Raw genomic sequence first — 72,089 nt, forward strand, 5'->3', positions numbered from 1 at the left:
CAAATGGTCTTGAGAAGATTTACTCTTGTTGGCATGTCTTCATTGTGAGATAATTAGAGTCTTTCTATGAATCTTGCAAGATGCTACATAATACATTAGATATGTGATACAATAATGTTAGATTCAAATGAGTCTGCATACAAACGTATCAAATAAAGAAACTAACTAACATGCAAACTTAACACTTATGTCACTTTCCAACATAGTTTCTTCGTAAAATTTATATTCTTTCAACTCTTTTGGTTGTTGCACATTTTTGTCTTCTTCATCAATATGTTCTTATCATCAATTGAAATTGAATATAAACACATACATATCAGTACCACTAGTTCTCTGCACACATGAATCAGGACATTTATTATACCTCAGGCACCACAATTGGGTCCTCACTTGGGGTTCTGAGATCTGACCTAGAAGTCTGAGTTTTGCATTTTGTTGATTGTCTGCCTGTCTTGTGTGTATAATATATTTTGAGTAAATACATATTGATGTACTTAGTGGTTGTCATGCATGATTGGTTGCATGCGATTATGTACTTTAGTAGACTCGTTCTTGTATTGATTAAATTTATTTTTTTGTGTTCTAGATGACATGGTATTCAGGTGACTGGATGAGTTAGAGGGATTTCGCATAGGAGTCCCGTTGACTTGAGCAGATCGGACCTGCTGGATCTAGGTCTTGGCAATTATGATATTGCTTAAAATCCCCCAGACTTCGCTCTATGATCGGAATTTTAGGTATGCAATTTTGATCCTAGGACCTGTGAGTTATGGGCTGCGTCTAGCCTCAGAAGACTCAACAGATTGGATCTTTGTGATCTTAAATCTATACAAACTTGACTCACTTATTTAAAAATAAAGTGAAGTACTAAATCCAAAAACAAAGACCCGCTACAACCGCTCTATTAGAGAAAGAACTAGAAATATCAAATCTAATTAAAATCAAAAGAACACCAAAATAAATTGGGATTGATTTTGAATCATAATAGACCACCATATTTTTGCATCACTTTGCCTTCAAAGTGGAGGAGACTACAACTCAACTAATTTGCCACTCCACAAGGATCAAATATGTAAATTTGATCCTTGCCAAACACCTTGGCCACAAATTTCATTATTACCGTCAAGAAGTCTCACTTGATAGGCTCTAAGCTTTTAAGCTATTGGACTTTGAATACCCCATTGACTTAAAAAATAGAAATATGATATAGATCTATCATAAGACTCGTTCCTTGGAGCTTCACGATCACATCCAAGCAGACCAAAACACCTTTGTGTTTTGTTTTATTCCCAACCCTATGCTCAAACATGGGGTGCTCCTTATAATCACCTCGATGACAAGCACATCTACCTCATGCCTTTGCACTGCACCAAATTTGATGCAGACATGCTCATGAGAGCGAGAGAGGGAAGTCCATGAGACAATTCCACCTCAGCATCCTTATCATTAACTATTTTATCATCTGACAATTTTAACTCCAAACTGACTGCAGTCTATCCATGAGTATCCCACCAGAGCACTTTCTAATAGGCCATGAACTATATTAGAATCATTACCAGATTCTCAAACATGTGAATTAGTGGGTTGATTTGGCCTCCGAGTGGCCAGCACCCTCCGATGCTTTTCATCACACATCTTTGCCACCTTGTAGTTCTCCTTCAGGCTATATACACCTAATGCCAAGACTTTGGCTCAGAGGACCTCCCGTGCCTCTAACATAAGACCGCAATTGGATTTCTCAATCAATGTTGGGTAACAACGTGCACAAGTCCTCAAACTTCACATGGTAATTGTCTAAGCCACCTCTTGCTTGAGACTTTTTAGTTTCACATGGAGATTACATAACATTATGGACCTAAACCTTTCACTAATGGCAATCATAGATTCATCCTAAGATGGTTAACCATTGGTACTACTGTAGAGCGCCCCATCCAAATGGGCGGTCATTTCATCAATGCAATCATTATAGGGCATGGCATAGCAAGTGAAGAAGCATGTGCACTCGCACAATGACTCCTTTTGGATGAGGTGCCATGTGGATCTTGGAGTACTAAATCCACTGCTCCTTTTGGATTTTTTTTTTTGTAACATGTTCTTCGTCTCTTCACATTAGGTCATCTTACTTTACGAACCACTTTTGGTGGATAGACATAAATAAGAGTCGATTGAGCAATGTGTGAGATATTATCTGCCATCGAAAGGAATGGATATACATTATATGCAACTTGATACAATTTAACTATGAATAACTTGTCACAATAATCTTCTAGTAGCTTGTTCTCATATAAAGTGATCACATATTCACATGAAATCCTGCTAACTTGCCACTTTTTACAAGATCATAACTGCTTCTCAAGATCAACATTGTAACCATGAGATTGGTCGTGGGCTTAGTATTAACATCAGTGGCAATGAACTACCTGCATACGTAGTTGTTGTTCCTTTATCTTTAATTCCTCTAACTTTTCTTTTATCTTAAGTTCCAAAACGTCTGTCATTTGCTCCTTGACTTTTTTTCTTTTCTCAAAAAGTTTCATCAGCATGAGACGAAGACTCTCAATAAGAGTAATTAGGTGTTTGTCACATATGATGAGAATCCACAAATTAAAACCCTTTGCTTTATTAGACATCAAACACCTATATCTTCTTGTTAGAAAGTGAGTGTCAGTCTAATGTTTTGGATCCATATCAGTAGCAATATAATGGTATGTGACTTCATCTTGCTCTTGAAATATTTAAAGAAAATAATTACATTGTTGTCTTATAATTGCTTGAGTTGCACTCCACCAAAGTGCATTAAGTGGTGAACCAATTTTTTTAGAAAAGTTTTTCATCAAGTGCATCATGCGATATCCAACATGACATATAGGGCATGTGTGGGGGAAGATCATACTTTAGACCTTCATTCCTATCAGAGATAACAATAAATTGCAATATCTTTTTATATCGAAGATATTGAACTCTTCCTTCACATGCTAAAAAAACTACACTCATGAATCCTTTGACTCCTTATCAACAACTGTTTATGCTACCAAAATTATCTCACCACAAGGATTAATACTATTGGTGTAAGTTTTATGAAATAGATTTTTAAAACAATATTTTCAATAAAAACAATGTGAAAGCCAGACACCAAATACTAAAAACTAGCTTGCACGAGTGGTGGAGTATGGGTCGATCTCAGGGAATAAGAGAAAACTTTGTATTTCACAGAAAACTAATCTAATCTTTATTGCCTTGAAAAATAAAAGAATTAATTAATTAATTAACTAAGAGTGTGTCCCTCTATAGAGGGCTCAAACAAATAATAATTAGTTAAGTAGCCTCATTACAAACCCAGAATAAATGAATGAATAAATCCTAAGCTAAAAATAAAAGAAAAGGGTCTTCAATGCTTGAGCTTCTAGTTCTTTTTGATGCCTCTGCTTCATTTGATATTCCTTTGCTTATTGTTGAGGGCTCCCTGAGGGGCTTGAGGGGCTTTCTGAGGACCTCAAAAGGCTCACTGCACGTGCAACCTTTTTCCTGCAAAACAAAAACAAAATACAAAATAACTAGGTAAAAATTCAATGTTAATTCAAAGAAAATTTATAAAAACAAGAATCTAATTAACCTATAACAAACTAACCACATGTAACAACTATGAACTAATATATAACAAATTAAAGCACTAAATGACAAAATAGCAAAACTAATTAACAATCAAGGAACTAATTTGTAACAACTAACTATAAATTAACTAAGAACACACAAAACTAGACTAACCAAAAATCAAGAATTGACTAAACTGACTATTAATGAATAACTAATTAACAAAAATATTATTTAACAACTAACTGAATCTAACTCAGTTGTACGGTATTGACAAAATGTAAAACATGAAACAATAATAATAGCTAATCTAACTAATTCATTATGAATAAAAAAATAACAAATAGCAAAAATCGGTTATTACTAATCTAACACAACTAAATCTATTGGCCAAATAAAAAAAAATAAAGCTAAATAAAACTAACACACTAACATGAATCAATTTAATTCAAACTACCCAATAAATTCTGGAAATAACTAAACTACCTGACTTATTCTATCTATTCTAATTAAATAGCTATAAATTAAAAGGAACCAAGAAACCGATTAAGATTTTAACAACTATTCTAACCAAAATCTAAACTAATGAATGGCTGTTGGAAGTAATAATTAATTATGACAAAGCTGAAAATATAAAGAAGAAATTACTATGCTATCTAATATAACTAATTGACAATGAATTAAAATAAATAATAATCGATAACTAGGTACTAATTAATGACTCTGCAAAACAAACATCAAAGAAAATTTTTTGAACTAAAACCAAGTGACGTGAATCAAGTTAAAACTAAACTAAACAACTGAATAAAAAACTAATATTAAACTATAAAAACTATGATTAATTTAAAGCAACAAAATAATAAATAATAAAATAACTATTCAAGAAAATGCTAATTACACTAAAGACTAAACTGGCCAATTTATTTTAATCTAATCTAAATTTTAATGAAACTGATTTACATCTAATGAAAGTAACTAATTAATTCTGATAAAAACCAGAATTGACGTGAATTCAAAATTAAGAACTAACTATATAAAAAATACTACTATCTAACTCAGTGCGTAAATCGAGGAAATGGCTAAACTAAACTATTTTATATATATATATATATATATATATATATATATATATATTATTTTTAGATATTAAAAATAAAACTAATCTAATCTATATTAACTAAATATGCAATAATTAAATAAACTATATGCAATGATATGATGTATGTATGTAGGAACTAAAACTACGAAACTGCAGAGAGACGGGGGAGAAGAAACATACCTTCCGATCCGTTTTCGACAGAAGGGTTGAGAAAAAAAAAGTGGTCTTACCTTTGAGCTGCACGTGCCTTCGTCGAGAGGGGGTAAGAAGAACCGGCATCAAAGAAAGGTTAGAAGTGAGATGAAAATGAGGGAGAAAAGAAGAGATCGAGGGAGAACCGATTGGGAACGAGGAGGGGGAAGAAAAGAGAAGAGGGATAAGCGATATGTGTTTTCTCAAGAGGAAAAGATGTGCTCTCCTTAAAAAGTATTTTATACTCTAAAATAACGGTGCCACATGGTTTTTCTAAAAAGCCAATTAATTTTTAGAAATTTCAAATAAGCACTCTTTAAAAAAACGTGTTTTAGAAAAAGACACTTCTAAATAATGTAAAATACCATTTGAAACTCGTAAACTAATTAAACTATGGATAACAAAAATTCTAAACTAATTAAAACTATGAAAAACACAAGGAAGAGGTTGAAATATGTGATTTTTTTCTTTATTTTCAATTTAAAGTAGTTTCTCAAAAATACTGATAAGAATAAGTTTTTAATGCAATTTTTCACTGGATCATATATAGAATAGTATGAATAAAATGCAAAATATATGCATGATCAACTATGAGCTGACAATAATATGCCCATATATATTTCTTTTAAGAATATGTCATCTACCATAAGAACTGGATGACATTCTTTTAAAAACTCATCAATGCATAGATGAAAGAATAAGAACATGTACTTAAATTAATATTTTTGATCGGTCTGAATATACCTTAGTGATCCTTGGTTAGCTTTCATCAAATTATCTAAATAGACAGGAAGCATCTTGAAAGAATCTTCGAATGATCCATATAGCGCCTCCCTCATTCGTTCTTATACACTTCATGCTTGTTTGTAAGTAACCTCCATACTTTCCTTGTGACTGATATTATTCCTGATTTATCTCGGAGTCATGTGTTTGTGAATAACACTTGAAATCAACTTTAAAGGAACTTTTTTATTACAAGATTGTACAATGATCCACCACATGTATACTCGCTTTAATACTTCTTTACTTGAAAGAATGTTGTTTTGCACACCTTTATACAATGGATCTTTCGAGAGAAATCAATCATAGTTTGCAATTTTTTTTCGTATATACAACAATAACTCTGTTATTGTAGCTCTTTAGGAATTTTGCTTTATAGTTATTCCTAGTCACATAATATTTCAAAAACTCACTACAATGATGAAGATCACTAAATCTTTTGTTGAAAGCAATTTTTTGATTGTTTGAGCTTATTGTTAGCCATTAGAAATGTTCACTAAGTTTTTTATTATACAACTGATATATCTTTGCTTTAATGATTTTCAATTGCTCTTCATTGTTGAGAATACACTGAACGAGAACATGTTCAACCATGTCTCATTAATGTACAAACCTAAAATAGTTTTATTGTTCAACAAATGCTCGTATAACTTATATAACATACCAAGGGTTCAAGTACTCTAAAAACTAACTATCCACAATAACCCTTAACCCCTATTTAATGCTTGTGTACAGTAAACCCTAGCCCCATTACACCAACACGAAAATACTAAATATTAATTAAAGGACAAGCAAACAAACATAAATCATCTACAACATAAACAAATATATCTACGAAAAAATCTTAAATGGTAAATTTGTTGTTAAATTTTAAATAAAATAAAGAAAAACATCTGCAACAACAACCAAACATAAATATCCATGGGGCTAATGCCCATATCTACAAACAGAGAAAAAGTTTAGAATGAAATAAAAAATATTCACACACACACACACACACACACACACACACACACACACACACACACACACACACACATATATATATATATATATATATACACACACACACATATATAGTTTGTATGAAACTCACCTTTCGACCTAATTTAGGAAGTCGATGCAAAGGATAATAGAACCTCATTGAAATGTAGTAAAAATGTTTTACGAGAAACACCACAAGAAGAGAGAGAAAATGTTGAGGATTCTAGAGAAAAAAAGGTTAGGGTTCTTTGCAAAAACAAATGAGAAAAAGAAACAAAATGAACACAAATAATTTTATATACAATTTACCAAGCATTCGAATGTAAAAAATTAACACATAAAAAAATTGTGCAGATCACCTCATCTTTATAGATCTCTTTGATGATCAATTACTTAAAATAAATCTACACGGTTTTATGCAAACCACGTACTATATATACGAATTTAGTAGAATATTTACAAAGTTTTAATAGGTTTCAGTAACAAGTTCACATATTTGTTTATGTGAACTTTGTACTATATATGCGAAGTTAGTTTGCAAAATTTCGACAGGTTTTAGTTACAATAAAATTCACATATTTCTATAATTGCAAATTTAATAGAATATTTGTGAAGTTTCGACATATTTTAGTTACAGAAAGCTCACAAGTTTGGTCATGCAAACATCGTGAAGTTCGCAAAAAAAAACATGTGAATTTACCTTTTAGAAAGAGTTTGCGATACCCAAAGAGCATACCGATATATCATGCAAACTTCAGAAGATTTGCTTGTGCGAAGGATAAAATGGTGCTAAAAAACAGGACATTTGCGAATTTGAACATTTGGTGGAATTCAAAAATTGTAGAGCATTTCGAAAAACACATTATTTTTATCGTCCAGTATTGTCATTTTCCAAAAAAAATGTATTTTGGCATGTCACCTGATCCGACCTCATGCTAAAATATTATAAATCAGGCCTGAAAAATATTTCTGAACCTGATGCACTTTGAACTAAACTCATGGTCATTTTCATTTAATTCAGATAGACCGTTGTAGCTGCAATTTGATACCTTCCTACACTTGGACTTGGAGTCACATGTCAAGCAGAAAAAAAGCAAGACGAAATATGCTCTCAATGAACCCACGACACGAGGGCTCTGATCATTTCACAGGGGCAGAAGAAACTTGTTAACATTGCCAAGTTGATGGGATCTCACAAGTTTGAAACCCATCCTTTGCAGCGGGGCCAAAGCTGGATGCACTCCTTTGTGGTAAAGGGGACTTGGGTTACCAACGGTGGCTCCGCTTGCCTGGTAGGAGAAGCTAGTGCACGGTCACCTTGTGTTGGGATGTTGCAGGTTCAAAACCCAATGGTATAGTTGTATAAACTGGTAGGGTGTGCCTAACCCCAGTTTGCCTTTCAAGAAAAAAAAAAGGGGGGGAGGGGGCCTTTATCAGATTATTAAAAATTAAAAAAACAAGTCTTGTTTTGGGAGCCAATGTTAGAGTCGAGCTGAGAGAGGAGTGATGGGAGCGGAGATGAGAGGGGTGATAGAATTGGAATTGTCAAGCTACATCATCGTAAGGATATAGTTGAAATGTTGTGAGGCCACCTCTCAGACTCAGGCTCCCAAACAGCATCTAGGGAAAGGGAATTCAGTGAAATCCTCGTCTCCTCGTCAAATCCAGTTCCCAAGCAGAGCCTAAATGTAAAAACCATACAGGATGTTTCATGCAGAGTGGTGCTTAATTTTAAAGTGCAACCATTGCATCCAAAAACCTTGAGAGTCCACTTTCTATTTAGATACGAGCTGAGCAAATGTCGACCCCTACACCCACATTTTATAACACGGGATATATAATTTCATATAAAATCTAAGATGGATCCAAATGAACCTCAAAGTCGAATCACATTGAATCTTGAATACAAACCCCATGGCTCCTATACCCTAAGTTGTTTTTCAAGCAAAGTCTCATGTTTATGTAAATGCAAACTTCTGCACCTCATTTTTTTATTTGAGACGGGAATCGAAGTAAAGCACCTCTCTACCGCAACTGAGGAGGCAGGGGGACCTCAAGGTTTCTACTAACAAAAGTAATGCCAATGTGCGGTCGGTGATGGGGAGGTTTTCCCTTGACCTAGCCAAAAAACCCTATATTAATAACCATGGTTACATGCAGTTGTATCGAGACTTCTCTTACAAGGAAAATCTCATGACAATTTTTAAGAACAATATCATATGTATGTATGTGTATCTTCCAAACCATTTATCTCTCAGACTGTTTCAGACCTTTTTAGAAAACATACTTGCAGGTGTTATAAGGTTAATGAAAACTCATAGATGTAATCTCTATGTTTCATTTACTAGAAAACATATATTAGTTTAAATATTTTTCATGTTTAAATATGTTTTAACTCAACAAAAAAATCAACGGTTCATATTGCACAAAAAAAAAAAACTAAAAACAAAGAATTCTTGTTAAATTGATTCAATCTAAATCATGATTTTAGTGAATAAACAATGATAAACACTTATACAGGTTTGGACTGAGCAAAACACATATGAAAGTTTATTTTTTAAAGGGGACTAGGATGGCCTGTGAGATAAATGGTTTGGAAGATATATATATGGGTTAATATTTGGTGTCTTGGAAAGCACCAAATTATAAGGAACTATTGAGAGGAAAATCATACATTTTAGTTTTTTTTATAAATTAAATCTTATGGATGTAAACTACATTGTTTGTTTAGTGGGAAATGAGTTTTGAATCATATGATTGTGATACATATGCAGGTTTTTTAAGGGCTTCAAAACTGAATGATCAACAATGCACTAAAATTTCATGACTCAAAAAATCATATTTTTAGATGGAAATAACACTATCCAAGGCTTGATCCTTAGCAAACAAATCTGAACGCATCTATGTAGTCAGATTGAGTTAATAAAGCTTGAACCTATGATTTTTTGCTCAATACTTCCATATAATTGGTGCCTTATATATATACGAGCAATGTGTTCCTTGGGCCCCTTTCAAAAATGTAGTTTTAAGTATTTTATTCTCGTGTAACACCGTAGATGCAATCTATAGGTTTTGTTTAGTGGAAACCGGCTTTTGGATGGACAAAATCTGACCTGTATACAATTTTTTCGGTGATCCAAAATTAATGGCTATGAAGGTATCAGTTTTTTGTCTCATAAAAACATGTTTTTTCATTAAAAAAACATTATCCAAGAGTCGATTCCTACTAAATCGAGCATGCTAAGCACATCTAATGGTTCATATCTATCATAAAATACTTAAAACCTATAGGGTAGAATGGGGCAGAACAAGAAATGGGGTCTAATATGTTCAGTTCTCTCTCTCTTTATATATATATATATATATATTCTCTCTCTCTCTCTCTATATATATATATATATATATATAGAGAGAGAGAGAGAGAGAGAGTAATGCTATGGTGCTCTAAGAGCACCTACTCCCACATATTAGAAATCATAGTTGTAGGTTGCATCACCTCAATCAAACCTTATAGAGGTATTCAACATAGTTTATTTGATAAGAATCATGTTTCGGATCATGTTTTTTGCATATAAAAATAGGATTTTTTAAGTCATGAAATTTTGATACATTGTAAGCCATTGGTTTTTAAAGGTCCTAAAAAAAACCACATGAATGCTATAATCACATGATCTAAAACTTGTTTTCTACTAAATAATGCTTGTACATCATATCTATAGTCTGATCAACAAAAAAAGGCCCGACCAACAAAAACATTCAAGAAATTTGAAAAATCTATTTGAAAAATCTAAAGCTTCTATTAGGTGGGAGTAGGTGCACCCTATCATTACTTATATATATATATATATATATATATATATATATATATATATATATATATATATATATTAGCAAGCTAGGGTTAGGCAGACCCCTTACCAGTTATATCCAAACTAAATAGGCAAAATTACAGATCAATAAGAGAACAGAACCAATCAGGAGGTTTGCCTTCCAAATTCAATCAACCTGAATTTGATTCCAAACAAACAAGGCTCCTCGCAGCGAAATTCTGCTCCTTTGCAAACAACTGGCACCTGAATTGATCAAACTTAAACATCACATCTGCCACATCCTTCTCAGTCAGACTAGCCTTTCCTCGACCTCCAATCAAACAATTTGAAGCAGCAACTATGTCCCTCCTTGATGATTCCAAGATCACTTTATATGTACTAGAAATAAGACTGAGAATATGCTTCCATACATGACGCTCTCTCATCCCTTGTGTCGGATGCACCAGAACACCGATCAGTAAATCGTGACCCTCAAAATTCCTAGTGCCACCATAAGGATCCATGATTCGCATATTTGATCGATACCAACCGAGATCCAAAGATCTTTTGATTCGATGCCACCATCCATGCTAGCATGGCCGATGAACAAAGATTAGAATCCTGGATCTTTCTCAAACCCAACCCACCTGGAAGAGGTTTACACATCCTCCCAAGGTAACAAATGAAGCCTATGAGATGCGTCAGAGCTATGCCATAAGTTCCTCATAATTTGTTGTAATAGTCTAAAATTCATCTTCCAGTAAATGGGACACGATTTTAATACTGATTTAGTGAGCACCAACTGACCAGCCATAGAAAGTAACTTTTCACTCCATGATCCTAAACTTTTCATTCCTTTCTACACCAAAGCACCACAAAGATCCAATGTGAGTCTATCTATAGGAACCCCATAAGATTTAAATGCTAATTGATCAATCTTCCATCAAAAATATCTTTTGACATGAATCACTCTACTTGGAGGCAAGTTGAAAGAAATAAAAGCAGAATAAACATGACACCGCTTAAAAATGGCTGAGAATGTTTTTAAAATTGTATATTGTGTATTTGGTATCCTTCAAGAAGAACAGTGCATGGTCTACACAAAAACTATTGACTCCATCTAAACCTCTTGATAGCAGCCGGGATAAATTATTTATTTCTGCGCAAAAAAAACTCCTGGAAAATGTTCCCATTACGATCAAAAAAAGATATGGGGAAAGGGTGTTCCCTTGGCGAATTCCCCTTGAACAAAATACATCACCGGTGGTTCCCCATTCACAACCACAGCAAAAGTCCTCGTGGAAACACGTCATGATTCCATCAATCCAAGTAGAGCAGAAGCTAAAAAATATCAATGAACTTTTAAAAAATCATAATTTTTTATTTATCATGAATTCATAAAATCCATATCTCACTAAAATTTCTTAAAAAAAGAGAAATCTCACAAGATTGAAGCTCAAAGAATTGAGCACTTACAACCGCTCAATAGGCACTTCACCAAATTGTTTTGGCACAAGATTCTAGTAGACATCTAGATATGTTCATAACAACTATAACAACAAGAAATATCAATTGAATACAACACACCAACTACTATTTATTTTTGTGCCTTTAGTAGGCCTATTCTTTTAGGCAATTGCAATGACTTCTTTATTTCCCCATGTTCAAGAAAGCAAAATGTCTAGGTATGTTGACACCCAATCTCATCAATTTAATTTAGTTAACACCCCCTGACTGGGCAGGTCATATTAATCCACAAAGCAAAGGGGCTGAATTCCATAGATTATGCAAAGGAAATAAAAAAGGAACCTAAACTGACCACCAAGTTCAGTGCGAGCACAAGCAAAAGAAGGAATTCTCAATAACCAGATAAACTTACAAAGGATAAGCAAAGCACACACACAGAGTACCAGCAGATTATGATACAGTCAATGGTACATCAATCATCATATTTTTTGACATTTGATTATTCAGTGTATAACATTTGGAATTGCAATAGTGCTACTTTCCTCTTTTGTACAGAATATTAAGGCATATGGAAACATGACCCATAGCTACATATTTTGAGATCCAGTTGGACTTGGATTACATTACTAAGTTTCCAATTAATGCATATAATACCAATTGAGCATCACAAACGCAATCTGGGAGCAGGTCGTGACAATTCTTTGTTCGCCAAAAAATGGAAAATAGAAAGTAAAGCAGGGACAAGCCGTCGGGATAAACCCAAACATCTACATACAGTTTCCCATCTTCAAAGAGATTCAATCAATTCCCAGGCTGGAAAAGGGTTCAAAGCCACCCTGGCAATCAACGAAATCCAACAAGAAGCTTACTCAGTCCAACTGAATAACAAAATTTTTGATACAATTAATGTATAATTTCCCATACCCAACACCACTATTTCAATGAATTCAAAGGGACAACTCCATGATGCATGAATTTTGTTCTAGGTGACAAAAAACAAGCTGAAGATGTAATTTATGAATGGTAGTTACAAAAAGGCATTATTGAAGCCAGAGCTTTTGACAGAGAGAAGAAACAAGAAAGAAGAGCAGAGATGATGCTGACAAAATTAAAATAGTACCAGGAAAGCTTACACCCCATTGGAGTTATCTAATTGACTGATGATTCAATCCTATCACTGGAAAATGCTACTCACAGAGCAGTCATCATGAACACGCCAAATGGTCTCTCCAAGAAGATTTGCAACTGAAAGAACAGTCAGCTGGGGGAAATAATTTTTCTCCATCACAGGGATAGTGTTTGTAATGATAACTTCTTGAAATAAGCCACTTGATAATCTCTCAATTGCAGGAGGACTGTCATTGACATGTCGAATGCACAAAAGATCATTAGAACCATTTTAAATATAAAATGACATGGAGTAGAAGAAACACAGAATTTTATTCACTAAACCCTATAGATGAAAAGCTAATATCAAACCAATCAAATATAAAATAGAACCCAAGTAGAACTGATACATGGTCACTAGAAAATGATCTACAGAAAGAATCACTAAATTAGTAGATTGACCTCATTTTTAAGTGCCTTCAAATTCATTTGGGTACCTGAAAGAAATAATTTTGGAAACAACAACCCAGAAAGGCAGCAAATGAATCCATATACTGTATTTTGCATTTACAAGTGAAACCGGAACCATAGTCCCATTTTTCCTTGTATGTCTGCCGCCCAGAGAGCTTTATGATAATAAAAATGTTTTCTTAGCATCTAAGAATGGGAATGGGCATGCCAATTTTGAAAAACCTTGAGTAACTTCACAATAAGTAAAATAGCTATATTTTGAGCAAACAATATTTTTAACTGTATAAGGCTAACCAAAAGAAGCAATTTCAGATGAAGAGATAGTTACCTAAAAACAGCATGAGTGCTACATGCATAGACTTCCCTTGCACCCTCTTGATGCAGAAGTGCTGCACCTTTTGCTATAGTCCCTGAACCCAGAACATAATAAGCCAAAAGTAAGTCGAGAAGAATGGAATAGTATACCAAGTCATATTGAAGTAGATCTAGAACATACACATAACATAGCAGACACAAGCAATGCTGCATGTTGGATTTCCATCCATGAAACAAACAGGCCAACAACAAAAGCTAGCTGCCATATAGACCAGTAGCCTAGTGTTTTTTGGAAAGAGTTCCTCTGCTGAAAAATTATAAGCCCAACTCTTACAATCAATGGGCAAGAGTGACGCCAGAGTAAGCAGAAAGACACATAAAGTTGCCCATGTTATTCATCTAAACATGACTACAGACGCTGGAGTGAACAAGTGTTGACCCTTGGCAGCTCTCACCTGCAGTATCAATCATGTCATCCACCATAACAGCTACCTTTCCCCTAACATCTCCTATCAAATTCATGACCTGCAGAGTGTCATCACACAAGCAATTATATCCTTTTTTTCTTGAAAAAGATACCATGAGTAGTTTATGACATCCAAGAAACCCGTTATATAAATGCCATAGGCAGTAAATCAAAGTCAGGCATCTTTGCAGACAATTCATGAAGCACACTTGGAAAAGAATTTCCACAGATCTTGTCAAAAAGTTGGTCAGCAACCCAAAATTTCATGCTATTGAAGAAAATATCTAGCATGTGGACATGAAGATGCACACCAGTATGAATTATGCATGGGAACTTTGTTCAACTAGAGCATGTTGACATAACTGAACATGTAAAAGAGCAGTGTAAATATAATCTTGTATTGCCACCTGAAAAGTATGAACTAGTGATTGACGATCTTGTGACATTAAGATAACAAAAGCAGTTGATTTGCACTTTGCACCCTAAAAGCATGTGTGCACTTTGCACCCTAAAAGCATGTGTGTTTCTTTACATGCACATGTCTCCATTTGATCGCTGTCTTTAAAAAATTCTCCATGGTACCACCCAGATCCTTACCCAGGTCAACATGGGAGGCAATATGGTTCTCTGTGTATCCAGGCACAAAAGCTATGAGAAAATCTATTCAACAAATGCCTACCAGGCCTCGTATTGTGCCCTGCCATTTCTGACACAATAAGTGTCTGGTAAGGAGACAGAAAAGAGAATGGACTGTCCGGTGCCATGTCATAGACTTTGACTAATGGCCAAAGAAAGTAAATAATCCCAGTATTTTCTTTTTTTTTGTGTGTGTGTGCTGCTTCTAAAGGAAGTATCAAAATGAGCCCGCCAATCTGAAGCCTGTCCATTAATGAAGTTGTGCATAGACTGAAGATACTCGTACATTGTTTTTTTCAAGGGTAATTTGTCGTATGCGGTAACAGATCTGCACATGCATCCAGATCCAGATCTGAAGCACATTATATAATCAGGTGAGATCCAGACCTGGGCTCAACTCCTACCCAATTCATCATTAGTTATAGGCTATGTCACATAGGTGCAGGTCCGGGTCCGGGTGTGGATGTGGCACTTTAAAAAAACTTGGGTGCAGGAGAGCGGGGAGGGTATATATAATTTTTAACAGTTTTAAGTTAACACTAAGCGTATGTGTGTGCATTTATGTATTTATATATATAATATAGATAAAAATGGACTTAATTAGGGTTAACTGAATCTACTTTTGGATAAAAATGGACCTCAGTGTTGTTGACTTCACCTAACACAAAGGAAGCTGTGTCCAAGTGTTGCACCAGCCCGGGTGCGGGTGCGACGCGGATAAGGTGCCCTGTTAGAAGAGTTTGTGTTACATGGGTTATAGGATATACATACCATAAAAGCAAACAAACAAGTAAATATGTAGCCTTTTAAAGTGAAAACATTGGATATGGACTGATCTTGGTATAAACTCGATGTAGCCCAAGATATACCTGATCCATAACAATTTTACTGAGATGAAAATCAACCCCCAAATGACTGATACCTGACCTGTTCTCAACCCTGACACTGGTTTATAGATGATGTGCACCAAAAGCCGCAACCTATAGATAGAAATCAAGTTTGACCTAGACCCTCTTCAATATAACCCGAATCTGATATATACTCTTTGAATTTGACTTGAATGTTCTTGTATTCAAACCATCTCTGAACCAGATCCAATGTACCAGGGCCTGTAAACCATATATTCCAAGCCCAAACATACAACTTTATTCATGACCACGCCCACATGGGCCCTATAGACATCGAACCCTCTTGGGTACCTTCATTCCACTAAACCTCATCTGGATCAATTAACTTCCAGGCATCGATCCAATATAGACGGACCAACTCAAATATAATCCATACTCAGGACCAGACCAACTAGGTTTGACCCAGAGTTACCGGAAGTGCCTGTACCATAGGGGAAGTGTGCTTCCCCGATACGCTATTAAATGTCGTCAAATAGGTTGGACCCATTTGGGTCGGCGGGTCAGATCCAGACCCGAACTCCATATTGCGTGTTTGACATCCTTGTGTCATTCTTGTAATATTGTATTTACTTCAAAACTGTTTTGTAACCTGTGCTGTATAAATATTAACTATTAGGTCACGTATCACTAAGTGAAATACGTGAGCCTATAGCAGTTGATAACTCTCTGTTGTTTCTCTCTTCCTCTATCTTCTTTTCTTCTTTATTTCTCCTGTTGCAGATCGGCTCAGGTGGAGACTCAAGATTTAACATGGTATCAGAGCAGCGTCGGATTTAGGGCTTGGTATTGTTTCCAAAAGGTATGAAGATAGAGATCACTGTCTACTTTTAATCAGGAAATACCCCTCCTTCATCGTTCTTGGCTTTTCTTCTCTAGTGAAATATGGGTTACTGTATTGTCTCCTTAACAAAATCTGTTCTCTCTTTAAACCTATTCTAGGCCGGTCGTGTCCTCATCTGAAACATTTGTTCTCTCTTTAAACCTATTCTGGGTTGGTCGTGTCCTCGTCTGAAACATGTCCTCTTCTTTAAAATCTATTCTTCCTTCAAATCGGATGCAGCAGGTAACATCCTTTCTTCCAAATCGTTACCTAAATAAACGTGTTTCCTTGAATCAACAGTTTGCAGACCATTTGCTGTGATTCTTTATCTTAGAATCACTATTTCTTTGATTTCTATTTTTCTTATTCTCTCATCTGAAAACTGATTGGTGATAAATCTGAAAACACGATATCACGTTTTCTTTATTGACAGTTTTCTTATTCTCTCATCTGAAAACTGATTGTTGATAAATCTGAAAACATGATATCACGATAAATCTGAAAACACGATTTTATCGTGATCCATGTATAACAATATTTTCTTAAAGGTCTATTAGTGCTAATCAAACATGGTGTGTTCAAATGATCTAGTTCATGAACATTGAAGTTCATCGCAATATTCACGTGATCTGATCCCGGTTATCAAAAAAAAAAAGGAGAGGGACAAATTCAAATTCAATTGTAACAGGTCCTCTTAGTTCTCTCTTTGAGTACTTTCTCTTCAGATTTACGTACCCCATAATTATGGATTCCTCTTCAACTCAGTCTGGTCTGTCCTCAAACTTTCTTAGCCAGCTTGTCTCTGAGAAATTAAACAATTCAAATTTCCTGACTTGGAAGAGACAAATAGTTCCCTTTATCAGGAGCAAGATCTCTTTGGTCATCTGGATGGATCCATTCCAGCCCCACCAGAGTTCATCGCAAAGGAGGAAACAGACGCACAAGGAGCTGCATCTACTAAACTTGTTCGAAATCTGGATTATGTTGCTTGGATGAAGAAAGATCAGGCATTAATTGCATACATCACATCTACCTTATCTCAGGAAGTGCTAGTTGCTATTCCAGATAACTGCACTGTGATGGAATTGTGGAACAGGTTGACACAGACATATTCTTAGATATCTGAAGCCAGAGTTTTGTTTCTCAAGCGTGAATTCCAGCTTCTCAAAAAGGGCAACCTATCGATCATGGAATATTTGAACAAGATAAATACCATTACAAATCAACTCGCCATCATTGGATGTGAAGTGTCGAACAAGGATAAAGTACAACAGATGCTGAATGGTTTGGGCCCAGATTATCACGTCTTGGTGACATCATTGTTGTGTTTTCCCATTCTTCCCATATTTAAGGACCTCCGGGCAAAACTTTTACAGTACGAAATGTCGTTGAAAGGTATTGCTGAAGATTTTGGTGCTCAATCTGATTCCCAAGATGTTTTGGCTACTGGCTCTCTTTTGGTCGTGGTCGTGGAGGAAATAATTTCAGAGGAGGAAGAGGTCGTGGCAGATTTGCTAGTCCAGGTTTGCTTCCTACACCCAATATGCCGTTCAATTCCAATACGAGAAACCAAAATCAAAGAGTTGTTCCAACATGTCACCTGTGTAATAAAAAGAGACATATTAAAGCAAATTGTTGGTTTAATCCTCAAAATAAAGGAAAGTTGCAAAACACTAAAAGCAAGAAAGAAGATAATGTTACCAAAACCGATGGGGAGGTAAAACAACTTCTACTGGCAGCATTGTCTAGGTTGCACTTGAAGCAGAATGATCAAGGACTGTGGTATGTTGATTCAGGAGCAACGACCCATGTTACGGGGGATGTTGGTAAGCTCTCAAGCTCGATTTCTTATTTTGGTAAAAATAGTATTGTCACTGGAGATGGCTCTCACCATCATATTTCTCACATTGGAGATACAATCATTCCCTTGTCAAAATCATCCCTCAGTTTGTCAAATGTTGTCCATGCTCCTAACATCAAAAAGAATATTATTTCGGTGTCTAAACTTGTTGATGATACACATGTTTATGTTGAATTTACTCCCTCTTCTGTGCGTGTCAAGGATCTTCGAACGAGGGAGACATTCGTTGAAAGGGAGCGACAAGGAAATATGTACATCTTCAAGGAAGATGCATTTGCGCATACCAGTTCTTTCTTAAAGCCATCATTGAAGTCTAAGTCTTTTCAGTCTGAGTTATTTGTGTCAGGTCCTGAGTCTGTTTTTAGTTTTTCCAAATGTAATAAGCCAAGTCTTTGGCATGACCGTCTTGGTCACTGCAGTCATTCATTTCTTGAGAAACTTATTTCAAGAAACTTGATTCCTAAATCGAGTTTAACACTTGATGAAAATAATAAAAAGTGCTTCAGTTGTCAAATGCATAAGAGTCATGTACTTCCTTTTGATTCTATAAATAAAAGAGCTTCAAGGCCTTTTGAAATTGTTTATTCTGATGTTTGGGGCCCTGCACCTGTTTGTTCCCTTTCTGACAACAAATATCATCTCATCTTTATTGACAGTTACTTTCATTATACTTGGATATTCTTTATGAGCATAAGTCTGAAACCTTTCACATATTTCGCAACTTTCATGCCTTCGTTCAAAACCACTTCTATACCAATATTCTGCATCTTCATTGTGACGAAGGTGGTGAGTATACATCGAAGGATTTTATTGATTTTCTTCAAAGTAATGGAATAAAGCGTACAGTGTCTTGTCCACATACACCACAACAAAATGGGATCGATGAGAGAAAGCATAGGCATATTGTTAAAACAGCCATAAGCATGATGCATGACAGTAATCTCCCCATTAGTCTGTGAACAGAAGCATTCCATTCAGCAATCTACATTATAAATCGTTTGCCCATGACAATTTTACAGAATAGTTCACCATATCTTTCTCTTTTCGGAATTCAGCCTGATTATAATGCTCTGTGTGTTTTTGGATGCACTTGCTATGTTCATATTGATGATTCTCTCATAAATAAATTTCAAACAAAGGCTTTCAAGTGTAGGTTCGTGGGATACGCAGATGATTACAAAGGGTATCGGTGATATGACCCTACGACTAGGCGTGTCAAAATTTTCAGGAATGTTGTGTTCGATGAGAATGATTTTGGATTACTTAATACCTACCAAATAATTCCCAGAGAGAAAGTTTATCATCCATGGCTGAATGCAGAATTATTTGCAAGTATTTACGGCGATTGCTCACCTTAGTGTACTCAGGAGACACAGTCGGCTGACCAGAATGACATCGACTCAGGCCAAGAGTACTTACCTCAATTGGGTGATCAGACAAATGGGGCTTCATATGCTGAAGAATGTGTAAACTCACAGACTCACCCCATTGATAAATTTAAAGGTAATGTCTACGTGCGAAGAGAAAAAGGTACTTCTCTCGTTCGTCACATAGAACCAAATACCCATGTGCATGTTGGAAGCATAAGGAGTTCAAATAGAATCAGACATCCTATTGACAGGTGGGTCAGCTACAATAATTTTTCTATGGATTTTCAACTCTTTTTATCTCAAGTTGATAAGCAAGATGAACCCGTAGGGTTTCATCAAGCCGTGAAATCAAATAAATGGATTGAGGCCATGAATGAAGAGGTGGAAGCGCTCTATGAATGTCAGACATGGGAAATTGTTCTCAGATCTCCTAACAAAAATATTGTTGATTCTAAATGGGTTTACAAGATTAAGTACAAACCCGATGGCACCATAGAACGATATAAAGTCAGGCTTGTTGCGAAGGGATTTACACAAGAATATGGGCAAGACTATGATGAAACTTTTAGTCCCGTAGTTAAAATGGGAACAATAAGAATTATATTGTCTTTAGCGGTCCAGCATAAATGGACATTGAGTCAGTTGGATATCAAAAATGCATTTCTTCATGGAGACTTGAAGGAAGAAGTTTACATGGAACAACCTCCTGGATATGCTGAGGGAGACCCAAGCACACATGTATGCAGGTTAAACAGAGCTATCTATGGCTTGAAGCAAGCCTCACGCTCGTGGTTTGAAAGCTTCTCTCTGAAAATACAGAAACATGGGTTCTCTCGGTCCTTCTTGGACCACTCACTGTTCGTCTTCAAGGACAAAGGCATCACCACCCTGTTGTTGATATATGTTGATGATATCATTATTACAGGAAACTCAATGAGCCACATTGAGGAAATAAAAGGACTCTTAAGTCAAAGATTTAAGATGAAAGACTTAGGAGATTTGTGATACTTCCTTGGAGTTGAGGTAGACAGGAAGCGTGATTGCTTAACACTGACACAACATAAATACACATTGGATTTGTTGAGAAAATTTGGCATGCAAGATTGTAAGCCTTTGCCTACACCAAGTGTCTTACATCAAAAGCTCAGCTCTCAGGATGGAGATTTGTACCCAGATCCTACAAGATATCGAAGTGTAGTCGGGATGCTTCAATATCTTACTTTTACTCGCCCTGATATCAGTCAATCAAGTGTCTCAGTTTATGCATGAGCCACGAATGGGACATATGGATGCAGTCAAGAGAGTGTTGAGATATTTAAAAGGTACGGTTGGAGATGGGTTGGTATATAAGAAAAGTTGGAAAAGCGAAGATATGCATGACGTCATGGTCTACAGTGATGACGACTGGGCAGGAGATCCTGATGAAAGGAAGTAAGTTGCTGGGTATTGCATCTTTCTTAGAGAAAACTTAGTATCGTGGAGCAATAGAAAACAAAAAGCAATAGCTAGATCAAGTACTGAAGTTGAATACCGATCAATGGCTGCTGCAACTGCTGAAGCTACTTGGACAAGGCATTTGTTGAATGAGTTGGAAGAACGGATCTCAAAATCTATCATATTGTGTGATAACCAGAGTGCCATCAAAATATCCTTCAATCCCATTTATAGTAAGACAAAACATATTGAGATAGATCAGCATTTCATCCGACAGAAGGTTGAAGACAAAGAGAATGAGCATCTCTTCATCTCTACGGAAGACCAGGTGGCAGATTTATTTATAAAGGGATTAACAAAAAGTAGATTATGATTCTTAAAGAACAAGTTGTCCATGGTACAAGACCACGCACAACTTGAGGGAGGCTATTAAATGTCGTCAAATAGGTTGGACCCGTTTGGGTCGGCGGGTCAAATCCAAACCCGAACTGCATATTGCGTGTTTGACGTCCTTGTGTCATTCTTGTAATATTGTATTTACTTTAAAACTGTTTTGTAACCTGTGTTGTATAAATATTAATTATTAGGTCACATATCATTAAGTGAAATACGTGAGCCTATTGCAGTTGATAACTCTCTATTGTTTCTCTCTTCCTCTATCTTCTTTTTTTCTTTATTTCTCCTGTTGCAGATCGGCTCAGGTGGAGACTCAAGATTTAACATATGCGTTTCGAAAGTGCAAAACGTCGCGCTTCCGAAATGCATGGAGAAGCGTCCCTTCTTTTGGGAAGCGTGTTTCCCTTTTATGGGAAGCGCGCTTCCCCTCGCTTTCCTTTTTTTTTCTTTTTTTTTTGCTTCCTAAGTCGCTTCTGGTTCGCTTCCGAGACGGTTCGTGATTAGCTTCTAAGTCGTCCCACGCTTCCTGCTTCCTAAAATTTTGAAAGTGCCTCGCTTCCCGCTCCCGCTTCTTGTATCGCTTCTTGCTTCCTTGACCGGCGACCATGGTTTGACCAAAATTAATTACTAACAAGCAAATGCACTTGGGTCTGGCCTATATTCAAACAAGACCCACCTAAAACTGAATTCATCTGCTTGTCATTGGTATGAAATACAGAATTCTGTTTGTAATCTCCAGAAAATGTAACCATTATTTTTGAATGATACTAGAAACTAAATTTTAATATCTATAAGCTACATAAAACTCAAAACACATCCAGAACAAGCCCTATGTTCCTTTGAATGATATTAAATACTCCCACTATGCTTGAAGATTTGCTAGAGAGAGTTTTGTCAGCAAACAGGTACGTGAGTCACTGAAGAAAACGATGATGTGCGCAACACACTTATGCTCTATCAAACAGGATTAAGACATAAAAATTATTCAAAGAATGTGCAATAGAACATGCAGACTTCAACTATATCAAGCAATCAGAAATTATACTCTGTTATGAGATGAAAACTGGCAAAACCATGACTCCCATCATATTCCATGTTCCACAACAAACAGATCATGTTTGACAATTCCATAATTATTCTAGAATGGAAAAATGCAAGCAACTCGAATAAATCCAAGAGGTGGAACGTGCAACCCTGATCACAACCGACAAAGACATCTTACCTCAGCAACATTGTGCCCATGACGCCTTTTATCAACAATCGCTAAAGGTGCATCAGATAGTTTTTTAGCAAAAGCACGTGCCCGAGCAACACCTCCAACATCAGGCGAGACAACAACCAAATCATTTGAAGATTTGGCCTTACTAGACAAGTAATCAAGAATCACAGGCTACAGAAAGACATCAAAAGTGTGATGTAACCAATCAGTCAGGACCAACTCACTCTCTTGTATAGAAGACATTACACATACATCATTCATGAGACATTTATATACAACTAAAGTTATAATGCATTCAAAGAACTTGGAGTGTTTATAGAATATCCACCATTTACCTGCCCATACACATGATCCACTGGAATATCAAAGTACCCCATTGATTGACCAGAATGAAGATCACAAGCAAGAACACGATTTGCACCAGCCTCTGTGATCAAATTTGCAACAAGCTTGGCTGCAATAGATTCACGCCCTTGGGTCTGACAAAGCGATCACCAAAGTATGAGGACCAACAAGAAACAAAAGCAACTTGAATGATTTAATGTTTTATTTTTACAAAAAGAAAGAAAAAGAAAAGAAAGACCTAATAAATAGGTCACTATTGCTGTATAATGCAATATCACTTAGCTAATTGTGCAAAGCTGAGAAATTGTACACCTGTTACAGACCCACACACACCCCAGGTCCGATCAGCCAGATCCCAGATCCACCCTAGACTAGCCCAACTAGAGTGGCGTAGGAGAGATAAAGTCTCCCACTTCTCCTGAGATTCTCTAGAGTATCCCACCCAGCCTGCAGTCCTGTACTCTGGTGGGACGCCCCCCTTTGAGTCTTCTCTAAGGTGGATTGTAGATGTGTATTTTACTCTTTTATCTTTTATTGTTTCTATAAATAGGCATGTACAGTTCCTTATTTTTTAATGAGATTTATTGAATTCAAACTCTAAATTTCGTTCTTGGTTTATGTGATTGCTCTCCGAGGGAAAAACTCTACTCCCTCACCTGCATATATATATATATATATATATATATATATATATGGGGAATGGAGACCATCCAGCAGTAGGACAATCTAGCACCATCAGGACCATCGGATCACTTGATTGGATGGCACAGATGATGCTGGACCACAAGTCCACAATGCCTTTCCCAGTCACTGCTCACCCACCAGCCTGATGTACCTCACTCTCTCCCCATCAAGTCTTCCACCCAACACCCTTCCCTTCTTCTCCGATGCATCCCCTATCCCTGCTATTGTGAATTCGGTCACCCACCGTCGGACAGTCGTCGGCCAACTGCCAGACAGACACCTCTCTCTCTCTCTCTCTCTCTCTCTCTCTCTCTCTCTCTCTCTCTCTCTCTCTCTCTCTCTCTCTCTCTCACGCCAATGAGTGGCTATGGGTGCCAAGTGGCCAACCACCACCCACCCACCCACCCACCAGTGGCATGAAATATTTGGGTGGCCTGTGGCCACCCCTCAAACCAAAAAAAAAAACATCAAGAAACCAACCACCGGAGGGCAGCCTCTGGCAGGCAGCTGACTATGGCGGCAGCTTATTGGCGGTTCCTAGGGAGTGGCAGAGCACTCGTCCACTCTGATGACAGCTTCAGAGTAGCAGAGGGAGAGGGTTTGGAGAAGGGTGGGGAGAGGGAAAAGTCAAGAGGGAGGGAGAGAGAGAGAGAGGGAGGTTCTGCATCATCTAGGCCGTCCAATTGGACGGTCCAGGTGATGTGGGACCTTGTTGGACCGTCCTATTGTTGGATTGTCCATAGATATAGATATATATATATAGATAGATAGATAGATAGAGAGAGAGAGAGAGAGACCGTCCAAACCACTTTCAAAAAGCAATTCTAGATGTGTTTGAAAATCTAAGTGCATGGATGTGATCTAAGTGGACAAAAACCTAAGAACAACACTTGAATCAAGTTTTTTTGATGTATAAATATGATTTCTAGTCTAAAGAAATTTCAAAAATTTCAACCGTCGATTTTTAGCACATTATAAAATCCCATTTACAAGTCAAAAAGACTTGATCCAAGTGTTGGTTCTTAGGTTTTTGATCATGTAGATCACATCTGTGCACTTATATTTGCAAAAAAGCACATCTATAATTGACTTTTGAAAGTGGTTTGGACCTTCCTTGGCTTGGACAGTCTCCTTTCTCATACATACATGCATACATATAGTGCATACATATAGAACTACTAGAATATGTTAACTGGAAATATGTGAACTAGAGTATGAACCGAGATTTTCATAGTTTTTTTTAACTGTACAGATGTGATCTAGATGCTTTGTTTTATAGAAACAGACTCTTGGATCATCTGATTACGATGCATAAGGATCTTTTAAGGCTTGAAAATCAACAGCTCAGAATTTTCCTAAATATTCAAGCATCCAAAAATTGTATTTTTTTATTAAAAAATACATGATCCAACAGTCAATTCCTTGCAAATGGATTATGCTGAATGCATCTGCAGGGTTGGATTTGAAAAAAAAAGTATCTGAAATGCCTAGTTTCACAGTCCGGTTCACATATTCAAGTGACCCATATATATATATATATAGTTTGCATACAGATATATCAATTTATATTGAATGTCTATGATATCAACGATTTAAAAATAAAACAGTGCAGATTTAAATTTGTCATTCTAACTGATACAAGAAAACAGGATCAATTTCCAGACATAAACCTTTTATGACTAGAGAGCACACTTAGATAATGCACTTATATTTTGCAAGATTGGTAATAAGTAATCCATGTCAACTTGGAGTCTTAGACAATGGTACACTTAAAAATAATGCACTTATAGCAATAAGTAATCCATGCCTACAATGGACAATTGTTACCAAGAAAACTGTATGTGGCTAGGGTGCATCTGACAGTGAACAATAGAATGAGGCGATAATGCACAATGGAGCACAATTGTATTCTTAAAGAAACCCCAAATCACAAGGAAATTGATGTGAATAATGTTTTTTTTTTCTTTTTCTTTGAAGGGATGACATAAGGAATGATGTTAGACTTATGGCTAAGACTAGTTATGGACGGATAGTACAGGTTAGCTGTGTAAAGGTAGGATTTTATGTATATCATGCAGACATCAAGAAGGAATAACTAAGGGGTAAAAAGCACAAGCTATACGTCCAGTCCATGGCTTCCACAGAAGTACTGTAATACCACTTTGCATCCTCAGGATATTCACAAGAATGGAACGTTTCATGAGATTCCAAAATCTGGTTTCTAAGAAAAATTTCATCATAGATTAAAAAAGATCATGAATTTTTTTTTAAATAAAGTTGAAATAAATGGCCTACAAAAATTTAGCCTGGCTGCTGGCCACCAACAAGCCAGCATTAGATGAAAGGTAGGCACTATGCAAGAGCCCACCAGGAACAAATTAACAGAAACAAAAGAACAAAATAATGTGTGTTGTTAACAAAATACTAAACCCTGATTTAGTAATAATTTAGATTTTTTAGATTTTTTAAAGATTTGTTTAATCATTGATTTTTAATTGGGGTTTCTAGGCATTACTTACGCACCCAAGGGGCCAGCACATATGCATCACCTAACACTTTTGACCACATACCAACGAAGTATATAACATACACTTGCTGCAGACTGCACATTATGGACGCATAACATGTGTGCGCACACATTATGAATAGACATTTTTTTTAACAAGTCATTTACTTAATGCAACCCACAGACATATACATACATACACATCCCAAAGGAAAAAGGGTAGCTAGCAATTTTGTGAATAGCGTTGAGGCATAAGACCCACTCGTGAAGCGAGATGTAAGCCTCGATGCGTAAGGCGTAAGCTTAACAAAAAATATTAAAAAATGATTAATTAATTAATTGGTCAATTTTTTAATAGAAAAAAGTAATATATTAATTAATTTAAGAGAAAAAGTAATTTTCTAAAGAAAAAGAATGTCAGAAGAACAAGAAGATAGGGAAGAAGAAGAAGAAGATCGGCAGAGGAAGAAGAAGAAAAAGAAGATCAGCAGAAGAAGAAGGATGAGGAGAGGAAGAACAGAAGAAGAAGATCGGGAGAGGAAGAAGAAGAAGAAGAAAAAGAAGATCCGCAGAAGAAGAAGGATGAGGAGAGGAAGAACAGAAGAATGAGAAGAAGAAGAAGATCGACAGAGGAAGGAGGAGAAGAACATAATAACAAGAAGAAGAGATGAAGGAGAGTGAGAGGGGGGTACGTATCGGTAGAGGTGAGAGAGAGAGCACAAGATTCTTATTCTTCTTCTTCTGTCGAGAGGGGGGAGAGGGTAGTTCCCTATTGGCCCTCTCTCTCTCTCTCTTTTATTTTTAAAGACGACAGAATGAGGCATGCACCTCAACCTTGAGGCGCACGCCTCGCCTTGAGGCGCACGTGTAACGCCCCAAAATCTTAACCCAAATTTTTGAAGATTTTTTTTTTCTAAACAGCGGAAACCAGTCATACCATAAGGCTAAGCATTCCAAAACATTACAAGTGGAGCAAGACCAAAACATTCTTTTCATTTCAATATCAATGAAAATTAAGATCAGAGTTCTCATACTATCCTTGGAACAGTAAATCCAAAATCTCGATCGAAGCCTCATCCCGCAGCCGCTTCTAACTTCAATTCTTCACCTGAAAATTTATAGGAATTAGACTACAACTGTCTAAGTAGGAATTAATGTAATTTTTCTTTCAAGTATATAATGTATCAAGTATGTGATATGGGTGCCGAATGTGAATTTCAACCCATACAAGAATAAGTAAAAAACTACGCTACAACAGTCAACAATTTATCAGAAGCAATCTGGCAAGTATCATCAAAAGCAATCACTTAAATATCCCATAACCACAGATATGAATTCATACAATGATTCAGAGAAATGCAATTATGACAATTCATAATTCAGGTACGCATTCATACCACAAGGTACATCCATTATGCATAAAGAAACATTAAACCATACAATGATGTATAATTTTAGTACAACAAGACATTTAACATACATTGAAAGTTAAACACCATGCATCCACCAAACATATAACAATTAAGGAAACAGATAACATATGCATGTTCTAATGCATAGTAGGAAAATGCATGATACCATTTTCAATGCATGAATTCCTTTATTATCTTACCTTTAAGTTTTCTTTTCTTTTCCATATGCATGCCCTATTAAATGCACGCAACTTTAAGTTCCTCTTTTTAATTACCGTTGCCCGCGGATACACCAAACGGGTACAATCCCCGAGGTCAAGTAGGTTCTCAGGGTAACTTAGCACACAATTTGTATTTTTATTACTGGGTTCCAACTTAGCCCTCGACCGAATCACCTTCGGAATATTAGACCTTCACATCTAATGTCGGGGACACCCTACGCCCACAAGTGTCACTTCCTTGGTACCATAAACAACAACTGTGTCAAACACACCACTCCCGGGTAAAGTGGCGGACTTTCCCTAAAACCGTGGTCAGGAGAAAGAACCTCAATATCGGGTTCAGAGGACAAAATTACAGCACACGGAGTTTTTGTATCCTCACAGTCTCCCCAAGACCGGATCTCTAAGATTCTCATACTCCAGATGAGATATCCCAGAACGTACATTACACTGTTCTTATTCATTATATTTTTATTAAAGTCAATTATTTAAGTTTGCAACACCATATGCGAAAGTAAAATGAAAACCTGCATCCTCCCGTGTGGGGACCCTTACGGGACTCCATCCCATATAAACAACTAGAACAGTGTAGTAATGTGCCAACCATCTTATGTGGTTTAAGTAATGCAGTTAAAAACATATGTGAAAGAAAACCAAACCCACGGCTCTCCAGGCCGATGATGATTCATTTAGACCATCGATGCATCGTATGCAAAAAGCATAACAATATGCAATGTATGCAATGAGGTCAACATGCTTCCAAATGCACATCCATTCAAACCAATTTAACAATGTGCATGAGTTACCACAGTCATATGCATGTGTTCACCATCCATGTACGAGTGTTTTCACGTAATCACTTAACACACATGCATTCATCCATAATTCATAAGTACATGAGAACATTTATGCACGATTGTGCATGCCAAACACACATTGATTTCATGTATGCACACGTACTTGGAAACTGATTCATAAATGCACGATAATCAAACATGTCGCATAAATGTAAGCACATGAAACTTTTCATTCATAACATATGTTAACATTCACCCACATGAACATAACCCGGACCTAGGAATTGAATTTCAGGGTTGCAGACATTCATGTCATGTATACACCTGTACCCAAAACCCCAAAGTTTCTCCACAGCTTTATTTCCATTACACCTAAGTTAACAACCCCAGTACCCGCATCGGGTGTTCAATCAATATCGCCTATTAGGCAAGTTTTCCCAAGTGACTGCCTCGCGGAAAGGCACATATCCATATGTCACTAAGTGCACCGTCATATATTTGAACTCAATGTGACAATCTTAAGCATATGCAGGCTTCTGTATACATTCATAAATGGTGGATTTCATATGAAGTAATGTGTTCTTAAAACAAGCACCATTTTGCTAACAATCTAAATTATGCATGCCATATTTCACGGACTTTGCTAAAATGCACAGACAATCATAATAACATGGCTAGGAACCCTATGCCGAAAAGAACTACATGAATTTCCAATGCAGCTCGGCTACCACACAGCATGCTCTGTTTCACAGAAAATAACGGGCTCTATTTCAGCAAACATAGCCTAAAATAAGCATGCTGAAATTTCCAGACTCATGCTAAAAATACATGGTCAATAATACAACATGATCATACCATGCCTAAAAGAAATACATGAATTTCCAATTCAAGATAAACTTCCCAATTTTTTTTTTTTTTGAAACCAAATATCTGTCAAAGATTTGTTTTATATACATCTAAGCCATCACATTCAGTTATACTAGTTTTGCAGGCATTCTCAATACAATATAATATTCATTTGCTGAAACAACATCTACCAGCAGAACATTCATGATTCATTGATTGAAGCATCTACCAGTTGAACATTCAGAGTCATAACAATCACAAGTAATCGCAGACAACGAGCAACATGTATCATAAATCACCTAAAAGGTATAATAACTGTAAACACAACTAAAGGATATACACGGATTAAAACATTAGTAAGGTCAAATCACAGCTGCAGAGAGAGAGACTGTGCTCTGACATTTGCTTCAACAAGCTTGAACTTAACAAAACAAGTACATAAGAAGAAATTGCATCGTCCAAAATGTATTGGCATTGAGAGATGTGATCAGTATTTACTGAAAGGAACTTTAATGTACTCTTGGCATGAGCCCCTTTCAGCTGAATCCTGAGAATTTCACAGCTTTCCGCATAGTGCTTTAAGTTGTGCTAAGCCCTCCATTGATTGGAAAATAGAGGATTTCCCATCAGTTAAGTAATTAAGAACCTACCATTTGAACCTTGTCGAGCTAAACATTTTCCCATAATCAAGTTATAGAAAAAGAAAGCTGAAAGATTCCACAAAACGTTGTTAAATTTTTATTAGAAAAGGATTTCGTAATTTTCTCCAGCTCAAATTCAGTCTATCACATTTGCCGACCAAGGTGAAGAGCTGATGTGAATATAACCACCACAAGAGATGTTGCATTATATACAAAATTAGGTGACAGTAGGTTCCAGTACAAAGGCATGTTCACTATTTCACTATCATTGTTCAGAACATGAACAAACTGATCAACATTAGCCAGTAGGATGAAAACCTACAGCACACCAAGGACTAAATACCTTTGTTTATAAATTTAAGATTTTCATTAAAGACAACAATCTCAATAATAACTGTAACTTCTACCATGGATCATGAGTTCTGAACATTTATTCATTAGAAAATCATACGAGGTTTACATGCGGGAACAAACTGAAATGCTTTTACAAAGAATTTCTGTAAGGTAATCCTTTAACAGTCATTATAGATTTTCATGTATAAAATGTTGATCATACACAATCAGCAACAAAAAGAAATTAATACAAGAAACACATGCATGTCAAGTCCATCTCCAGGCACGAATCAAATAAATCAACACAGTCATAATGTCATCAATTTACCAGAATGTAACAGTAAACTGGTCCAATAATGATATGTATGATAAAACACACAAAATCATCATATTGTTCTGGTACCAACCGTGTACCCAACAGCGACCCAGTCTGCATGAATCGAAGGGTACCCATTAACAGCAAGGAAAAGAAAATTAATAGGTTATTAGGGATCCGAGAATCCCATAATAGAACTCAGCAAAATTTTATCACTATTCAAAGCCCCCCTTTTCATTACACGAACACCCCATAATGTATTTGGATTTTCACCGTGGCCGAAATCGAAAATCCCCTTTGAGGCATTTGTTCTTGTGCGATTCCGGGACTATACAACAGCCGACATCCCACCCGATTTGCGAATCTCGAAGGATAACCCCTGCAAATCGACCGATTTGGGGTTTCGGACAACCCACACGAGCCCACGATCAACCAGTAGGAGAAAGCACAGAATCCCTACCTGTCAGGTGTTCTCAAGGTGGCTGTCGCGATTTGGATGCAGTCGCACACCCTTTGTCACTGCGAGAGGAGGCCGACATCGATTTCTCCACTGCAAAGGAGCCGGTGTCGATGGTCCCACTACCGCGCACGAAAACGAGAAATCGGGGTGAGAGACAGAGAGAGAAGGACGAGAGGGTGGAAGAGAGGGAGAAAGCCAGCGAGAGTGGGAGAGGAGGGTTTCGGGGCTCCTCTTTGTAGAGGGGAGACCGAAAAGGGAGGGTTGTTACCCTCACCTCCGGCGGCTGTGCATACCTCACCTCCCCTCTTACGAGTTTGCAAGTGTTAGGGTTTTAAACCCTAACACGCCCCTTTTATCGGCCAGCCCCTTATCAGGCTCCCTTTTCTTTTTCTTTTTCTTTTTTTTCACTTTACAGGGTGCGGGTCGGGTCCGGTTCTGAGCCCCGCGACCCGTGACTCGAGATCCAACAATAAGGTGGATCTGGGTCCGGTTTTGAATGTGGATCCGATCACGTTATAAAGGTGGATCCACAGGTTGGATCCAAATGGGTCCAACTGTGAATCAAACCCAAAATAATTTTATTTATTTCTTTACTTTTATTATTATATATATAATAATTAACATAGGTATGATTCTTATGGATCCGGGAAGCGGATCCTAGGCCCAAAACACATAAATTCAAATTAATTGCATAAAAATTTGCATAAAATTTTCGGTTATTACAGCACGCCTCGCCTTGAGGCGCACGCCTTGCCTTGACCCATGAGGTGCACACCTCATGACCCATGACGCGCACGCCTCATGGTGCCTTGCGCTTCATTAGCGTGCCTCGAGGCACCAAAGGCCTCGCCTCTCCTCGCGTCAAGGCACACCTTTGGAACCTCAAGACACGCTTTTCATAACACTGGTAGCTAGAATATAAACATCCTTGACAGAATGGTGCAGACAAGATAAAATTTATTTTCTATAATTGCCATTATCCCTTTCTCATTGGCAGAATGTTGCTGAAGGATAAAAAATTCATATAGTTGCCTAAAGCTCCATATTCTTAGCAAGTATAAAAATATTAGTTGCAGGCAATGTTGTCTGCATCGTAGTGATACACACTCGTATCATACGATATAGGCTTGTATCATACTATATTGTACGATACAAGGCATATTGTATGATACAGTATCGACGCTCTTTAAAAAGGGTCGAAAAGTAATTTCATGTTTTTAGGTTTTAAACACCTCTTGAAGGCTGACTCCCTCATTTGTGTAGAGGTCATTAGAGAGGTATTCACGCACCCTAGAAGCCGTGAGAGCGATTTGAGGGCCAATCCCTGCGCAAGAGAGAAGGATTTTGTAATTTCATCAAGAGTGTATTTTCAACATTTTTCCACTTAAGAAAATGGGTTAAGGTAAAAAAAAACTATTCTTTGCTTCTTATTGAGTTTTTTTTAGGGGAAGATGGCATCAAATGATCCCACATGGCAATGGAGCACTCAAGTAAAAAAACCCTATAAATGCTTCATATGTGATTTTGTGGTTGCATTTTATGCATTTCAACATTGTTTCATGTGTTATGATTTGTTAAAAATTTTGCTATTTTTTTTTATGTTTTAACTTTTTTTTTCAAAATTTAAATTTTTTTACGACGATACAATACATATCTTATTTTGAGCCCCACCGATATGGGTTATGACAACCTTGGTTGCAGGGCTTGAATGGCTTTTGTAAAATGAACCAACTCTTTGCAATATGAAGAAAGAAGAAACAGCACCTTGCCATGGAGCATTTGGTTCCATAAAAAATCTCAACAACACTTTTATTGGAAGCTATGTCACATGGGTACGGGTATCGATACGGAAGATACGACACAGCAATTTAAAAAGTGAGGACACTGGGACACAACCATTATATATATATATATATATATATATATATATATATATATATATATATATATGGAGAGAGAGAGAGTTTGGGTATGGATCAGGTGTGGCTCTCCATTAGGATCCCTATTAGAAATTTGAAAACAAAAACCCCTGAATAGAATTTTTTTTTTAAATGGTAAGGGGTTGAATGAAATTTTTGAAAAGGGGAGGAATTTAAAAAAAAGTTGATAAAAGGGAGGATGGGGTAACGAAAGGGGGCTTCCATCCTATCTCTCTCTTTCTCACATTTTTCTTCCTCTTCCTCTTCCTCTTTCTTCTTCTTCCTTCTCTTTCTTCTTCTTCTCCTTCTTCCTCCCTGCCCTTCGACCCCAGGTCAAAAGTCAAAAAAAAATGTTATTTGGGTTGGATCAAGGTTAGACCTGACCTGATCTGGACCAGCACATACCCATGCCATGTCCGGTACCCATACCCGTGTCAACACGGGTACAGCTGATTGTTAGACGTGTCTATGTGATAGATTGGAAGATGCCAGCAGTGCAAAAGAAAACCAGCTTGAAATGAAGCTGCTATAATGCCTTATACAAGATCTATGCAATACACTTTTTTTTGGGGAATGAGCCAGAGGCACATTTATTGTAATGCACAAACAATTTCCCAAACAAAATTTCAAAGTCAATCTATTTGAGAATTCCAGCAAGTATGTCTAACCAGCATACATATTTTTGTCTAAGTGAAAAAGAAACAAACTAAAGGTGATATTCGGATCATGATGAAATTATACCAACAAACATACATGATATAGCATTCAGTTTTTTCATGGGGAAAAGGCAACAGTATCCATCCAATCATGACAAACAAATGACATTATATTATAAACAGGCTTAGATTAATTTTGTGAATGACAATTGACAACATACTAATGATGAATGTCCATGTAGATCACAGATGCAGTAAAAATTATTGGTTAATATAATTGTTGATATAGCTGTTTAATTTGTTTGAACATGTCAACAAACATGTGTACTAAAGGCAATATGAATGCAAAATCATGAAAACATCCTAATGTATAACATGAAAGCAGTATACAATACAGCTACAAATCTTTCTGCTGAAGCCAAGAGCAGAATAAATATTGGAAGAACCTGTTGCCAACTTGCTCTACTAATTCGACCAGATTTGACTGGGCTCAGAAAACACACATTTGACTTTGGAAGAAACCTCCATTGACTCATGCAACTTCAGGATTCAGTTGTAACAATTCAAGATATATTCTGAAAAGGTTCACATGTAAATGAAATTTATTACTTCCAAAAAACTAAAGAGAACTTTCTGCAAGGCCACACTCCTGACATTAGCATATATTGTGAACAATCAACATGAGCACCCCTCACACCAAAAGAACAAATGACAAAATCAAAACATTTTCACAAGAGAAATTGAAGCATATTTCTCCATATCAAAATTCAATATTTGGCATAAAATGTGGTTCAGAAATCAAACTGTTCAAGATTCTCTAAGGATGTATTTAAAAACTACATAATATTTGCATCACCGGAAGGTATTACCTTTCTATCTGCTCTAGCATATCCAAAATATGGAATGACAGCAGTGATGTTTTTAGCAGATGCCCTTCGACATGCATCTATCATAATCAAAAGCTCCATAAGATTCTCATTTGCTGGAGGACAAGTTGGTTGGACAAGGAACACATCACACCCTCTTACACTCTCTTGCAATTGAACATAAATCTCTCCATCAGCAAATCGCTTTATTTTTATTTTTCCAAGTTCTAGGCCCATGTAGCAAGCAATTTCCTATATACATGACAGAAAAATAAGTTATTAATATCACAAACAATCCTTTTAGCAAAAACTTAACAATAAATGAGAACTTTTTTCAAGTCCTGATATGAGAATAGCACAAATAGTGGGCATTTTGAACCCACCAAAGTCTGTCTCAGTCATCACAGCAATAACAGATATCACGGTTAATTTTCCAAGACAGACTTGCATCATCCGAGAAAATACTAACAAAATGCCTAGGGACATTTCCACTTGATAAATCTCTAGAGAATTACACGATTAAAGGCTTTAAGTTGCATGTATTGTACAGAAATAGAAAATGTAAGTGATAAACACAAGATAAAGAATAATCTGACAGTGTACAGGCACTAAAAAATCAGTTTACGCAAGATACCTTTTCCTCCACTGAATTTTCTTTCAGCAAATATGTACTTATGTTGGACACATACAAGTATGCAATAATGCCAACACAGCCCAATTGTGTTCAGTAGTGTAAATAACCCAATTATGTGAAAAGACGTGTGTGCTTCTTTATAATGGGTCATGGGTCAGGGGATCCAGACCCGTAATTATGTTGTTTCATTAATGGCATGCATGTAATTTATTCTTGTTGTAATAGGGGTATTTTAGTACCCTAAACTTTGTATTAGTGATTGTATATAAATGAATAAGAATAGCAGCCGACTCCAGTGAGTGGAATCGGGATTTCTTTGCAGCTCCTTCTCTCTCTCTGTTCCTCACTCTTCACGCGTGGTAGAACTCAGGTTTCACAAATCTAACATGGTATCAGATCCACGCTAGAGCTGGATCTGGGATTGATTCCAAAGGTATGTCTAAAAAGATCTGAATCTGATCGTTTTACTCTTCCAAGTCAAAAAAAAAAGGGAATTTTGATTCTCAATATCTTTTCTATCTGCCTTCTCATCTTGTCCCCAATATATCTCTCGTATCTCGATCTTGATCAGTTCTGATTAAAATCAGATCTGATCAAGTTTTCTGTCAAAGCCGATTCTGTCTTGGTATCTCGATCTTGCTATTCTCAACTTTTATCACTATCTTGATCAGATCTGATCAGATTCATATCTGATCACGCTTCTGCGTTGCCTTCTTAACCTTTAATCTGGTCTTAACCTATTTTGTTGATCAGTTTCGATCAGAGTCTGAATCTGATCACGTAATCGGCTGTTCATTAATCTCGTCACCAGATCTGAGATTCTCCTTTCCTTTGACATCTCCATTCCTTTCATTCTTGAAAGGCTTTATATCAATATCGGATATGATTTCTACTCATATGTTCTTTTAGGTTTTCGTATTCAATGGTTAACTGTTTATTCAAATCTTCAAAATCAGAGATCTGATCGGAATTCAATATTTAGTTTAAATTAGATATTGAATCAGTCTTTTCTTTATCTATTGTCTAGTGTTCCTCACATAGCCTGATATAGTGCACTCTGCAAAAAAAAAAAAAGAGGGGGTTGCAGGAATTGCAGTTACTTTAGTCATCTGTGTGACTGTTCTGTCTGCAAAAAAAAAAAGTTGCAGGAATTGCAGACGGGCTGTGTGTTGGACACATTCTTATTATTGTGAAACATGGATTCATTTCCTACTCAGTCTGGTCTTTCTTCAAGCTTCCTCAGTCAACTCGTATCTAAAAAATTAAACAATTCTAATTTCTTGACTTGGAAGAGGCAACTCATTCCTTTCATTAGGAGTCAGGATCTTTCTGAACATCTGGATGGATTTGTTCCAGTTCCTCCAGAGTTCATATCACGAGAAGAAAGGGACAGTAAAGAAGCATCTTCCACAGTATATGTTAGAAATCCTGAATTTGTAGCTCGGATGAAAAGAGACTAGGCGTTAGTTGCTTATACTACCTCTACATTGTCATAAGAGGTACTTGTGGCAATTCCAGACGACTGTACTGCCATGCAACTTTGGAACAGACTAGTTCAGACATATTCATAGGTTTCTCAAGCCAGGTTTGTGTTTTTTAAAAGAGAATTTCAGATGTTAAGAAAGGATTGCATGACTATCATGGAGTACTTGAACAAAATGAAGATCATCACAGATCAACTAGCAGTTGTTGGGTGTGCAGTGACTGATAAAGATTTGGTACAACAAACTCTGAGCGAATTTGGGCCTGACTATCACATGATTGTTACTTCCTTATTATGTTTACCTGAGTTGCCCAAATTTGAAGACCTGAGTGCAAAACTATTTCAATATGAGATGAACTTGAAGGGATTTTCTGAAGAATCATCTATGCATACAGGGACGCAAGATGTTCTTGCTACAGAGTTAACTTATGGACGAGGACAAGGAAGTTATGATGTTAAGGGAAAGGTAGGACAAGGAAGAAGTGGACAAGGAGGCCGTGGACTATTGCCTACACCCAACATATATCCCAACCCACAGCGACAAAGGCCAATTCCTACTTGTTTTCTATGTAATAAAAAGGGGCACATCAAAGCTAACTGTTGGTTCAATCCCCTAAATAAAGGAAAATCAACACAGACTGAAGCAAAGAAAGGAACATATAGTACAAGGGTCAGCGGAAAAGTAAAAGAGTTATTGTTGTCAGCTTTAGCCAGATTAAATCTGAAACAAAATGAGCAAGGTACTTGGTACGTGGACTTTGGGGCAGCGACTCACGTTACTGGTGATGCTGGTAAGCTCCTAAACCTTGTTCCTTACATTGGTAGAAATAGTATAGTTACTGAGGATGGATCCCACCATTCTATCTCTCATATTGGAAACTCCGTTATACCTATGTCAAAGTCCTCTCTCAACCTTTCAAAGGTTCTCTATGCTCCTATCATTAAGAAAAACATTGTTTCTGTTTCTAAACTTGTTGATGATATCAATGCTTCAGTTGAATTTACTCCCTCTTCTGTTCTTGACAAGGATCTCTACACGAGGGAGACGTTCGCTAAAGGAAAACGACAAGGCAATATGTATGTTTTCCAAGAAGATCCTTCGGCTCGTGTTCGTCCTGTTGACCCAAACTTGAAGCTCTCCTTATCGTCGTCCTCCGTGATTTCTACATGTGTCTTTAGTGTCTCTGAATCAAATAAGCCAAATCTTTGGTATGGTCGTTTAGGTCATCGCAGTAGTAGTTTCATTGAGAAGCTTGTCTCAAATAACCTCATTCCCAAGTCAAGTTTAGGAATAAATGTTCATGACAACAAATGTTCTAGTTGTCTCTTATGTAAGAGTCATGTTTTACCCTTTCATTCTATCAATAAAAGAGCTTCAAGACCTTTTGATATTATCTATTCTGATGTTTGAGGGCCTGCCCCAGTTGCTTCTATATCTGAAACTAGATATTATCTTATATTTGTTGACAGTTATTCTCGTTATACTTGGATTTTCTTCATGAAACACAAATATGAGACTTTCAAGTTGTTCCAAATTTTCATTCCTTTGTCAAAAATCAATTTTCTGAAAACATTCTTTGTTTCCAATGTCACGGATGAGGTGAATTCTCTTCAATTGACTTTACTAACTTTCTTCAAAGTAATGGGATAAGGAGAAGGGTGTCTTGCCCTCACACACCTCAGCAGAATGGGATAGCTGAAAGGAAGCATCGTCATATTGTTGAGAGTGCAATGAGTATAATGCATGATAGTAATCTTCCGATTACTTTATGGACAGAAGCTTTTCACTCCGCAGTCCATGTGATAAACCGATTGCCCATGACTATTTTGGAGAACAAGTCCCCTTACTTTTCTCTATTTGAAGTTCATCCCAACGACCATGATTTGCGCGTGTTTGGTTGTTTATGTTATGTCCATATTGATAGTTCAATGAGACATAAGTTTAAGGACAAGGCCTTGAAGTGCAAGTTTGTGGGCTATGCAGATGACTATAAAAGATACAGGTGCTATGACCCCACGAGCAAGCACATCAAAATATCAAGAAATGTTATCTTTGATGAATTGAGTTTTGATTGTCGATGCATTAGTCCTCCTGAATCAAGTTCCAGAGTTGAAGTCTAATATCCTTGGTTAAATTCTAAACTTTTCTCCGGCACTAGCGATATTTGTCCTTCAGATTATGCTCAAAAGGATAAGGAATCTATGCCTGCTGATGAGATGATTACACAAGAGAGTACAGAGCCATCTTTGGACCCAAAAAGGTATAAAGGTCTTGTTTACATCCGACGAGGAAGAGAGGCGCCCACTATTGTTAATCAGGAAATGGATACATCCTCTACATCCACTTCTACCTTTGATGCTAGAAGATCCACTCGCCCTCGTCATCCGATAGAAAGATGGGTCAGTTATGAAAATTTCTCACTAGATTTTTAACTTTTTCTAACAGCTTTGAGCAAGGAAGATGAACCCACAACGTTTTCTCCTATGTCACATGGGTGCGGGTGCGGGAGCGGGTGCGGGGATTCGGCACTTCCAAAAAACCCGGGTGCGGGGGTGCGGCAGGGGCAAAAATGTAAAATATATATAAATATATATATATATATAATTTTGAAGTTTTAACAGTTTAACATTTATTTTAAATTATTTAAATGTTATAAGGCACAATAATTTATTTTATTTTTCATGATTTTCTCCTAGGTTTCATCTAGGTGCAGTATGGAAATGGACCACTGTTTCTTAGTCATTGTCACCAATCCATGTGTTATATTCTAGATAATTAGCAGCCTATACCACTCAATGAACTACTTCATGGAAATGAACGAAAAACTCGGTTTAAGATTAAGCTAAATCAGGACTTTCACCATGCTTCTCCATGAATGTAAAGGCATCTTCTAGAAAATAAAAGCTCTTAAAGGAGAGGAATATGAATGTCACTAATCTTCTTGATGGGTACTAGTGACCTTACCTGGAATCAGGCATGCAAGTGGTTTCATTTAAGCATCCATTAAATCAAGCAGACATTCATTTAGTGGTCAAGACATTGACAGTTGACCCATTACTTGCAGGTTTTAAAAACAGATTGAACCAGAACATCAATTTTGTGCTAACCCTCCAGGCAAGGAGCTTCTGCATTCATTTCTACCACCAAGCACACCCTTGAATTGCAACATGCATTTGAACTTATTTATTCTTAGTCATGCATTTGAGCTTATTAATTCTTAGATATACACTGCATACTTAGTTAATTCCATGGCTGGTAGCAAGCGCCTAGTCCCACCACGCAAAATAAAAATGAAGAAGAGCAGTGAATAAGATTACTTCCACTGTTGCCATGCTTCAAGACACATACGCAACATTCAACAGTGGATGACTTACTAGATACCATTCAACAGTTTATAACATTTAAATAAAGGGGAGGGGCTCGGCCCCTCCCCTGTCGACCCAAAAACGAAAAACATAAAGGGGAGGGGCTCGGCCCCTCCCCTGTCGACCCAAAAAAAGAGCTAGATGGGGGAGGGGCTCGGCCCCTCCTGTGCCGAAAAACGAGGGAGCAGGGGAGGCTCAGCCCCTCCCCTGCCGACCCAACAAGAGACCGAGAGAGGGGGGGTGCTCGGCCCCTCCCCATCCGACCCAAGAAGAGAGTGAGAGACATACCTTCGAAAGGAGAGGAGGAGCCGAGAGGATGAGCCGAGAGGAGGAGCCTGGGAGGAGGAGCTGGGGCGGCGGCGCTGGGGCGGCGGCGCTGGGGCCGGCGGCGCTGGGGGCGGCGGAGCTGGGGCGGCGATGGGAGAGCTCGAGCTCAGGGGGAGAGAGAGGAGAGATTAGGGCAAAAAAAATTTTTTGCCCTAATGCTCCTTTTCATCGAGGGAAATTTTTTTTTTTTTACGCCTAAATTATGGACAAAAATGACCCTGGGTGCGTTGACCGCACCCAGGGTCGTGTTGACCGCACCCAGTGCCGCACCCGCACGCGAACCCGCGTCGCGTCGCGTCGACGCGGCTGCGGCATCTATTTTGCCGAGTCCCTGTGACATAGGTTTTCTCAAGCATCAAATTCTAAAAGATGGATTGAAGCAATGAATGAAGAAATGGAAACTCTACATGAATGTGGTACGTGGGATGTTGTACCGAGACCACCTGACAAAAATGTAGTTGGGTCGAAATGGGTGTACAAAATAAAGTATAAACCAGATGAGACTATAGAACGGTACAAGGCGAGGCTTGTAGCCAAAGGATTTACACAGGAACAAGAACAGGATTATGATGAGACCTTTAGTCCAGTGGTGAAGATGGGGACAATCAGAGTCATACTTTCTTTAGCTATTGAACATCAATAGATTATTAGTCAACTTGATGTGAAAAATGCCTTTCTCCATGAAAATTTGAAAGAGAAAGCATACATGGAGCAACCCACTGGTTATGCAGAAGGCAATCCTACAAAATACGTATGCAGATTAAAAAGGGCGATATGCGGATTAAAGCAGGCATCCCATTCTTGGTTTGATAGTTTCTCCCTTGAAATACAAAAATATGGTTTTAGGAGATCTCTCATTGACCATTCCTTGTTTATATTAAAGAACCAAGACATAGTTACTCTGTTGTTGATATATGTAGATGATATTATCATCACAGGTAACTCCAACGCGCATATTGAGGAGGTCAAACATCTCTTGAATCAGAAATTCAAAATGAAGGACCTTGGTAAACTACGATACTTCATTGGAATTGAAGTTGACAATACTTCTGAAGAAATGACTCTCACTCAACATAAGTATACCATTGATGTCCTTAGTAAGGCAGGTATGAAAGATTGCAAGCCCTTGGGAACTCCTAGTGTTCTTCACCAGAAACTCAGTTCGCAAGATGGAGATTCATATGAGAATCCCACACAATATCGTAGCATAATGGGCATGTTACAATATCTCACTTTCACTCGACCTGATATAGTTTACTCTGTAAATCAGGTATCTCAGTTTATGCATGCACCATGTGAAGGGCATATGGAAGCAGTTAAACGGATACTTCGGTACCTGAAGAGAACTATTGGGGATGGTCTTTTGTATAAGAGAAAGACAAATGAGCAAAAATGCACATGAAATTACTGTCTATACTGATGCAAACTGGGCGGGAGACCCAAATGAACGTAGATCGATATCTGGCTATTGTGTGTTTGTTGGGATGAATTTGGTCTCCTGAAGTAGCAAGAAACAAAAGATTGTTGCTAGATCAAGTACAGAAGCTGAATATAGGTCAATGGCAGCCGCTACTGCTGAAGCTACCTGGATTAGGCATTTATTGACAGAAGTGGGTGAGTCGATCTCTCGATCTATTCTTTTATGTGACAACCAAAGTGCCATCAATATGTCATTTAATCCCATTTATCACAGTCGTGCCAAACATATTGAAATAGATCAGTATTTTGTGAGACAAAAAATAGAAGAGAAGGAGATTGAGCCCGAATTTGTCCGTACTTTAGATCAAGTGGTTGATATATTTACAAAAGGATTGACAAAAGACAAATTTTGGATGTTGAAAGGCAAGTTGTTCATGGTTCAGAACCATGTACAACTTGAGGGAGGGTGAAAAGACGTGCGTGCTTCTTTATAATGGGTCACGGGTCAGGGGATCCAGACCCGTAATTATGTTGTTTCATTAATGGCATGCATGTAATTTATTCTTGTTGTAATAGGGATATTTTAGTACCCTAAACTTTGTATTAGTGATTGTATAAAAATGAATAAGAATAGCAGCCGACTCCAGTGAGTGGAATCAGGATTTCTTTGCAGCTCCTTCTCTCTCTCTGTTCCTCACTCTTCACGCGTGGTAGAACTCGAGTTTCACAAATCTAACAATATGATCAACTTGAAGGAGGGTTTGACAAATTTGAATGCTCATTAGTACTGAAAAAGTTGGCCCAATGCATCCTCAAGATAAACCAGAACTCACTCAAAACCCCTGAAAAAACTTGTCTTAGACTCTTGGCCCACTTCACTCCATGACCTGAACCAACAGTTTTCGGAAAAATCATGAAAGTTTTGTGGTGGGAGTGGAGGACTTGAGCCAATATGCCCAAGCTTAGAGCTCACCACGAACCTCTCTAGAGGTGCCGAGGCGCCCTCACAGTATGGACCCCATGAAATTCTCAAAAAGCATAAGAAGACCCCTAGGAAAACCCCAAAAAATTCTTAAAAATTTTCAAGAAAATAATCCAAGAAAACCCCAAATCCAAGCCCGATGATAAGAATAAAATAAAATTTAATATGAGAAGTGTTAAAGACATGACGCAATAACAAATGATCGTGCCACATGGTGCAGCATCAATGGATATGATGCCATGTGGTGCAGTATCACCAAAAAAGCTGCCACATGGATACTCTATTTTGGTCCCCGTATCTTGTCCCCTAATATACTAGTCATATTGAAAACTTCATAAAAAATGGCTGCATCCCTGTATCTACAGCCATATCCAGGTGGCACAGAAGTTATAAACAGTAAAACAGGCCATTTCCCCTCAATTCAAAACCATTTGAGCCTTGAGTGTCTCCTTGGTTCTTGTGTGGCCTCGAAGTGCATGCACATCCCAATTATTGCTTAAGTTCACTCAAAATCCTAGAAGATCTTGATCTTGTTTGGCTCAAGATCCCAACAGTTGAATGCTTCTATTAAAAAAAAACAGCCAATCTGTTGAGCATTTGCCATCAACATCAACCTAGGGCTTAGGGCTACCTAAGCCACTTTCTCCTCCTCTATTTTCCTATTTTTCTTTTATTTCATAGTTCATACATCTTTTTTAGTTAGCAATTTCATTTCTACGTACCTATTTTTCCTTTTACTTCTATAAAAAAATTTCTATGATTTTAGTGCTTTAAGTAAATAAGTTCATAGTTTTTTTTTTCAAAAACATCCTAGATTCGTATGGTCATGATATCTCTTTGCATTTTTTAGGTCCTAGCTTTGGATTTTTTAAGTTCTCAATGTATATTCTTAGCATTCATATTTTCTTACTATTTTGCTTCTTTCTTTCTAAGTTTATTAAGTTTCATATGATTCTAGTATTTTCCTTATTTTTTAGGTTCTTAATTTTCTAAAATTCACTTAGATTTCCCAAGCTTAGAATTTCTCTAATTCACCTTTAGTCCTTTGCATTTTCTAAGTTCTTACCTTGGTTTTTTAGTGCTTTGGATTTTCCTAGATATCCATACTACTTGCTTTATTTTTTAGTTTCAAAATTTGTTAGATTTATCAATATCTTTAAGAAGTTACAACCTTAGATTTTTCAAGTCCTTAGAATTTCACATTTTGCCTTAAGATTCCCCAAGTTGTACCTTATCTCTCATGGTTACCTAATTGATTGCACTATTTTGTGTTTTTTCTTTTTTTGAGCAACGGTGGTGTGTTTACACCATTGTTACTCCCTTACATGTGCAAAGTTCGAGGTACTAATCATGTAAAGAGGATCCGGATTGAATTAAAGCCCAAATAATGTCAAAGATACCTGTTATAAATGGAGAATGAATGGCCCTGAATCGTATCTGTGAAATCCCATCATCTTTCAAAATGGATAGGAGATTGAATTTTTCAGAGAATTTCTAAAAAAAAGAGAAGAAAGGCTGGAACTCTCTGGATACTTTGGTGCCTAGAATTAGTCATTCCTTTTCCTATGACAACCTTTTAGGAGAACTTTTATTTTTCATCAATATTCCTTGTATATAGTATGCTAATGCGAGTTCCAGGCCAAAGCATTAATTTGCAAGAGGGAAATCAGAATATCACAAGAGGCACTTTCAAATATGCAATCTCTGAATTGTTCAATGATCAACATCAGCAATAAGCTCCTTTTGCTAATGAAGGACTACTTTTCCAAGGAGGTTAGCATTTTATAGTTCCTGTGATACGTCGAGGATTGCATATAACAATGAAAATAGCAAAATATCCAGGAAAAAATTATATTTTGGTTTAATAAAACACTCGGACTACTCTGGCCAAAAGCAATATGCAATATGCAACATGCACCTCATAAAAGAGAAGTACAATTGAAAATGATGGCTTCATCATCTAACTGGATCAAAAGTAAAACAATTTAGATTTCAAAAGGATAAAATTATGCAAGTCTCATGCAATCCCATTTGCAACATCTAAAAAATAGAAAATTATGCATGCCTCATCCAATCCCAGTCGCAACATCTAAGAAATAGAAAATTATGCACATGTCTCATGCAATTCCATTTGCAATAACCAACACCTGATGTCACATAACATAATCACATGATTCTCAGTGATTAATTTCAGTTTCTGCCATCAAAATAAATGAAGATATCATTCCACAGTTCCACAATATACCTGAGCAAGTAAGGGGTTCGCCGTGCCAGAGAAGATACGCAACCTTGTATCATTCTTAGGGACCAGTTTTTCCGTATTTTTAGATACAAAAAGGCCAGGAACTGTTTGCTCATTGAGAACCGGGACTCTTGGTGTACCATTGTTAAATTGTAGAGATTCAGCTAGTTTGCACCTCTGCATTAAGAAAACAAAATGAAAACACAAAGAAAGTAAGAGGGAATCATTAAGAACACGATCAAACATAACCATGCAACTGAGGAGCTACGATCTAAGTTGTGCAATCAAGAAATTCAAAACCAAGCTCTGAATGTCAAATAGTGGCATCGAGCAGAGCAGCATAGCGCAGCCGCACTAGGAAACTAAAAACTATTAAACCCATATGAGCTGAACTCACAAAATGCAGGTTGATTTCTTCTCTTTTTCCCTCTTCAAGAATACATTATTAGTGAAACAAACTTACAAAGCACATGCAACAAAGTTCCCAGTCATCGATCGATAGGCCACGTGAACTGAGAAACACCATATAACTAAGCACCAATATGCAGCGACATTCCCAGTTTATTGTTTCTATGGAATCGACGACACCTTTTTCCAAAAAAAAGAAATTACATAAGACTCTTGATGGTAAGACCAGAAACCGTAATCACTCCAAGAATCTGTTAGTTCCAAAATATCATGAATTCAGTAGTTAAGACACGACGACTCTGAACAGAATCGAAACTCCTCGTTCTGAAAACAGCAAAAGAGACAAGAAAAGAAACAGATTTTCCATTCCAACTGAAGCCGCTACTCCCAAACAGAAAGAGATAAAACCGATTGCTGCGGCAAGACGGAAACTAGAAAGAACATAAGAATCTGTCTCAGAAAAAAGCTCATGGGCAACGAAAGAGCAGCGCTGAAACGCAAACAATCGAATCCACTCTCCAAAACTGAGAAATAAGTGAATTTCATCAAAGACAATGAAGCAAATTGGAAAGAATCAACTCACCGTCCCATACCGAGCAAGACCACCAGAACGCACCACAGATTTTCCGAATTCGATATCGGACACCGCGACGAAGCTGGAAGTTCCAGAAGCGAGCAGCCGACGGGACACCGCTCCGGCCGCCGAAGCGTCACAAGAGCGGGAACGAGCGGAGAGAATGGAGTTCGACGGCGAGAGGGAGGCCATGCTCAGGGAGAAGCGATGAGAGCAGATGAAGCAACTCTTCCAACTGGTTCAGACTTCAGAGAGGCACCGGCGGGAAGGAAGAGGGCGATACTTTTTCGGTCCTTAATAAGAGAACGCGAAGAAACAAAATTGGGACGAAAATCGCGAAAAGTATCGCGACATCGAGTTCTTTCACTGGAGAAACGAAGAAGGAAATGGCGGCGAGTTCAGGAAATTGTTTGGCTTTTCTTTCTGAAAAGGCAGTGAACGCCGAAACTGGAAAGTGCGAGAAATGATAAGGGAGAATTTATGGGCCAGCCCGATGATTTAAACCGAGGACAAAAAAAGGAAAAAATATCAGGTGAAACGTGATTAGGGGTGTCAACGGGTCGGGTTTGGTTCGAACCAGGTAGAACCAGACAGACTCGATTTTCGGGTATGGTATCGGGTCCAGACCCGGGTCAAATAAGGTTCACTATAAGAGAAATCATACCCGGACCCAATAAGAACTACATGAACCATATCCAGACTATACATGGTAAAATAATATTTTTTTAGCATTTTTACATTGAAAATTTGTGGGTCTTAATTAGAACTCGGGTTGGGCCCGGGTCTGGTATAAAATTTCACAAACTATACCCGGATTTATGTATTAATCAGACCTTCAGGTCTGAAACCGGGTCTTTGGTCCGGGTCGAGTCTGGGTAAACCCAACCCATTGACACCCCTAAACGTGATTTTTGCCACAATACCTGATCACCCAGTGACACATTCAAAGTGTGCAACCACAATTGCATCCTCACAAAAAAAAGGGAGTCAAAGATTTGCCAGATGCAAAGGGAAGGATGACTTTAACATGGACCTTTCTTTAAGTTTTAGCTTTCTTCACGAGGGTAGGGCTGCAATCGATCGGATACAGTTTGGTTCCTGCTTGATCTTAATATGAATAAGATTTAATATTGTGTTGAATCCAGATTAAAATATATATAATCATACTGGATCCAGTAAAAGAGGTTTCAATTTACAGATGGTTCCAATTAGATCTGAATCTGATCCACATTCAAATGTATTAATTGAAATGACGTCTGAATAATTTTTTTTTCAAGTCTGAAGTAGCGGTAGCAGCTGAGTAGGCAGGCGTGACAAGCGTAATGTGGGCATCAGGCACGTGAATTCGCCAAGGTAGCAGGGTGTTGGAAGGGACCCCGGTGTGCATGGGAGAAGAGAAGAAGAAGAAGCTATAGGATGATGGTCTGTCTGCACAGCCTTCGAGGTGGAGGAGGTTCCTCCAAAAGAACACAGTCCGATCATAAAATTGAGAGCTTATTCCGTGACCTTTGGTTGCTAATGAGTCGTTTGATGGGTGCTTTTGGTTGCTCAAACTTTTTGAACAGGCATCTATGTTGGCTTAAAATTTATAGCCTTTTGAACCAAGTTCTTTGACCAAATAACCTTCTTTTTGCCTAGTTTTTTTGAGGAAAAGTTTATTTTATGAGATATGTTTAGTCTCGTATATTGAATATGTTTTGGAAATACATTGGGTTTAAAATGTGTAGAGTTGATTTAGAAGGCAATGCCCTCAAAGGACTTGTCAATTGAACTTTGGATTCATATTTGGCCCGGCTTAGCTCAGCTCGGTCAAGGAATAACACCTAGCCTTAACGGCAAAGCCTCAACATCTTTGAAACCTTGAGAAGGCGAGTGGGTGCATGAGGTGCGTTCGAGGCCTTAAATGAGTGCATGCTACCTGCTGGGTTTTATAAGCCTATGCAAACAGTTTGAACTGAAGCTTATATAAGCCCCAAGTGCCTCAGGTTATATAAACAACAAGCTTATGTTCTCATCATCACTCTCTCTTCCCACTCTCTTCATTTTCCTACTTTCTCTTTGAAGTTGTTCAGGGTAGCCATGTCATGGTAATCAATCTACTTAGTGATAGACGAGTCTAGTTAGTGCTAGAAGTGACTAATATTGCAAGTGAGGGGCAGCTTTAGTTGTATCTCAAAAGCAAAGTTGTGTTCAATCTTACTGCACCCGACTTCAACCTGTCGCTTTTAAGAAAGTATCGTTGTTGTGTGTATCTAAGCTTTAGTCCAACCTATTATAAAGAGATTTCTAACAATTTAAAAGTGATATCATAGTTTCATGGCATCAACAGTGAAGGTCGGGAACCATAAGCGTATTAACTTTTCCTAGTTCGATGACATTAATTTCAAGCGATAGCAAAATAAAGTAATGATCTTCATTACCATGGTTAAGGTGATGTATTATGTTATTCAGAATGAGAAAAAAAACTATTGTTGAGAATAGAAAGTGTCACAAGTGAAAAGAAGATGACTATGTGTGTCGATGAAACATTCTGAATGTTTTGTTTAACTCACTGTTTGATCTTTGCTCAGAAGTGAATTATGGACAAAAGCTCAGAGAAGCTCTTTAGAATAAATACAACATAGAGGGCACATATAATTGTAAGTTTTTTGTTATCAAATATATGGATTTTAATTTTTTTCACTACAAGAAATTTGTGGATTAGCGACGACCTCAATCTGTCGCTAAACAGTTTAGCGACGGATAACTTCCATCACAAAATTCCAGTCGCTAATTAGCGACGAAAACTATTTGTCGCAAGTTTCGTTGCTAATTTGCGACGAAATAGCGAATGCCATGATTCATGCAGAGATTTGGTTTGACCACGGATTAAAATCCGTCGCAAAACATTGGCCGTTTCACTTTTGCGATGGATAAATATTCGTCCCTAATTCATCGCTAAAATAGACGTTGATACTAAATAGCGACGGATAATATTCGTCGCTAATCCATTGCAAATAATAAAAAAAAATTTAAAAATTTGTTTAAAACATAAATATTGAGAAAAAAAATACACATAAAAAATACATATAAAATGCAACGAAAACAATTTATCGATCCATTATAATCCTCACCAAGTTCTAATTATTTACAAGTGAATATTTACAATGATTTTTTTTTTAAACAACAAGAAGGTACAACAAATTCAACACATGAATCTAATCATCACCAAGATTCTGTGTGTTATCTTCTTCATTGTCTCGATCTGCCCCTTCAGCTCCTCTACGCTGATTATCTTTAGCATCCTATAAGAGAAAAGAAAGGTTAGTATTGATAAACAAAATATAATGAAATAAATTATATGCAACGCACTAAGTTAAGGCAATCAAAGTAACATGAGTGAATTACACATAATCTACCTAGCAATAAAGTGAAGGATATTAACAGAATTCAGATGTATTCTAAGGCTGACATAAAAAATTCATAATGATTTATGCAAATATGTGTTCTAATCATGCATATATTAGCTTGAAATCTAACGACATGAAACAAATCATATGAAACTTTCATACCTAAGAGGCACCTGCAGACGAAGTTCCCCTGTTCCGAAAAAAGCTGCACAACTCATTATGGATAACGTCAAAAATTATTTCATATAAATAGTCACGCATTGTGTCCTTAACAAGCTGGTGGACATCATCCCAAGAATTAGGCGGGTCAGTCGGATGCTTGGAGCTGATGCTGACGGGAGAAGTCTGAAAGCCATGACTGGAGGAGGCAACGACTGGTGAAGTGTTCATATTACTCCCAAACCCGAACACACGACCCTTTTTGGGTTCACCTGTTGCAGTCACCCATGCTGCAGGATCAAAAGGCAGATGCTGAGTGAAGTCATCGCCATATCGCTCTACCATCTGTTGCTCGTATGACTCCTACAAAGTAATGATTATAATGTGGATTAATAATTAAGAATTACAATGTTTATGATAACTTGTATATTACAATATTTATTACTACAATAAATACATATCGTTGTCGTTCTCGTCTTCTCTGATACAAACTCTCTTGTGGTCTTACATTTATGTGTTTCAACAAATACGTCCTTGTATGGCACAATGCTTCCTTTTTCTGCTTCCTGCAAAGTTAAATGATAAAAAATTTATTTAATAGGTATGCAACAATACTTATAAAATTGACAATATATATATTGATGAGTTACCATTTTCTTCAAATGGCTCCCAAAAGTTCTAGATCTACCTGCGTGTAGATGGGTATCAGGCATCTTCACTCGGTTTTATGTAGCCTTTGCTGAGCGGTTTCAAAATTTATGTCTCGCCCACTTGTCGCACATTGCATCCCAAACATCTGACCTGATAGTAGGAGGGTCATGGTCCTTCTACTACAGTGGATCATCTATCTCGTCAGATGTTTTTCTTGTTGCAATCTTCATATTATGCAACATGTCTGCAAATCGACTGGCAGCCACCTTCTGCCATACCTTCCTCGCGTCCTGCTTATCCATCGTAGTCACAAAGCGATTCGAAGCCTATACATAATTTTAGAAATTTAGTAGACATGACTATAACAAAAAATTAAATATGAAACACATTAACTATAAGAAAAGATTGTATACCATGAATGGCGACCATAATCTATCCAACACCTCCTTCGGGTACTCTTTTCATTGAGCGATCGGTCCTGGTAGATGTTGAACTAGTGAATGCCTAATCTCTCGTATTACCTCTTATAGATCGAACCTTGTGTTGCACATGAATTGATACACATTAACTATTAATATACAATATTTATAAGATAAGTATAGGATAAGTGAAAATGAAATACTTACGATCGATTATCGATATACACTATTTGAATGAGTCGTCATATGTCAGACTAAGAAGACCTTGCATCCAACATTGTCTCATGACTTGTATGAACAGCTGGTGTAGGTGGGTCATGTGCAGGCAAAACATCATCTATAAAAAAATGAGTTAGAAATGCATACAATGCGCATTTGAACTAATTAAGTATACAATTAGTTAAATGATATACCTATCGAAGCAACCCGTGAAGATAAAGGCTGAGACTGACTATCACTGAGTGCTCAACCACTGTAACCTCCATGAACCATATTCTAATAAATAAAAAATGTTATGCAATACATTCAAACATTGCAATACCTTCAAATCATTCAAATCATTGTAATATATTTTAATACATTCAAACCATTCAAATCATTAACATCAAATATTGCAATACATTAAAACATAAGATATGACATCACTTGCTAATCATGGATAACTTATCATTAACTTGTAATACAATTTGTTCAATTACACAACTCTATATCATCGTGGATACATAATCAAATCGAAAATAACTTCATGCAAGACATTCAAACATTGCAATACATTCAAGTCATTGCAATATATTTCAATACATTCAAATCATAACTCTATACTTATCGAAGATACATAATCAAATCGAAAATAACTTCATGCAATACATTCAAACATTGCAATAACTTTAAATCATTTAAGTCATTGCAATACATTTCAATACATTCAAATCATTCACATCAAATATTGTAATACATTAAAATATAAGATATGACATCACTTGCTAATCATGGATAATTTATCCTTAACTTGCAATACAATTTGATTAGTTACACAACTCTATATCATCATGGATACATAATCAAATTGAAAATAACTTCATGCAAGATATTCAAACATTGCAATACATTCAAATCATTCAAGTCATTTCAATACATTCAAATCATAACTCTATACCTATCAAAGATACATAATGAAATCAAAATTAACTTCATGCAATGCATTCAAACATTACAATACATTCAAATCATTCAAGTCATTTCAATACATTTCACTACATTCAAATCATAACTCTATACCTATCGAAGATACATAATCAAATCAAAATTAACTCCATGCAATACATTCAAACATTCCAATACATTCAAATCATTGAAGTCATTACAATACATTTTAATACATTCAAATCATTCACATCAAATAGAAGTATGTATTACAAGATGTATTTCACTAGCTCAAAAATTCTTCCTCATCACTTTTTTGACTTTCATATCTTCTTCTTCCTCCTCATCCTCTTCGTCGTCTTCTTTTTCATTGGGTGCTTATCCACTTGGTATATCATTTGAATCACATTCTTTCATGTATGTGCCATCGACCAATAGAGAGATGACATGCATACCATGCATGACATTGTGACCATAAGAGAAGTTATACATATCATCTGATTGATAGTAATCACTCTTTTCAGTTAACTTGTCTTCCTGTAACTGATCATACTCAGGGTATAGTTTAGACTTCACCTTGCAAACTGCCCACTATTCATTTCTATCTGACTTCCTTATACTCGGATATGAAGTATAGTAAACTTGTTGAGCTTGAGAGACTAATATGAATGGTTCATATATTTCAAACATTGATTTATGATTCACCTCCATAATGCCTGAGGCTTTGTCGACTCTTGTTGTTGTGGGATCAAACCAATGACACTTTAATAAAGTTACCCTATTATTTATGCCTAAGTAAGTCAACTCTATTATTTCTTCTATAACACTGTAGTAGTCATGTTCATTTTCACCGTAGCTGCTACCCTTGACGCACATGCCACTATTCATCATTGACTTGCTTACATCATAGTTTTTTGTATGAAATCAATAACCATTTATGATGTACCCGTTGTAACACTGCACAACTTTGGTCGGACTATTTTGTAAATCACATATTTCTTGATCTTTAACATTACCATAGTGGACCTACAAGCATAAACAATGACTGTGATCACGACCAATTAAGTAACTTATTTTTGTTTACACGGAAATAATATATGTCATCATCCTTACCAACTATTTCAACCATGCCACAAACTTATTTTCACGTTCTTTATGTACTTCTGCACCAGTGAGATGTAAAAGTTCTCTTCGCAACTTTAGATCAAATCGTTTGCACTTAATAAATACTTATATTATCGAACTATGTACGCATGTATAAAACTTAGTGTTACATATTAAGTATACCTACTCGATGTATGGGTCGATTGCTGAGCAATTTAAAAGGATATAGGTTTGTGATGCGTCTTGCTCTCGATCTTTCAAGAGTCTTGACAGGCAACTGCCAAAGGCATACCTAAGTGGTTGAAATATCGACAGTTTGTTAGCTATAATAAATTGTTCTTCATCATCATTACAAGGTGAGCATGTGTAACATGTTGGAATGTGAGGTTCAAAGTATATATATGAGAAATTTGAAATATCTTCTAAAGTGTATGCCTCACAAATTGAGCCATCTACTCTTGTTTTATTCTGAACCTTTTTTTTTAGGTCAAACATGCATTTGTCAACAATATACATCTCGGATTACAATAAATTTCTCAATAGCAATGAAGAGAAAAATATAAAAAAATATATACCTTTCAAATGGGTATATTCATATATATTGCACAAGATCATCAACCCTTAGTTCATATGGCAAATGTATGATGATATGTTTCATAACATAAAAAATTGTTAACGGAAATATCTTCTGTAGCTGATAAATAGTAGTGACGACAGAATCCTTGAGATTCTTTACCTTAGACACTACGACTTCCGATGCGCACAATATTTTAAAAAATCTACTAAACTTGGACAATACCCCTCATATAGGTGTAACCACTCCAAATTTTCCTCATCCATTCTCAGACAATCCCCCTCGTGTGGGTGCCAACCCTAATAGGTCAGTATAGGAGTCCAACCCCGAGTCTGTTTTAGAAAATTACCATTTTACCCCTAGGTCACCCTAGACCCATGTCAGTTAGAGTTAGGGATGGCAGTGGACTGGGGGAAAGCGGGGCCCCGCCTCACCCCGTTTGGACCGAGGATGAAGGGTATGAAACGGGGATAGAGGCGGGGGTGGAGGATAAAATCCATCCCCGCCGCGGAGGCGGGGCAGGGGTGGACGTGCACTTTTTCCCGCCCCGCCCCGTCCCCGCCACGATCCCCGCCTAATCCCCGCCCCGACCACTTTTCCCCGCAATATCCCCGCCCCGCCACATTCCCGTTTGGACCGGGGATGAAGGGTATGAAACGGGGATGGAGGCGGGGGTGGAGGATAAAATCCATCCCCGCCGCGGAGGCGGGGCGGGGCGGGGGTGGAGGATAAAATTTTGAGGCGGGGCGGGGGTGGAAACCTTGTCCCCCGCCCCACTACCATCCCTAGTCAGAGTTGACCAAAGCTCATTTGTAAGCTCAGAACAGTTAGAATATTAGTCATTTCAAGCTCACTTGAGCTCACGATGAGCAGACTATGTTCATTTCTGACCATTCCTGCCAAAATGGGATCATTTCTTCAGAAATGAGCTCATTTCTCACTCAAATCCAAACCAATTGTCTCTGAGTCAGTCATATTCCCTTAAGTCTAGCTTGAGCTCACCAGAAGTTCAAGTGCTCTAGTTTCAGTTCAAAACCACTTCCAAATGTCCAGGAGCCCATTTTATCCCATTTCAGCTCTTTTAGCTGAAATTGAGCTGAGTCCAGTCAGTTGAGCTAGTGTTTGAGCTTCAGTTTTAGTTCATCTCAGTATTATTAATCTTTGTTCCAGCTCAAACCCATCTCTGGTCTGTAATTTACTTTACTCTATTGACCATTTCTCTAAAAATGGCAGCTTTTCTTAATAATCCAGTCGAGGAGTTCAGTTGAGTCAGTGTCTTGTCAGTCCATTTGAGTTTTGAAACCCTAAAACCTAGCACAATCCAGTTCATTTCAGTTCAAACTAGCTCAAACCTCAATTTTCAGTGTCACTCCGGCTCGGTAGAGACCAAAAATCATTTCTTGAACCATTTTGCCCATTTCATCAATTTTATCACTTTTTGAACTAGCATAACTGTCAAACGGGGTTTAATATCCAAATTTCTTCATTCAGAGTTAGTATTTCGCATGGCATTTCATGTCATTTCTTATCATTTGTCATCATTTTCCATCATTTCATAACATTTCATTTCATTTTCAAGATCCAGAACTCCAGTTTTGAAAATTTTAATCTAGATTTGAGTTTTAAAGTTTCCAAAAATCAATTTCAAACCCTGGGTTTCCAAAATTGACATTTTTACCCCCAGGATTCTAAATTTGGAAACATTTTTCCTGAGAAAATAATCTGGATTCTTTTCAAATGTGGTTTCTCAAATTCTAGACTAGATTTGTTTCACAACGGGGTGCGGAACTTCAAATTCTAAGCTCATTTCAAAAACTGCCAAAAATAGCCAAAAGTTTTCTGAGGAATTTTACAAAGTCATTTTGCTTTTGCCACAAGTGGGACCTACTCTGAGTGGTGTCACACCGAAGCTTTTGGTTTTTATTTCAATATTTCTTTTTTTAGAAATCATGTGGGCCCACTCCAATGTGGCGCCCACTCTGAAACTCTTTTTGAAAAAAATATGTGGGCCCACTCCAAGGTGGCACCACATATAAAAAAAAATATAAAAAAAAAAAATCCAGATTTCTTTTCCTTCCCTCCTCTTTTTTTTTCCTTTCTTCTTTTCCTTTTCCTTCTTTCTTTTTTTTCTTCTTCTTCATCCTTTCCTTTTCTTTCTTTCCTTCTCTTTCTTTCTTTCTTTCCCTCCTTTCTTCCTTTCCCCTTTCCCTCTTTTCTAAATGCCTAAAGGGCACTATACGGCTAGACCTTTCTTTCTAAAAAAAACTATTTTTTTTTATTAAAACCTAAGTTTTTGCTTTTGTTTTTTTTAACAAGAAGGAACCTACAGTGGTCTCTCTCTCTCTCTCTCTCTCTCTCTCTCTCTGCCCATTCATCTCACGGCTGGGGGACTTCTTTCCCTCTCCCTTTAGCTGAATCTCACCATCAAGCTTGTAGCGTCTTCAACCCCATCTCTTTCCACCTTGAAGTTGCAGCCTCCATCCTCCAACTGATCTCAGCAAGCCCATCAAGACCTCCAGCCACAACTCTTCTTCAACTTCCAGCAAGGTATCAGCCCTCTCTACAGCCTTGGCAGTCGGTCCTCCTTGGTAGCCAACATCAACAACAACCAAGCTTGCTACACCCCCTCCAATCTTCAGCAGTATCTCCAACTCCTTCCTTGGTGATGCCCAGTAGCATAGCAACATCTTCATCCCTATTGACAACAACCCTTCCTCAAGGTAAGATCTTCATACTTTATCATGTTTTTCTTTTGTATTTGTTTTCCTTATTGCATGCTTTGCTATAGAGAGGAAAAGATCCGTCCAATCAATGGACCGGATCCTCCTTTCTCAAAGCCAAAAAAAATATATATGTGATTTGTATCCCCCTGCATTTATTTTCTTTTCATGATTAAATATTCATTTTAGATGTTTTAAGATAGTTTTATTGCTTTATAAGTATTTTGCTTAATTTCCTTAATGTTTGCTATTAGTTTGAAGGTTTTGATTTTATGCAAAAGTCTGATTATTATTTTATGTCTAATTTTTTGTCAATAAATTCCAGAAAATTCATTGGTAAATGCCTTTGCTTGTCTGTGATATCCTGCCAAAAACCTAGATCCATTTAGGTTTCGGAACCCTCTCTAATAAAATGAACTTTGAATCGGGTTTTAAACCCTGTGAAAATCTAGAATCCCATTTTAGCAAGCTTGAAGACCCGAGAATCCCCCATGGGAGATCTGAATCATTCTTAAAAAAATATTGTAGATCCATGGTGAAACCTACTATTTTTATGTATTTTTATAGATTTTTCCAAAATGATTTGACCTTTGTCAAAAATCGGATTTTCCAGACCTTTGTGAAAATTTGGTTTTCTGTTTGTCAGGGTCTAGACTGACTTTAATCCGCTACGGCGCTTCAATACGTAGGTCTAATGCCAAAACTATCAACATTGGAGTTGTTCCTAATAAACGCTTATGTCATTTCTCAGAATTTTAAAATTTTTAGGATTAGGATTTCTAGTTTTCCAAATTTTATAAGTTCATTAGCTAAATCCATGTTAGTTAGATTTTATCATAATTAGAGGTCTGATAAACCTCTGTGTCCGTCCAATCCATAAGTTCAATGCAGAAATAGTAAAAAGAGGAACTGTTCCTTTGTGTACTAAAGTCATTCTCCTAAAATTTCAGAGGTTTTGGTCTTTGTTTACCATTTGTCCTCAAATTTTTGTAAAAACTTGTCAGTCTGCCCTAAGTTCCAGAGTCGCCGGATTCCGATCCGACTTGCCAGAGCTGTCAAGCTCTAACCATAGGTCAAAACCAAAATCTGTAAAATAAAAAAATCTTTGCTTAATTGTCCTCTGTAACCCCATAAAATTTGGGAAATTTATATGATATATTAGTACCCAAAATTCAGTTTTCATTAGGTTAGATTTAGAATTTTAGGCAAAAATCTTGATTTTTAAGATTTTTAATTAATTTCCATATTAAAAAAACATCAAAAAAATAAATTTTCCAGTTCCATTCTGTTTTTAGGGTTAGTCTATGTGTCTATACCAAATTTGAGTTAATTCCAAGCTCATTTGCCTTTTGTATTAGTTAGTTTTAAAATCAAAAGTGAAAATCAGGCGAAAAACATGCGAAATTCAGTGTCTTTAGGATATTTTTACATTTTTACGGTTTTAACATGCATATCATCATTTAATATCATGTTATATTTGATTTTCATGCCATTTGCATGCATTTGAATTTCAAAACTTGTATTTTTATAAAGAATTATTTCATAAAACCCTGATTTCAAGACCATAGTCTTGCTATCAGAGGCATTTTGGTCATTTGATTTCAATTTTGATTTTTTAAACTTTGTTTTTCATATTTATAATCATATCATATTGTGCTTGATTTATTTTTATTTGGATTTCAAAATCTCATTTTTACAAAATATTTTTCTGAAAAACCTTGATTTCAAGGCAATAGTCTTGTTATCAGAGGTATTTTGGTCATTTTGACCAAATTTTAAATTTTCTAACTTTATTTTTGAATTTTCCATTCATTTTCATCATTTATTTCTTATGTTTATATCAGGGAGGTATGAATTAGGTTTATATCTGAATAATATCCGATAATTTTCAGTATTTTCGGATAAATCTAGATAAACCTACATTTCTATGCTAACATGTTTTCTAGTTTTGCAGGAATATTGAAGAATAAGACTTTCATTTATTTACTTTATTCAATTCAATGTAATATCAAAATTGTAATATTTGAAATAAGATTTACATTTTTTGCTTATAAATGGACTGCATTGCATGTAGTTCAATTCTGCAAATTTCAATATCTGATGTATCATTCATGCACATTTTTCCAAATTCACTATGGTTGACATGAATGACATGTGCACAAGCTATTAGGGAGTTGACAAACTCAGTGGAATTCGTATTTATGGCCATAGTCAGAATACGAAGGAAACCCAGATTTGTGATCTTCGTATTGGCCACATTAAACCTACACTCTTAGGCTAACTTCAAAAATGCACTGCATTTCTAAAAAATACAAAAAGATTTTCTCAATTCCTTAAAAAAATGTCTTTCAAATTCATATTCATTCATTCAATTTGCATCATTTTCAAATTCATTTCCCAATTCCATTTTAGAGAAATCGATTTTCTCAGAATTTTCTAAGTCTTTCTCAGGAATTGATTTTCTCAAAAAATTTGAGTTTTCAAATGATATTTCAAGTAATTCCCAAGTTCAAATCCTGATTTTCCAATATTTTAACATTCTCAATTTCATTTTCAAAGTTCACAAATCGATTTTTTCAAAGTCCTTGAATTATCTCTGAAACTGATTTTTCCAAAATTCGTAAATCCACTTTAGAAATCGATTTTCTCAGAAAAGCAGTCCAAATCTCAAAATCGATTTTCTCAAAGTCCAAGTTTTCCTGAGAATCAATTTTCCCTTCAACAGTCATTTTCCAATGCAATTCCTGATTTCCAATAAAATTCATGATTTTCCCAGGAATCTCTTTTCCAAACATATTCCAAATTTCCAAGCAAACATCATATTTCTCAAACTTGCATCTTTTCAAAATTCTATAGCATATGCCTCATTCTTTGTGCATTTTAGGAAAATAGAGCATAATTTAGAAAATTGAACTTAGTCAAAGCACACATTTGATCATTGATTCAATTATCTCTGGTAAAGGCGCCAGAAACGGTTGAACCTCGTACCGACAGGCGGATCCCATTCCATAGAATTTTCTCACAAATTTTCAAAAGGGAGGCGAGTAATTTTTAAAACTATTTTCATAATTTTGACCAAGTTTGACTTGCAGAATTGTTTCTTTCTCTCTCTCACAGAGGGAGGAAAGTTTTTTTGCGATGATAACAGGTTTGGCGACCGCGATGGGACCTGTCTTTGTCTGATCAACTGTGTGCTTTGACTTAGCTCAATTATCAAAATCGTGTTTTATGGAATGCCAGCTTTATTTTCTGATATCATGTGAACCTAGGAGCCTAGACTCGAACCCAGTTGACATGGATTGCATATAGACTAGGCATGGTTTGGTAAGACCATATTGAGGAGACTTAGTCATGCTCACTTAGACTTAGGTTTGAAATACAATACTCCTCAATCTAGGATTTGTATGAAAACAATGTTTGCTTCTTTAAAATTTTCAAGAATCTATCTCTTTAGGTTTTAGAGTCTTCTGATTTTCTTGCATGTGCTCATGTTTCAAAAACCACCCCACCTATGTCTACCCGGTCTTCACGTTGCTGGGCTTTCTTCCAGAACCATAGTTCGGGACAAAGCCTCACAACTGGGCCACTTATTTGAGCTAGCGCCCCCCTGCCACGTACCAAGGGCCATAGTCCAACGTATATCGGCAGGCGCTCAGAGATGTTGGGAAAACACTAGCCTAGAACTGAAGATAAATTTTTATGCCACATACATCGAGTTTCAACTTAAGTACATCGGCATAGTATGATTGGATACAGTTGCTCTTTCAAAATTGATGTATTTTAGAGTAAGCTTCTTAAGAAGTGCTGAATGTGCATAGTTGTTTGTGCAGGATGTGATTGGATGCATTCTCCTTTATTTCTCATTTTCCATTTATTTGTCTTTTACATCATTTTTCAAATCTCATTTATTTTTTCAATAGTTTTATCAAAACTCTAAACGATTTAAAAAAAAACTCTTGTTTTTCCTTAAAAGGTCCAGGCGATTTCCCTTTTCCTACCTTTCCTTTGGATCTTCAATTTCCAGCTTTATCCTGCCTGCAATTTTTCAAATGTTCAAATTTTGTCTTCCAAATTCTATCCAAAATTTCTATCTCTTTCATCATCCTCAATATCTTCTTCATCATTTACCTTTCTCCCAAAAATCTTTCAATTTAAACCATCCCTTTGTTCTATAGAGAATTTTGGCGTTGTGGAGTGATTCAGACTAGATCCAGGAAGAAAACAGCGTCGCTTCAACACCCTAGCAGTGGCAGCGAGCAAGAAATGGATTCTTCGCGATCTGTCAGGAAATAGAATCAACAAGGCAGTGATGATGTTGATCCACAAATATACTCATTATTTCAAAAGATGATGAATAAGATGGTGACAGAGCAAGTAGGGGCCAATTTCGGCTAGATTCCTGGCAAAAAGAAGATTAAGGGCCGTATTTTGAAAAAGCACCCAAAAATTTCAAAGAAAAGAGTTCAGCAGGAGAATATTTCAGAAGAGACCAAGTCAGAGGGCGACACCGATGAAGAATGTGAAGCTCAACAAGCTTTTCAAAATATGACTCAGGGGCAGGGGTCAACCATCAAATCCAATGATCAATCTGTTATTGACCCTGGCCAACCATAACTCAAAGACATAGTCAAAATGGTCAAGGCTCTGCAAGCTCGCGATAAAGGCAAGAAGGTCTTCACAAGTGAGGATTTCTACGATGGTCTGGAAGGGGATGACAGCCTAGAAGATCTCCCCCTCAAATTTGTCAAATTTGATGGGACTCGCAATCCCAAGGCTCATCTGGCTATGTTCTTTATGGAATGCAATCAATTCAAGAGAGACAATCATGCTTTATTTAGATGTTTTCCTCGCAGTCTGGAGGGCACCGCCGCCAAATGGTATTCAGAGCACATCAATCTCATTGAGTTGAAGGAATTCGACACGGTAGTTAATCTTTTCATTAAGCGATTCTTGTTCAATACCGAGGCACTTCCGACCCTCAATCATCTCTACAATCTGAAGCAGAAGGAAAATGAAAAAGCTAGAGACTTTATCCACAGATGGAGATCCACTTGCAATCAAATGAAGGATCTGACATCGAAAGGTCATGCATTGTTGGTCATCTTGAATAATTTCTCCCAACCTTTGAGAGGCCTGATCTCTACTTCCCCGGCATGATCTTTCATCGAATTGATAGAACAAGCCGAATGACTCAAAATGGGAATAAAGAATAGAGTATATGAAAGCATCACGCTCTCAAAGAGCAATCCAGATACCAAGAAGAAGTCAAATTTCACCTTCTCTACGAGTGCCACCGGCAATAACAATGGCAAAAGCAAAAGGGGTGGCCGAAAGAACCATTCCAGCAGATCAGGGAGTTTAAATCCCAACAGAAATGATCACACAGGTCAAGAGGATAGAATCAACAAGCATAATGACAACCCTTCCTCGAGTATCCAACTAGAATTAAAGCCCCAAGGGAGACCAAAGCATGACAGTTGGGGATACGACTGTAATTTTACTCTCTTAGAACAGCCGCTCGAGCAAGTTCTGAAATATATGATAGCCAAAGGAATGGTTAAACTTTCCAAGATGGCGGATCCAACTGTGACCATGGAAAGATTTAAAGATCAGTTCTGCAAGTTTCATCGGACAATGGGTCATGACACCAAGCACTGTTTTGTCTTCAAGAACATCGTTCAAGATTGCATTGATAAGAATCTCCTCGTTGAATATTTTATTTTATGAGATATGTTTAGTCTCATATTGAATATTTTTTGGAATACATTGGGTTTAAAATATGTAGAGTTGATTTAGAAGGCAATGCCCTCAAAGGACTTGTCAATTGAACTTTGGCTTCATATTTGGCCCGGCTTAGCTCAGCTCGATCGAGGAATAACACCTAGCCTTAACGGCAAAGCCTCAACATCTTTGAAACCTTGAGAAGGCGAGTGGGTGCATGAGGTGCGTTCGAGGCCTTAAATGAGTGCATGCTACCTATTGGGTTTTATAAGCTTATGCAAACAATTTGAACTGAAGCTTATATAAGCCCCAAGTGCCTCAGGTTATATAAACAACAAGCTTATGTTCTCATCATCACTCTCTCTTCCCACTCTCTTCATTTTCCTACTTTCTCTTTGAAGTTGTTCAGGGTAACCATGTCATGGTAATCAATCTACTTAGTGATAGACGAGTCTAGTTAGTGCTAGAAGTGACTATTATTGCAAGTGAGGGGCAGCTTTAGTTATATCTCAAAAGAAAAGTTGTGTTCAATCCTACTGTACCCAGCTTCAACCCGTCGCTTTTAAGAAAGTATCATTGTTGTGTGTATCTAAGCTTTAGTCCAACCTATTATAAAGAGATTTCTAACAATTTAAAAGTGATATCCTAGTTTCATGGCATCAACAGTGAAGGTCGGGAACCATAAGTGTATTAACTTTTCCTAGTTCGATGACATTAATTTCAAGCGATAGCAAAATAAAGTGATGATCTTCATTACCATGGCTAAGGTGATGTATTATGTCATTCAGAATGAGAAAAAAAACTACTGTTGAGAATAGAAAGTGTCACAAGTGAAAAGAAGATGACTATGTGTGTCGATGAAACATTCTAAATGTTTTGTTTAACTCATTGTTTGATCTTTGCTCAGAAGTGAATTATGCTCCAAAGCTCGAAGAAGCTCTTTAGAATAAATACAACATAGAGGGCACATATAATTGTAAGTTTTTTGTTATCAAATACATGGATTTCAACTTTTTTATGGCAAATCACTTATAACTCAAGTTGATGAAATGCAATTGTTGTCTCATCAACTTAAAGTAGAAGGCATGAAACTTGACAAATCTTTTCAAGTGGTTGCAATAATTAAAAAATTATCGAGTTCATGGAAAGTCTATTGTAATATGTTAAAACATAAGAATGAGGATTTCAGCTTGGAGCAACTTTTTCTTATCTTCGAATTGAAGAAGAAGCTCGTCACATAAATAAGAAAAAAAAAGTTAAAGAAGTTGGCACTAAAATGAATATGATAGATTATAAGCTAATGTTCAAGCCCAACTCGAAGTCTCAAAATAAAAACCCAAACATCTTAAAAAATTCAAATGTGAGATTATTTCCTGCTATATATGTGAAAAACTGAGACATTATACAAGAAAATGATGTCACCACAAGAGACAAGGCACCAAGGCAAAATCTCTTGAAGATAACTTAGTGGTTGTAGTAAGCTTTATTTTTATGGTTCAAATAGGCAAAGTGTGGTATGTGAATTCAGGGTTGACAATTCACACTTGTAATGACCGAAGCATGTTTAAAACATATGATTTCTTGGAGAAAGACAAATGAGTTTATATGGGAGACTCTCAAAGCTGAAGGAAAAGAGATTGTAGAACTCCAATTCACATCTAAAAAATGTCTTACTATCACGAATGTATATCATATATCCATCATGAGTAAGAACCTTGTATTAGCCATCCTACTGACCACATGGTTTTAAGCTTGTGTTTGAATCCAACAATTTAATATTGTTAAAAAATCACATGTTTATTGGTTAAAACTTTGTTTATGATGGCCTATTTAAACTTAATGTGATCAATAAGATTGTCTTTATTTCTACTTACTTGCTTGATTCTTTTGAAGTATGGCATGCTAGACTTGATCACATGCATTTTTGTTCTATTAAGAAAATGGATAATTTGGGCTTAATTCTTGTATGCAAGCATGATCATTATAATAAATATGATTTGCATATTCAAGCAAAGCTTTTTAGAAAACCTTTTAATAAAGTAGAAAAAAGTTCTAAAATTCTTGAAATCATACATAGTATTGTTTGTGATTTGAAAAACACAGCTCATGGGTGTAATCTTTATTTCATAACTTTTATTAATAATGTTTTAAATTTACTTATGTTTATCTTATAAAAAACAAAGATGAGTCATTTGAAAAAATCAAAATTTTTAAGGCTAAAGTTGATAATTTTTAGAATTGTAAAATTACTTCAATTAGGTTATACAGAAGTAGAGAATACTTGTCTCATTATTTTATCGAATTTTGTGAAGAACATTTCATACACAAATAAAAAACCATTACACTCCTGAGCATAATGGTGTTGTAGAACGTAAAAATAGAACATTAATTCATATGGTGAATGCAATGTTTATTAGTTATGATCTTGATTTTAATTTATGGGAAGAAGTTTTACTTAATGCATGTTACATTTCAAATCACGTGACTTACTCAAAATTATATGTTACTCCTTATGAATTATGAAAAAATAGAAAACCAAATTTAAGTTATCTTAATGTTTGAGATTGTATTGCTTATGTTAGATTGAATAAACCTAAACAAACTAAATTAGGACATAAAACTAGCACATGTGTTTTTACTTTCTATTCTCAAAACAACTGAGCATATAAATTTATGAACTTAAAGTAATTTGCAAATCCGTACAAGTTGAATTTAGAGAATATCTAACTTTCAAATACTTATAAAAATATTTCTTCTCCCAATGCTTTAAATGAACCTGTTTTCAAAAAGCGTGTTTTGAAACATGAAGATCCATAAATTAAAAAAATAAGAAAATTAAAAAAAATAAAGGATTTTAGAATAGATTTTTATCTTTACATGATTGATAGAGATCCATTAACCTTTTCTAAATCAATGTCATCACCTGATGCTGCATTTTAAAAAAAAGTTATTCAAAGTGAAATTGATTTTATTCTTGAAAATAAAACATGGGTTTTAGCATAATTACTATATGATTTTAAACTACTTGATTGTAAATGTATTTTTGAAAAAAAAAATTAGAGAATGTATCAATTTATAAATTTAATGCAAGATTTGTAGCAAAACACTTTTAAAAAAATCTAGGATTGATTATTTTAAAATGTATGCTCCAATCTCTAAAAGTACTTCAATTAGAGTTCTTATAGCCTTGGCTTCAATCTTCAAACTTGAAGTTCATCAAATGAATGTTAAACATGTTTTTCTTAGTAAATTTAGAATAAAAGATCTACATGAAACAACTTGAAGGTTTTCTAGTTCTTGGTCAAGAAAACAAAGTTTGCAAACTGTTTAAATCTTTAAGCTCTAAAACAATGGCATAAATTTTTTGACCAAGCACATTTTAGTTATGGATTTAACACCCATGAATTTGAAAAAATGTATTTATACTAAGATTAATTATAAAAATATTGTCATAATTTGTTTATATGCTGAAAACAAGGTGATACTTAGAAATAGTATAGAATGCATAAATGACACCAAGAAATTTCTATTATTTAGTTTTGATATGAAAGATATGGGCTTGCTAATGTGATTAAAGGAATCAAACTTGTTAGACATGAGCATAGTTATGGTTTGACTTAATCACATTATATTAATAATTTGTTTATAAATTTTGATTGTTTGGATTACAAGATTGTTGACACTTCATTTGATCCCAATGTTAAATTATCTAATTACAATGAAAGAGATATTTTTCAACTTGAATATACTTGTATTATTGGCAGTCTTGTGTATGTTATGAATGGACCTAGACCAAAGTATTTTTTATAAGCAAACTAAGAAGATATACTAGCAATCTGATACTTGAGTATTAGGATGCAATTTCAAGGGCCCTGAAGTACCTTAAAAAGAAATTGGATTATAGGTTATTATATATGAGGAAACCTGCTAACCTTGAGAGATATAGCGATGCAAATTGAATTTCGAATCAGGATGATTTCATTAAACAAGCTGATGGGTCTTTACCCTTAGATTTGTGGTAATATCCTATGCATCCAATAAACAAACCATCATAATTCAATCCACTATGGAGGCTGAGCTTATAGCACTAGCATATGCTAGTATATAAGTCGAATGGCTGAGGAATCTCTTGATTAAAATTCCATTGGGTAGCAAACTCTTGACCCTTATAGTGATTCACTATGATAGCCAAGCTTTTATACGTAAAGAAAAGAATAATATATATAAAGAGAAATCTAGATATATCAATCTAAAACACAATAATGTGAATAATTTACTCAAGAAAGGAGTAATTTCAGTAGAATATGTGAAATCTTGCCAAATTTTGACAGATCAACTTACAAAAAGCCTTTTACAAAAAATCATTAAAAAATATATAAAAGGGAAAGAGATTAAAACCTAATAAAAAAAGTATCCATGATGAAAACTCAAGTGTCTCGAGTCAGCTGAGTTCTTGGTTCAATGAGAAGAACAAAATTATTGGAGTAATTGAGTAAGCACTAAAGTATATACGAAGATAAAGAATATTTTTGTAACAAACCCAAAAATTTGAGTTAATATATTTTTTCTTTTTTTTTAATTGAACACACAGCGGAAGAAAACTATTTTTAAGTTCCTTTGAAAACATTACGAAAGGAACTCAAATAAAAAAGAACGATATTAAGCATAGTGATTCAAAACAACCGCATCCATTGATTCACCAATTTTGTTTACAAAAATAATGGGTGAACTACAAATATTCCTTTACAAAATTTACAATTGAATTAATCTATATGATAGTCCCAAAACACACAGAGCCCTAAGAATATAAATGTCCACAATCCAACTCTAGATATACTCGAGTCTACCGCATCCATCACCGCCAAAGCACGTCCACCCATGGGTACTTGAAAAAGGTGAAGTAAGTAGGGGTGAAACAAACAAGTCTCAATAGAAAACTCAACCACACACTTAACGATAGCGAACATGGATAGGTCAACGAGTGAAACTGGACTCCAATCAAGTCCACAGTTCAACACGATTCTACCCCTTGACTCCCTGCGGGTTTTGACTCAACTCAACCTCTAACTCAAGAGGGAATTCAACAAACACATGCACAGTCTAGATGTGTGCATATATTTTATTTTATCTTTTCTTTTAAAGTAGTTTAAATGCTTTTGATGCCCTTTATGTCACTACCTGTTATCAACATATCATCAACATACATCAGTAAAATCACAATTTCTGCATCAAACTTTTTGACAAACAGAGCAGTGTCAGTGTAGCATGAAGTAAAACCATCTTGAACTATTACTTCATTAAATCGATTATACCAAGCCTTAGGGGCTTATTTTAAACCATAAAGCACTTTTTGCAAATGAAGAACTTTTCCCTTTGGTACGTCCATGGCAAGAGGAGCATCCATGTAAACTTCTTCATTAAGGTCCTCATTAAAAAAAGCATTTTTAACATCCATTTTTTAATAGATGCAATGGTGATCAAACATCTTACAGTGACCATTCATGCAACAGAGGCAAAGGTTTCTTCGTAATTGGTTGTACTTTTTGCAATGGTATTTTTAAAACATATTTTTCAATAAAACTTTGGAAAATCGTCAACCAAATAAATAAAAACCGACTTTCTACTTTTATGGCAAGTACAGGTTGAATCCTCAGGGAACGAGATAATATTCTAATTAAATCTAAAAATTTCAATTTATTAATATTGCAAATGTTTATAATGAAATGAACAACTACAATTAAGTTACACACTAAAAAAAATAAAAAACTAACTAAAACAAATCCTAAACTAAGTTGCTCAATCCTTCTTCAGATCATAGGAGCATTTCTGTTATTTCACCAATTCAAGCTTTCTCGTGCTTGACAAAATTAAGCTTTAACTTGTAACTTGATTGTCATCCTAAAACACAAAAAACAATAAGTGAGTAAACCAAACTACGACAATTAATTCAAAACTTTCATTAAAACTAATTCTAAAAAAAAATTACTCAAAAAACTCAATTGTAACTAAAATAAAAATAAGCTAAATTATAAATGTAAATTAAACTAACTATTTTATATTAAATCTAACTAAGCTAACTACTATAACTACACTAACTATTACTCAGAAAATTATAAAAAATTACAGAAAAGTAATTAATTAATTAAGGAAATGTCTATTTTGCCCTCACTGAAGTACAAAATTGAATTTCTAACAGGTTTTCAAAAAATAGACAGTTTGAATAGCTAAAAAGATCCAAAAATTCTGAAATTTGTTTTGTTCTATTCCTGACAGGTGCACAAATCTGACCCTTTTTACAGAATCTATTCAAAATCAGGAAAATCTTGGAAATTAGCCTATCCCAAAATTTGAAATCCTGAAAAACCAGTTTTAGAAAAATGTTTTAAACCCTGACCAAATCAACTCTGATTGAGCTGATTTTTTGTCTATAGATAGTCAACATATCAATGAAAAGAACATAAGTGTTTTTCAGAAAAACTTTAAAAAAATCAACATGAAATAACAACAACTAAATACTGTAAAACCCGATTTCAAAATTCAATTCAATTCAATTAAAAGCAATATGATTCATGCACTATTGAATGTAAGCTTATGCAATAACAGACATTATCAGACCTAGGTGCTTCTTAAGACAGTAAATAAAACTAATTATACTAAGGAAAATAAATCTAACGTGAATACTTATGTTACTTGAAAGGAATAACAAGTTAATGCTAAAGCAACACATAGCTAACACTAAAATGACTATGTTAAATGCATAACTTAAAACATAAATGTTAATTACATAAATATAATCTAATGTAGACATCCCTACATGCAAACATACTCATACATGAATAATCAAAACAATTAAGATATGAAATGACATGCGCATAAATACCACTTACCTAACTAAGCACTTGAATGCAATTCCCTATGAATCGTCTCTTGTGTGGGACCTATGTAAATGTAAGCAAATGATAAAATACAATGAAGCACTAATAGAATTGATTAATTAACCTAAACAATATACATGGTTAATTATGAAATGAAATGAAATGAAAGGAAAGGAAATGCAAACTCTAAGTCAAATCCTTCCTAAATGGTTAGTGGAATGTTAAATACAAAATATATGAATACAACCTAACTAAAGAATGGCACCTAATGCTTAATTAGACTAATTGGTCTTAATGTGGGGCCCATGCACTCTTATTGAGAGAGGTACTTGTCTTCTAGAGCCAAAATCGTCAGCCTTGGAAGAGCCACATGATTTGGCTAAAGCTTGAATTCAAACTTCTCTAATTAAGAGGATATCTTTCTAAAATCAACTTGATTGGAAATTTGGGGCAAGAGATTTAAAAATCAAATTAACTTACCAAAAATACAGAATAGGAAACCTTCTCTAGGCTGGGTCTTCAAGGAAGACCCAAACTTTCCAAGTTAATACCCCACAAAATTTGGAATCCCCCTTTTTCTACAAAAATCGCCACTTGTTTGAAAGACCAAAAATGCCCCCCATTCAAAATTCAAAAATCTTGATTTATACTAACTAAACTAACTACCTCAATACTAACCTAATTAATATTACTATTCCTAGCATGGGCAAACGGACACTAAACAAAGAAAAATGTTAGAAGCTCAAAAATTAACAATGAAAGAAAAAATATTCTAATTAGGTTAACTATTGACTAACCTAGATACAATGAACCGAGACTATGAAAATGACTTTCCTAAACCTAATTAGCCCTTCTAAAAATGACCTACACCAAGTTGAGCCATCAATGGCTGCCATCCTCTTCGAGGAAGACGACAACCCTTGAAACGCAAGAACTCAATTTTACCCAACTTAAAAAAAATGAATTTTAAATAAGCAAAATTTATAACAAATCAAAAACTAATTTTCTACTTACCCTAAACCATGACTAAACATGACTCTAGACTATTAAAATACCTTATTAACCTACTGTTATCTGCAGAAAAAAAAATCAGAACTCAAAATTTAGGAACTATCAAAACCGGCTAGACTATATCTAGCCAATTTTTGCAATTTGGCTAAATACAAAACTTAAAAATGGGTTGACGCTTAAAGTAAGACTAAACTCGATCTTAAAACTAAAAGAGATCTAGACTTGCAGACATTTACTTGTTGTAAAAAAAATTTAGAATCTATAAAATGAATTTGCGTATGACTCGACTAGGGTTGACGCAATTTAACTATAAGAAAGGGGTGAAGAAGACCAACCTCAAGGGCCGCGCGACGAGGGAGGGCGGAGGAAGAGCAGTTGATGGAGATGGTCTGCACAACCAGCACATCCTTCAATGAGTTGCAATCCTTCTTTACATTGTTGCACCCACTTGGAAGCCGAATTAGAGGGGAGATCAGAAAAGAGAGGAAAATGGCCATATGGAGAGGAGGCACAACCAGCCCACGTTGGTGTAGACGGCACACCAACGAGGCAAGCTCCCATGTGGTCTACAACACCTGCAAAAGAGAAAACACAACACGTAGAAGAATACAAAAACAAGAAAAGAAATGAAAAAGAAGGGAAGACACACACACGAAGGGTGTGGCGTGGGTGGAAGAGAGAGAGAGAGAGAGAGAGAGAGAGAGAGAGAGAGAGAGAGAGAGAGAGTTGGGCATTTTTTTCAAAACTCCAAAAAATAGCTGAACCCTAAAAACAATAACTATTTATACTCTAAACTATTGACTAATTCTAAAAACTACCTAATTAAAAAGTTAGTTTTTAACCAAATGCTAAGCTAGTTGTTATTTGCATATGACTACCTAAATACATTATGAATAGGTGGTATTCGGAAAATAATCAAAGGTTCAACACTAGGGCATGCAGGTTTGTGGATCTTTAGGTTATAGATCCAGTCCAAGATCCAAACTTGAGCTCTTGGGTTGGTTCTAGATCTGTTTTGCCTTGAAAATTGATCCAAAACCCAAAAATTGCATTATTTTCTTTGTTTTTAACTCTAGTTTGAGTGAAATTTGATCTGAGACCTCTTTATACCTAAATACCTCAATACATGGGTTCTAAACCTTAAAAACAAGTAAAAATGCATGAATATGATGTGCATTTCATGCATCATCAAATACCCCCATGCTTGAATGTCTGTTAGTCCCTTAACAAACTACTGAAGAAAATTAATATGCTAAGAACTAAAAATAAACAATGTATGAAATAAACAAATACAATAAAATTCCTAACTCACTTTCATAGGAATCACGGTTGCATTTAGCTCATGCAACAAGCCCTTTAAACCCCTGGGTTACACTAGTGGACGAGTAAGGTCTCGTCAGGGTTTGCAGTGATGCTACCCACAAACATTTACGTCGTTGTTATCATCGCAAAAATTTTTCCCCTCCCTTGCGAGAGAGAAACAAATTTCGCGAGTCAAACTCGACCAAAGTTTTGAAATTGGTTTTAAAAATTACTCGCCTCCGTTTTGAAAATTTTGCGGGAAAATTCCATGGAATGGGATCCGCCTGTCGGTACGAGGTTCAACCGTTCCTGGCGCCTTTACCAGGGGTAATTGAACCAAGGATCAATTATGTGCTTTAACTTGACTCAAATATCTAAATGATGCTCTATTTTTTCTAGAATGCACAAAGAATCAGGCTTGTGCTATGGAATTTTGAAAAATGCAAGTTTGAGAAAATATGATGTTTGCCTTGGAAAATTGAAATGTGCTTGAAAAATGATTAAAAAAGTACTTGAAATTGAATCCTTGGGAAAATCATTGAATTTCATTGGAAATCAGAAATTTGCATTGGAAAGTGATTTCTCAGGAAAACTTGAACTTTGGAAAATCGATTTTGAAATTTGGAATTGCTTTTCTGAGAAAATGGATTTGAGAATCT

At 36.2% G+C, this 72,089-nt stretch overlaps 1 protein-coding gene across 4 annotated transcripts; it reads right to left on the bottom strand.

Moving 5' to 3' along the window:
- Positions 1–12,390: 12,390 nt before the first annotated feature.
- Positions 12,391–46,812, bottom strand: LOC149842543 (ribose-phosphate pyrophosphokinase 1). 4 transcript variants are annotated; one of them, XM_090001482.1, is made up of 9 exons: positions 46,372–46,812; positions 45,384–45,557; positions 34,931–35,179; positions 23,261–23,404; positions 22,929–23,096; positions 14,271–14,340; positions 13,829–13,910; positions 13,118–13,277; positions 12,391–12,758 (listed from the first exon to the last, which is right to left on the bottom strand). In XM_090001482.1, exons 1-9 carry the CDS (start codon positions 46,552–46,554, stop codon positions 12,720–12,722), a joined length of 1,269 nt encoding a protein of 422 aa, XP_089857608.1. In that variant the 5' UTR covers positions 46,555–46,812; the 3' UTR covers positions 12,391–12,719. The 4 variants fall into 4 exon arrangements, with proteins under 4 accessions (XP_089857608.1, XP_089857609.1, XP_089857612.1 ...); XM_090001483.1 differs by having other exon boundaries at positions 13,056–13,277; XM_090001486.1 differs by lacking the exon at positions 22,929–23,096 and having other exon boundaries at positions 46,372–46,798.
- Positions 46,813–72,089: the final 25,277 nt, after the last annotated feature.

The sequence above is a fragment of the Nuphar pumila genome, chromosome 3, assembly GCF_984573655.1.
Source record: "Nuphar pumila chromosome 3, dmNupPumi1.hap1.1, whole genome shotgun sequence".
NCBI classification, from domain to species: domain Eukaryota; kingdom Viridiplantae; phylum Streptophyta; class Magnoliopsida; order Nymphaeales; family Nymphaeaceae; genus Nuphar; species Nuphar pumila.

What these genes read in the sequence shown, in the direction of transcription:
- LOC149842543 (XM_090001482.1), bottom strand. Translation starts at nt 46,554, where the DNA reads ATGGCCTCCCTCTCGCCGTCGAACTCCATTCTCTCCGCTCGTTCCCGC. An exon ending in CGAACCCCTTACTTGCTCAG is followed by an intron (nt 35,180 to 45,383) that starts GTATATTGTGGA and finishes TCATGTATATAG; the next exon opens with GAAATTGCTTGCTACATGGG. An exon ending in TGACATGATTGATACTGCAG is followed by an intron (nt 13,911 to 14,270) that starts GTGAGAGCTGCC and finishes TTCTGGGTTCAG; the next exon opens with GGACTATAGCAAAAGGTGCA.